General features: G+C 35.5%; 5 protein-coding genes across 6 annotated transcripts; 2 read left to right on the plus strand and 3 right to left on the minus strand.

Annotated features, from left to right (window-relative positions):
* The first annotated feature begins 13,710 nt into the window (after positions 1-13,710).
* Positions 13,711-16,317, plus strand: LOC110793042 (late embryogenesis abundant protein D-34-like). Its single transcript, XM_021997866.2, has 3 exons — positions 13,711-14,147; positions 15,511-15,816; positions 15,934-16,317. Exons 1-3 carry the CDS (start codon positions 13,803-13,805, stop codon positions 16,096-16,098), a joined length of 816 nt encoding a protein of 271 aa, XP_021853558.2. The 5' UTR covers positions 13,711-13,802; the 3' UTR covers positions 16,099-16,317.
* Positions 16,318-17,192: 875 nt separating this feature from the next.
* Positions 17,193-29,526, minus strand: LOC110793044 (uncharacterized). 2 transcript variants are annotated; one of them, XM_021997869.2, is made up of 6 exons: positions 29,302-29,521; positions 29,056-29,167; positions 25,799-25,843; positions 24,667-24,775; positions 20,758-21,019; positions 17,193-17,675 (listed from the first exon to the last, which is right to left on the minus strand). In XM_021997869.2, exons 1-6 carry the CDS (start codon positions 29,350-29,352, stop codon positions 17,475-17,477), a joined length of 780 nt encoding a protein of 259 aa, XP_021853561.2. In that variant the 5' UTR covers positions 29,353-29,521; the 3' UTR covers positions 17,193-17,474. The 2 variants fall into 2 exon arrangements, with proteins under 2 accessions (XP_021853561.2, XP_021853562.2); XM_021997870.2 differs by lacking the exon at positions 17,193-17,675 and adding an exon at positions 17,747-18,177 and having other exon boundaries at positions 29,302-29,526.
* A 3,531-nt stretch (positions 29,527-33,057) lies between these two features.
* LOC130470742 (uncharacterized) lies at positions 33,058-34,304 on the plus strand. Its single transcript, XM_056841263.1, has 2 exons — positions 33,058-33,329; positions 33,443-34,304. The coding sequence occupies exons 1-2, from the start codon at positions 33,078-33,080 to the stop codon at positions 34,013-34,015; spliced, it is 825 nt and encodes a 274-aa protein (XP_056697241.1). The 5' UTR covers positions 33,058-33,077; the 3' UTR covers positions 34,016-34,304.
* Positions 34,305-39,057: 4,753 nt separating this feature from the next.
* Positions 39,058-41,418, minus strand: LOC110793037 (uncharacterized). Its single transcript, XM_021997863.2, has 3 exons — positions 40,573-41,418; positions 39,892-40,041; positions 39,058-39,519 (listed from the first exon to the last, which is right to left on the minus strand). Exons 1-3 carry the CDS (start codon positions 41,218-41,220, stop codon positions 39,223-39,225), a joined length of 1,095 nt encoding a protein of 364 aa, XP_021853555.1. The 5' UTR covers positions 41,221-41,418; the 3' UTR covers positions 39,058-39,222.
* Positions 41,419-47,988: 6,570 nt separating this feature from the next.
* LOC110793038 (uncharacterized) lies at positions 47,989-48,607 on the minus strand. Its single transcript, XM_021997864.2, has one exon. The coding sequence runs from the start codon at positions 48,516-48,518 to the stop codon at positions 48,201-48,203; it is 318 nt and encodes a 105-aa protein (XP_021853556.2). The 5' UTR covers positions 48,519-48,607; the 3' UTR covers positions 47,989-48,200.
* Positions 48,608-60,948: the final 12,341 nt, after the last annotated feature.

Consider the following 60,948-nt stretch of genomic DNA (forward strand, 5'->3'; position numbering starts at 1 on the left):
TTATAATTTATAGATAGTTTCTTCGTTTAATGTTTTGTGGATAAATATACCTTTGATTCTATGATTTTATTCAAGTGGTCGGGTTTTAAAAGTTTCATTAATAAATAAATAAATATGTGAGTGGATGATAGACTAGTAAAGGCTTTATTTTCCAACTAAAGAAATGCAAGAACCAAACAAAAAATACAAGAACTTGATATCTATAAGATGAGGTTAATTTTTTTTCTTTTAAAGAGAAATAATGTTTACTTTTTTTATTTATATTCTATTTCTTTGGTTTATATGATTTTATTATTAGGGTTATGATTTACGTAATTTGCTTTACTCATTTTCCCCGATAGTTTGAATTCATTTTAATTAACATGAAACTTATATGTACTTCTTAGTCTAAACATACAATTAAAGGTGGCAATCAAGATGGTTCAGTTCGGGTAATGAGAAGTCATATTGGGTTTGAAAATTTACATTTGGTCATGTAGCTAGTTGGGCCCATTTGTGGCAAAGTGTTTTGGTATGGTATGATTTACTCAAACGAGTACATTTGAATCAGGTTAATTTCGGGTCTATTGACATTATAGAGTAATTTTATTTTGAAAACAAATCAATTTAAATTATATTGCATTTTATTAGCTAGGTTATGCCAATGTCACTTTCTTTTCGCGCTATCCATTTTCGAGAATAATTCTCGGGTCACCCTTTTCATAACAAGAATTAGTCTTGGGCCAATGGTAGGCTAAAGTCGTATCACCTAATCAAAGATAAACCTAATTCCATTAACCAGATAGCAAGGGAAGTCAGGATCGAATCCACAGGGAAACAACATTCTTTCTATTACTAATCTGAAAGGTCTAGACTACTGGTAACAAGGAAAGTGTTGATTTTTAGTATTAAAACTACAACGATAATTAAACATGATAATAAAAATATTAAGGGAATCTAGGGCAATGGTTCACCACAAATGCAGACCAGGATTGGACAACGGGCAACAACAATCAATTAAATACCATAACTAGGAAAACATGCATCTCTCGAATTTTATGAAATCCTTAGGGAAAAACAACTAGCAGACTCTCGCAATTTACTATAAACAATTCCTATCTAATATCCATAAATCATGAACATCATATTTATACCTCTCGGCGCATAATCTAAGATTCATCAAACTCAATCAAAATAGTCCGGCCGAACAGTTAAAACAAGCTATAGAAATTACAATCATCAATCAATAATTAAGCCTAATCCAATCCCAATCATGCATTCATGGATCCTAAACCCTATAAATTAAACTACTCACTCATATTAATATTAAACAAAACAAATATGATAATTGAATACATAATTAAAATTAAGAAAATGAAATAAGGATTAGATTGAAGGAAATAATGCCCTTGGTCCAAGTTTGCATTTATGCATTTAATGCTAAGTCTAATAAATGCGGTTCAATATTAATTAATCAGGTCAATAATTCAGTGAGATCAAGTGAACTGAATGCCTAGCTAGAGGCCGCTTCAGTTCAAGTGTAATTAATAATATTAATCCACAACTTACTCTTGACTTAACACGTAGGGTCACACAAATAGTACGTGAACGAATCAAGTATTTAAGTGAATATATTATTCATTAAGTACTCTATTTACGATCATTCGAAAATGACGGATTTCGGTTCCAGTGGGAGATGAAATCGTCAAAAGGCAAAGTAAAGAATATTCCGTAAATCAAGATGTTGCCGGAAACGGAAATATGGTTCATGACGGAAATATAAATATTATCCAAGTCATAGATGTTGCCGGAAACGGAAACATGGTTCGTATCGGAAAATATTATCGGAAATAGAAATATTGCCGGAATCGGAAATATTGCCGAAAATGGAAATATTATCGAAATCGGAAATATTACCGGAATAGGAAATTATTACCGGAATCGTAAATATTGTTCAAAACGAAAATAAATTCCGAAATCGAAAAACGAATCGGAAGCTCGATGAACGACAAGCCGACAAGGGAGCCGGCCTATCGCTTGACGAGCAAAAGGCCGAGCGCACAACGCCAGGCGCGGAGCCCAGCACCAACGCCCAGCCTTGTGCGATGGGCCAAGCAAGCAGTGGGCCGCGACAAGCCAAGGCAACCAGCAGCGCCAAAGGCCAAGGCTAACAGCAGTGCGCGTTAGGCCATAGGCCAACAATGTCTGCGGTTGGGCCTGGCCAGGCGCGCGCGCCAGCGTGGGCCCTTGTGGTTGCGTTGGTTGCGTTCGTCTTGTGCTTCAAGCCTTGTCCGATTACTTAGTCGCCAAGTAAACTTTGGCTTTAAGTTTAGTTTTCCTACTCCTACTAGAATTGGATTATTAGGATTAGATTCAAATACTAGGTGTTTGATTATTCCTATAACTCTAATTAATTAATTGTAATCCTGATAGGATTAGTAATTGGTTTCCTAGTAGGACTCTAAGTCTCTATTTCCTACTCTATAAATATGTGATTAGTGTTCACAATTTATACAACCCATACAATATACTTTACATAGATTGTGTTCAAGGGAGAACATAATTAATATCCTAGCCCGAATACATAAAACCTTAGTAAATATCCTAGTTGGTTGAACCTAGGGAGGATCCGAACATGATGTGGACTATCTACGGAGGGGAGACACTTGGAGCTCTAAAGACTTGTTCTTGTTTGGTTCTAGAGCAGCTAGGGAAGGCACACATCACATTGTATGTACCCTAAATTATGCTAATTACAATGTGACAATTAATTTGGATTCCTGGTTTTATGGTTTTTCCGCGTGAATATATATTGTTTATATTATTCATAAACTAGCAATCAAACGTCCTTGGTATCATATACCGCTTGAGGTTCTTACTTCAGTAATAACTCAACGGATTTTTCATGAAATGACCCCGAGGTTTGCGTTAATGCACTAAATACCCCTAATGTTTCCAGAATGCACCAAATACCCTTAATGTTTCCAGAATGCACAAAATACCCCCGAGGTTTAAAACAATAATACCAAATTCCCTTAATGAGCATTTTTCGTCCATTCCGTTAACTCTCCGTTAAAATTAAATTAATTTTTTTTCATTTTTTTCCCCTTTATCTTTATGTATCTTTCTCTTTCCTTTTTCAATCTCCATTGTTAACCCATTATTTCACCTTCACATTTCTTGAGCTTTTTGAAAATCCCCACCCTCATTGCCTCCCCTTTCAAAGATTCAGATCAACTCAAACTAAGACAAACACATTAAATTTTAGCACCTCCTCAAAATTCACAAACCTTAACAAAAAAATTATCCCCAAATCAGCAATATTGGGGGATTTCAATCTATATTCCCCAAACCTGCAACCACCCTCTTCTTCTTTTCTTTCTTTAACCCAAAAAATTCATCCAATAAATCAGATATGGTGGGTCTTCTCAATCGAAGATCGAGGGTGAAGAAGCTCCACCACCGCCGCAGGCTCCACCACCGTCGCAAGCTCCACCACCGCAATTGAGGCAATCACGTCGCAGGGTCCACCACAACCGTCGCAGGCTCCTCCACCACCACTGTCGCAAGCTTTCGAATGTGTTTGTCTTAGCGTGCGATTTTCGCATCTCCTCAAAATTCAGATCTATGAAAGAAATCCCAGACAAAACTTTTGGGTTTTTTTTTTAAATTGAGGCAATTAATTTTTTGGGGTTTAACTAATATAATTAAGTGTACACTGGATTAAATTAATATGATGGTGAGGAAGATGAGATATGCGTTTTAATGGTGAAGAAGAAGAAGAAGAAGAAGCAGCGCAATAGAAGGAAAGAAGAATGTTGGTTTTTTTTATAGCAAAGAGTTTTTTTTAAAATAATAGTAGTTAATTTTTTTTTGGGGTTTAATTAATATAATTAAGTGTTAATATTAGGATTAATTAGGAGAGAAAATGGTTGAGTAAGGGCAAAAAAGTAAATTCATGCTAACGGAGAGTTAACGGAGAGTTGACGGAATGGACGGAAAATGCTCATTAAGGGCATTTGGTGTTATTGTTTTAAACCTCGGGGGTATTTGGTGAATTCTGGAAACATTAGGGGTATTTGGTGCATTAACGCAAACCTCGGGGTCATTTCATGAAAAATCCGATAACTCAAACGATGAAAGGGCTACACTAATTACCTACAAGTGGGAAATGAAGCATGGCAATGCTACATTAGTTGTAGGGTCATCTAATTTGTCTTGGGTCCTTTCAAGGCTGGAACTTAATGACTATTTTATTCCATAATCAGCATACCTAAATTTATGTTTTCAAACACAAAAAGACTCACATTCAAGAAAAACAAAAACAATATTTGTTTGTTTATTTGAATGAAATGGTCATTTACGGGTTGATTCATGTATGCTTGATTAAAACAAACAACTCTTTAACAATAAGAACTTTACTAGGTTCAAATCAATTTCTTGATTTGCAGCTGAATTGGACAAATAAACTTAAATAAGCTCGATTTTATGAGGAATTTCAAGAAATTATCCTACGATTTTCATCGGTTTCTAAGGAGGACCTTCATCGCCTTCGTCGCCTTTGTTTGATGGAGCGAAAGGAACAAAATGAGAGAGGAGATAAAATATGACTTTGTTGTAGGTTTTTAATTGTTTGCGGGTGGATGGTGGGCCTGTTCAAATTTTCTGTCAGAAAACTCAACACAAAAACGACGGGATTTGGTTCCTGTCGTAAAACCAATCACAATAACGGCGGGATTTGGGCCCTGTCGTAAAACCCATCACAATAACGGCGGGATTTAGGCCCTGTCGTAAAATCCTTCACAATAACGACGAGATTTGGATACTGTTATTGATGGGTTGTCGTTAATGGACTGTTTTTTTTGAAGGAATTATGTCCTTAGACATTTCCGGCAATTACTAAATACAAATAGGAATTAATTATGAAGATAATAAGTTAATTATTTTAGTAATCATATTTGCTTGCTAGAGAATAAATGTGATTAGTAGGACAATATTGATTGGACCTACAACTAAAATAATTTAATCCTATAAGGTCACACATATAAGCACTAATTGGAATGGGCCCAAAAGGCCCGATGGCAACCGGTCTATTAAGGGAAAGAATGTTGGGCCTTGGTTTTGTGTTAACCTAAAACTCTCACATTATAATAGTTATAATGTCAGGGATTTAGAAATCACGTTCATTCAAAATATCTGACAAAAAGAAAAACACAAAAACCCTAATTCTAATTCTCTAAACGCCGTACATCCCAAACAAAGCAAGAGACAGATTGTGATCGTTCTCTTCCGTACTAGCATACGTGGGATTCAATTCGTGCTTGTGGACTGAGTAGAGGAGCAACAAGTGGGGCTCTAAGATCTTCGAAGCTTGCATACGAACGGGAGAACACGCTTCAAAGGTGATTATTCTTTCGACTTAATCTGATCTATACTATTGTTATGCATGAGATCCTGTGATAGATGTTAGGAAATTGTTTCCTGAAATTCCGCTTTATGCATCTATATGTTCCTACAGTGGTATCAGTTTTAGCCTCTTGTATAATATTTTATGATCATGATTGTATGCAACATTATTATTTTGATTCAATTAAGGGAAGATTTATTTATGGCTTGAATTTGCACAATTAATATATGATATTAATTGATTGGAATCATTAAATCGTGATTTAATTAATTTTTGCTCAAAATAAATTTATAAAATTCCGAAATTTTTATCACAGGGTCAAAATTAACAGTTAATATCACATAAAAATTTTCGGATTTTTTAAAATTAAATTCGAGATTTTAAATTATTTAATGGTTAATAAGATTAATCATGGAAATAATTTGATAACAATTAAAGATTTGATTTTTAATTTGTTAAATAAATCTACTGATTATCCCCTAATTTTTATACAATAGCCGAAATTTTTTGGTAATTTTTTAACTAATTTTCGGAATTTTTGTATATTAATTATTGAATTTGGTTAATTTTTATGTTTAATTCGATTAATCATAAAATTTAAGGATAACAATTAAAATTTTTGATTTTATTTGTTAAGAAAATTCAATAGATCTTCCTGGTAATTTAATTCGAATTTTTCGGATTATAATTGTTATTTTCTTGAATTATTTGAATAAATAAGATAATTATGCCTTAAATTTTGAATTCTTGTTAGATTTAATTTTAATAAAGAGTTTAAATTGAAATCTAACTTCTAACAACCCTACAATTCAGTTTAAGGATTGTTAATTTATTCAAATTTTTTGCCATTATTTTCGGATAATTAAACACCTAATTAAATTTGTTAATTTTTAAACAAAAGTTGGATAAAGATTAATTAAATTTGGGTAATTGTTGCACAAATTTACAAAGAATTATCCACCATGGCTGGGTGGCCCCACCTGCGACGGTGGATCCACGGTGGAGGATGAATTAGGGCGGTGCAAAACCGGTGCGGGTGGCTGAGACAGGCGGTAGAGCAGCGACGCTGCTGCTATTGCCTCGCTGCTCTCTGTTTGCTGTCGGCATGGCCACTGTATGGCCTTGCTGCAGGTTTTCCGATGGTGGCTGCGTCGACCAGTGTGGCTGGATGCTAAGCCGCGGCGGCTGGCCGGCGGTCCTGATGGCTGCTGGCTGGCAAAGCCGTGAAGGTGTTTGTTTTAGATACTGGGCTTGTCGAGAGTTTTGGGAAAAGTGTGATGCTGCATTTAATAAAATTAAATTAAAAAAAAAAAAAAAAAAAAAAAAAAAAATCCTAAATCAGTTATTCAGTTTCACGTGAACTTGAAAGAAAATCTGATTTCCTAAACAAGGCCCAAATTGGAAAAGTTTATTTTAATTTAGTTTCTCTAAAGTTAAAATAATTTTATTTTGGTAATTTTGGAAAATAAGATTTTCTAAGTTGAGCAATTGATAAATTTCTATTAAATGCAAATTCTTGAATAATGAGATTATTGCCATATTTAAATAGTAATTGAAATTAAAATAATAAAGATTCATAAATAATGTTAAATTTAAATTGTTTAAGTTTTTATAATTATTTTGGAAATATTATTTGCTTATTAACAGTTAATAAGTAAATAATTTGTGTTTAATATTTTTTGATATTATATGCGTGTATGGAACATATATGATATTTTGTTACAGGCAAGTGACTAGTATGGCCCAAAATAGGATAGAAAATACGATCTGCGTATCGTTTTGTATTCTTGTAAATTTTGAAATACGATCTGCGCATCGTTCTGTATTGTTGTAATTTAATTTAAAAGTTTAAATTAGATTATAAAGTTCGTATTATGAGTTCGATGAAGTAAGAAGGTTCAATCAAAAATTCAAGGATGGAGATCCAAGAAAGATGTACAGGAACCCAAGAAGATTTGAGCTTATTTTTTAGGGGCCATACTAGGATCACATTTATTTTTATGCATTTTATATTGCCTTAAAATGCTTATTGAGTTTATGTATGTGGTTATTTAAAGCAATGTGTTCACTTTTAATTAACCAACATAGTAAACTTAGGTCCCAAAATAATATTGAGTTTAAGTGCTTTTCCATACAACACCTATAAAGCCTTAGATCATGAGTAATAGGTTCTGCCAAAGCAGGGTATTGCTTATAATTCCGGGGATAGTAGGGTAGGTTTTTTGAAACTTACATGTTAATGTTTGGTTTAACTCAACAAAACTATCAAAAGACAAAGTTTTGGGTTTTGAAGCTAAGAGATAGGAAAATACAAAGAGTTGTTAACCTGTCTACCAAGAGTTATAATCAGTTATAATTAGTAAAATGTTTACTTACCTCGAATACTATAAATTAAAGTAGCAGGGCCAAAGTCCGTTTAATTGTAGTGGGAGGGGATCTTGGTTAATTCTTTATTCAATGGGGACTTCTAATTTTGAATAAAGGGTAGTAGTGAATTGAATTTGTTTAATTGCTACTTTTGATAAACATTATATTGAATCTTGCTTTACTTTTTATTGTAGTTATCATGTCTGGTGCAAACAACTCTACTTTTAACTTGCGCCCTCTAATTGAAAAAGACAAACTGAATGCTACCAACTTCCTACAATGGCAAATGGCTGTGAGAATTGTTCTCAGAGCGGAAGGAAAAGAAAGTGTTCTTGACAATCCTCTCCCTGAACCCTTGCCAGAAAATGCTACTGCAGCTCAAAAGCGAGCTAGACAAACTCTAGAGGATAACTCCTTGCAAGTAACATGCTTGATGCTTGCTTGCATGGAACCAGAGTATCAAAAACGTTTTGATGGTCTGGATGCCTACAGCATAATCCAGCAACTGAAAACTTTGTTTCAGAAAAATGCTAGATTGGAGAGATTTGAAGCAAACTGCAAACTTCTGGATTCCAAGTTGGAAGAGGGGAAGCCCGTTGGTCCGCATGTGTTCGATTTGATTGGACATTTTCAGACCATGGAGAAATTGGGTTTCCCTTATCCTAAGGACCTGGCAACTGACATAGTCATCAGATCCTTGCCTGAAGATTTTCATAACTTTAAGTTGAACTTCTACATGCAAGGAGGGGAGGCTACCCTGCAAGAGTTGCATGGTTCACTAATTCAGGCTGAGAGAAACTTACCAAGTAAACCTAAACATAAGGATGTTCTAATGGTTAGTAAAGGTAAGCAGTTCAAGAAGAAAGGGGCTCCCATGAAGAAGAACAAGGGCAAGGTAGTTGCCAATGAGAACTCTTCAACCAAGCCAAAGGCCACTCCCAAGGCTAAGGTAGCTGCTCAACATGAGTGCTACCACTGCCACAAGATTGGTCATTGGAAGAGGAACTGCCCCAAATATCTGGAGGATAAGAAGACTGGTGCTTTAACTTCAGGTATCTATGTCATAGAAGTTAATTTAGCTACAACTGCTTCTTGGGTATTTGATACCGCTTGTGGATCTCACATTATTGGTAATGTGCAGGGACTAAAAAGAAGTAGGAGCTTGAGCAAAGGCGAAGTGGATCTCCGAGTAGGCAATGGAGCAAGAGTTGCTGCTTTAGCTGTAGGAGATTATAGTTTACGCTTGCCTTCTGGTTTAATATTAGAACTTTATAATTGTTATTACGTTCCAGTTATTACCAAGAACATAATTTCTATTCCGATTTTGGACTCGGAAGGTTTTTCATTTCAAATTATGAATAATTGTTGTTCAGCATATTTGAATGGTATGTTCTATGTCTCTGCTAAATTATCAAATGGTTTGTATGTACTAGACTTACAAAACCATATCTATCACATAGAAAACAAGAAACACAAACCAAATGATTTGAACCCTACTTACCTATGGCATTGTCGATTAGGCCACATAAGCTCAAAGCGCATAGAGAAACTTCATAAGGATGGAATTCTCAAATCATTTGATTTTGAATCATTTGAAGTATGTGAGTTTTGCTTAATGGGGAAAATGACAAAATCTCCTTTCACAGGCTCAAGTGAAAGGGCCAATGATCTTTTAGCCCTCATACATACTGATGTGTGCGGACCTATGAGTACTTTGGCTAGGGGAGGGTACGGGTATTTCATTACTTTTACTGATGATGTGAGCAGATTTGGATATGTTTACCTCATGCGACATAAGTCGGAATCCTTTGAAAAGTTCAAGGAATTCCAAAATGAAGTACAAAACCAACTTGGAAAGAAAATTAAAGCATTGCGATCCGATCGTGGTGGTGAATATTTATCTCAAGAGTTTGGTGATCATTTGAAAGATTGTGGAATACTTTCGCAATTGACTCCACCAGGGACACCACAATTGAATGGGGTTTCCGAAAGAAGGAACCGAACTCTATTAGATATGGTTCGGTCCATGATGAGTCTTGCTAACCTTCCTGCCTCATTTTGGGGATTTGCGCTTGAAACAGCGGCATTCACACTCAACAGAGCTCCGTCCAAAGCAGTAGAAAAGACGCCATATGAGATGTGGACTGAAAAAGTTCCAAAATTGTCTTTTCTAAGGACATGGGGTTGTGAAGTTTATGTAAAACGTTTACTTTCTGATAAGCTTTCACCCAAGTCCGATAAGTGTCTTTTTGTGGGTTACCCAAAACAGACTAAGGGATACTACTTCTACAACCAAAGCGAAAACAAAGTGTTTGTTGCTCGCGATGGTGTCTTTCTGGAAAAGGAGTTTATTTCCAGAAAAACAAGTGGGAGTAATGTATATCTCGAAGAAATTCGAGATGAGCAACAAATGGATGAGGTTCACACCTCGTCAGAGACGACCCAACATGAAAATGCTCAGGAGGCGGTGCATTCCATTCATGCGCCTTCTACCGTCCCACTTGGAGATAATCCATGCGAAGTCCCTCAACCTAATGAGGTGGAAACTTCTCCTGTTGTTCCCCAACGTAGGTCTAGTAGGACTGTCATTCCGTCAAAGAGATATATTGATTTCCTTTTGACTGAAAGTTCTGAAATAGAGATTTTAGAACATGAGGAACCTATTAGCTACACAAATGCTTTGACGAGTCAAGACTCCGAGAAATGGCTTGAAGCCATGAGATCCGAAATGGATTCGATGTTTGAAAATCAAGTATGGGACTTGGTTGCTTTGCCTGATGGGGTTAAACCCATAGGTTGCAAATGGATTTTCAAACTGAAAAAGGACAAAGATGGAAACATTGATGTCTTTAAGGCAAGACTAGTGGCAAAAGGTTTTAGACAAATTCATGGTATTGACTATGATGAAACCTTCTCACCAGTAGCCATGCTGAAATCCATTAGGATAATTCTTGCGATTGCTGCCTTTCATGACTATGAGATCTGGCAGATGGACGTCAAAACCGCTTTCTTGAATGGGTTCTTGAAAGAGGATGTGTACATGACACAACCACAAGGTTTTGAAGATCCAAACAGTCCAAGAAAAGTTTGCAAGCTTAAGAAGTCCATTTATGGGCTTAAGCAAGCATCCCGGAGTTGGAACCTCAGATTTGATGAGGCAGTCAAATCTTTTGGCTTCCTCAGAAATGAAGAGGAATCTTGTATATACAAGAAGTTGAGTGGGAGTAGTATTGCTTTCCTAGTCTTGTATGTGGATGACATACTTCTCATAGGAAACGACAAGACCATGCTTGAGTCAGTCAAGGAATGGCTTAAAAGTTGTTTTTCCATGAAAGACCTAGGAGAAGCTGAATACATCTTGGGAATAAGGATCCATAGAGATAGATCCAAAAGGATGATTGGACTTAGCCAAGAGACTTATATTGATAAGGTTCTTGCAAGGTTCAAGCTGGAAAACTCCAAAAGAGGTTTCATTCCCATGCAACATGGCATTTCACTTGGCAAGACTCAGTGTCCTTCGACACCTGATGAGGTCAAGCGCATGAGTAATGTTCCTTATGCCTCTGCAGTAGGGTCCATTATGTATGCCATGGTATGCACTCGACCGGATGTTGCATATGCTTTGAGTATGTGCAGCAGATACCAGTCAAACCCAGGAGAGGCGCACTGGATGGCAGCAAAGAATATCCTTAAGTACTTAAGAAGGACTAAGGATGATTTCTTGGTCTATGGTGGAGATAATGAGTTGGTTGCCACTGGATACACCGATGCAAGCTTCCAAAGTGACAAAGATGATTTCCGATCACAATCTGGTTTCATATTTTGTCTCAATGGAGGGGCTGTGAGCTGGAAGAGTTCTAAGCAGAGTACCATCGCAGATTCTACAACAGAGGCTGAGTATATTGCAGCAAGTGATGCAGCAAAAGAAGCTGTTTGGATCAAAAAGTTCATTAGTGAACTTGGTGTAGTTCCTAGCATTGAAAATGGCATTGAGTTATATTGTGACAACAATGGTGCCATTTCCCAGTCCAAGGAACCCAGATCGCACCAAAAATCCAAACATGTGCTCAGGAGATTCCATCTTATTCGAGAGATCGTTGAAAGAGGGGATGTGAAAGTAAGCAAGGTTCATACTGAGGATAACGTAGCTGATCCTCTGACTAAACCGCTTGCTCAACCTAAGCATGAGAGTCATACTAGGTCTATGGGGCTTAGGCATATGGGAGAATGGCTTTAGTTTGTTTACTTTATGTTTACAATTGTAAAGACATTTATTATGTTTTGAATGTTTATCAATAAAAGTTCATTCTTATTTAATTGTTTGGTTTAGTATTAAATAAAATGTCCAAATAACTTGTGTTTTCAAATAGGATTATCGAAAACGTTTTGATAATGGAACCCTATAAAGTGAACTGAAATCACAACTTATTAAGTCCCTAGTCTGAATCACTAAATTGGACATAAGTGATTTATGAGAAGACTAGCATGTAATTAATTGATAGTGCAGTTCCATGGGCTATGGAGACATAGGGATGTCTAATTGATTATATGGATGTATACTTGATGCATTGAGACTTGACCTAACTAGATTCTAAAAGTAGAATCAAAATTCTATATTTAGTGGATTCCTTAGACATGAGTATGTCTTAATAACCATGAGACAATTAGTTTAACCTTGACTCTGTTAAACGCCGCGCCGTAAAAGGAGGTTATAAAAGCAGTGATCAGGTGGGCTAAGAATTGAGTGGGAGTTATGGTCATACAAGAGTGAATAAGTCCTCCTATTTGATAGGAATGGTGTCTGGGCCTCTTGATGAGCGAGAACTGAAAAATTGCATGGCCATGCGGAATGGGATTAAAATGTTAATCTTTATTTGAACAGTTCGAACTCGGCGATCAAGAAACTAGAATTTGAGAATAACAGTGTGTTATCAAATTTTGGCATTAAGAGACTTAAGGAATTTAGCATTGCCTTCTTGTCTTCGGACAAGTGGGAGATTGAAGGAATTATGTCCTTAGACATTTCCGGCAATTACTAAATACAAATAGGAATTAATTATGAAGATAATAAGTTAATTATTTTAGTAATCATATTTGCTTGCTAGAGAATAAATGTGATTAGTAGGACAATATTGATTGGACCTACAACTAAAATAATTTAATCCTATAAGGTCACACATATAAGCACTAATTGGAATGGGCCCAAAAGGCCCGATGGCAACCGGTCTATTAAGGGAAAGAATGTTGGGCCTTGGTTTTGTGTTAACCTAAAACTCTCACATTATAATAGTTATAATGTCAGGGATTTAGAAATCACGTTCATTCAAAATATCTGACAAAAAGAAAAACACAAAAACCCTAATTCTAATTCTCTAAACGCCGTACATCCCAAACAAAGCAAGAGACAGATTGTGATCGTTCTCTTCCGTACTAGCATACGTGGGATTCAATTCGTGCTTGTGGACTGAGTAGAGGAGCAACAAGTGGGGCTCTAAGATCTTCGAAGCTTGCATACGAACGGGAGAACACGCTTCAAAGGTGATTATTCTTTCGACTTAATCTGATCTATACTATTGTTATGCATGAGATCCTGTGATAGATGTTAGGAAATTGTTTCCTGAAATTCCGCTTTATGCATCTATATGTTCCTACATTTTTTGTAGTGCACATAAGAACTTTCAGGAACGGAGGTATATTTTTCAACTTTTCTTATTACACCTCTATTCAAATAATATAGTATCACTAAAATCAAATGCAATCAATAAAATTAAAGCTACAAAATAATTGTCCGTTCTTTAAACGGGCTCAAGAGTTTGTCGAAGATAATAACCAGTAGAAGGACGCGTGTAAGCGGGTTCGCTCCACGTGCACATGCAAAATCTGGAAAAACGGAACTCAAAAATGCTAGGTGTCACCAAACTACGATCTTCAAACAAATGAGTATGCACGTCATCCTAAACAACCCCTGACAAAATACTTCCTAATATAGTAAACTTCAAACAGGATAATATCAAAAATAGTATTACGATCCGAGTAACATATTTGCAAAATGAACCAACAACAACCTCAAAGAGAAAGCGAGAAGCAGCAAGAACAGGGCCAAAATGGGCAGCCCATAAAATATGGCGATGTATTCCCGGTGGCGGGAGAGCTAGCAACAAAAGCAGTAGCACCAAGAGATGCAGCGATGATGCAGACTGCCGAGAACGCGGTGTTCGGGCAGACTCAGAAGGGTGGTCCAGCTGCAACTATGCAGTCAGCTGCTACTGTCAATGAAAGGGCTGGTTTTGTTAGCCATGCTGATGTCTCGGATGTAGCTGCACACCAGGGTGTCAATGTTACTCAAACTTATGTTCCTGGTGCTTCTATTGTTACCGAGTCTATTGGTGGACAGGTTCGTATAACAACTGTATTCGGATCCCAAATCATACATACTCCTTCCGTCCCAGAATAGTTGTTACACTTATTTTTGCACAAAGTTTTAGGTGATAAGTGGTTGTTTGGTTATCAATTGTTATTTTATTGAAAAAGTAGATGTGATAGGAGTTAGTGGAGTGTTTTTTTAATTCAATGAGAGAGGGTGTGAGGACAAAATAAAATTTAGTGAGAAGAGAGAGACAATATAATAATTGTGGGGTGATTTCTAATTTAGAAGTGTAACAACTAATTTGGGACGGTCGAAAAAGGAAAGTGTAACAACTAATTTGAGTAATATTTATTTTATGTCTTCTTGTAAAATTCTTGTGTGTTTTTTCTCCGCTGGTTTTTTTTTTTTTTTTTTTTTGATGGTACATATTTTCAATATAGGGATAGAAATCCAGCAATATGTCAATAATATTATTTTGATATTTGTATAACCCTCCTTACTTATTGACCAGCACAGGTATCAAGGAAGCGTAGTTGAATTTGATATAATAATGAGGCAAGGGCGTAATAAACGATAAAGAAGTATAAAAAAACTAATATGGTGTAAAAGTTTCAAAATTTGAATTATTTATGATGTAAGTGAACTCGTGAGAGTAAAAATACTCCCTCGGTCCCAAATTAGTCGTTATACTTAATTACTTACCTTTGCACAAAGTTTTAAGTAATAAGTGGTTGTTTGGTTATCAAATTATTATTCTATTAAAAAAGTAGATGTGATAGGAGTTATTTTGGTATTTTTTAATGGAATGAGAGAGGATTTGGGAACAAAGAAAATTAGTGGAGAGAAACAACATACGGAGTAATACGTGTGGGGTCATTCCTAATTTAGAAGTGTAATAACTAATTCGGGACGGACGAAAAAGGAAAGTGTAACAATTAATCTGGGACGGAGGGAGTGTAATAAACAATTGAGTAGTGGAGTAGAAGTTATCAAAAGTGGAATTGTGACTCCTAAAAAGTATGTCTTGGATTGGTAATAGGGCAGACCATACAACCTAGGGTGGTGGTAATTTTTCAGTCAAATTTGAAGAAGTTTGACCATAAAGATTAAAATGTTCACCCTTCCCTTTTCATTTTCGATAAGGAGTCGTTTATTGACCAGCACGGGTATTAAGTAAGCGTAGTTGAATTTGAGATAATAACCAGGCAAGTGGTGTAGTAGACCATAAAGAAATATAAAAAAATTGGTAGGGTGTAAATGTTTTAAAAAATGAATTATTTATGATTTAAATGAACTCATAAGAGTAAAAAATAATAAACAATTAGTTAATTTGAGCAAGGATTATGGTACTCTTGTACATTAGACTTAAATTGATGGGGTGCCTTTGTAGGTTGTAGGGCAGACCATACAACCTAGGGCGGTGGTGCAAGGTGAAGAAGCTAAAGGGAGTGTTACACAAAGTAGAAATAGTAGCAAGGTTACCATTGGTGAAGCTCTAGAAGCTGTTGCACTTACAGCAGGAGACAAACCAGTGGAGCAAAGCGATGCTGCAGCCATCCAAGCAGCTGAGGTTAGGGCCACTGGTCAAAATGTGTTGATTCCTGGTGGTGTGGCTTCTGCTGCTCAGGCTGCTGCTTCTCTGAACGCTCAGACTATTCGTGACGAGGATAAAATCAAGCTTGGCGATGTTCTTACGGTATGTAACTAATTCGTCTAGGTTTAGAAAATCTTAGTGTTAATTCAAATTGTTACAAATATTTTGTATGCATTAGTGAATTGTAAGTTGCTTAATTTGTGTTGTTTGATTGAACAGAATGCAACTATTAAGTTGCCAGCTGATAAGGAAGCGACAAGGCAGGATGCGGAAGGGGTGGTAAGTGCTGAACTGAGGAACAACCCAAATGTAGCAACCCGTCCAGGTGGCGTGGCAGCATCAGTGGCTGCAGCTGCCAGGCTCAACCAGGGAAATAATACATGAGTTATCAACAGAATGGTTGATGGATTGCATGATATGCCATCGATTTAGTTTCCTATAATGTTTATTTTCAAACTCTTTAGACGAATGTGTTTTGTTTTCGGATATCAGTCTTATATAATTTTGTTAATTTTTATATATGATCAAGTGTACGTATTTTAACAACAGCATATACAGTTTATATGTCTTACTCCGTATTTGGTTAATTATATCCTAATTAACTATTTCCTGGCTGCCGTTAGTAATCAAGTGTGAGACATAACATGACATCAAACTTTGGTACCCAAGTATCAAAATGATATAAAAATACGTTTGCTACTTGATGAACAGCAACAAAGACGTACTTGCAATGTTGTTTGCATTTTACTATAATGGGTGCTACAAATACTGAAGTAGGTCAGAAAAGAACATGAATATCATCGATCGGAACATGTGAATAACAACAAAAGACAAGGAAATCACCCCTGAGTACCTGGGAACACCAATATTAGAGTCTATCCTGGTTGTGGACGACTACTATGGTCGCACAGAATTTGCTCCAGAACGCCCAACCGACTCATTTGCTCCAGAACAATGCAGAAGCTCATCTCTTCTTCCCGGAAAGGGATGGCATACGAGCAAAGCTTCAAAGAAATGAGAGGATCAAGAACATATGCATTGGAGGCTTGCAGGAGTTCAAATACCTGGTCAACCTAAATCAGCCTTCAAAATGAATCAGAGGAACAGACTGGAAGATGGGGTTGAGCCGTTGAGGTTCATAAAAGGCGGTGCTGGGATGCATGCTTCTAGTTTTCAACAGACAGAAGCCTTTGCAATAAGCCAGAGGGAGAGAGAGGGATATATGACCTGTATCCAATCCTACAGAAAGAAACTGTATTCTGCAACTGCTGCTTCTATAGCTTGAGATTTTGACTTTATTGTTTGTTTAGTGAGGACAGAGATTATCAAGCGAGCCCATGGTGAAGCGGTCTGGGTTCACAAAGATGAGACTCCCTAGTCTTTTCTCCTCTTTCCCTGTTGTTCTAATTGCTCCAAAAAAGAAAAAGAAAAAGAAAAAGATCAAGGAATTAGGGACACAGAAGTTTTGACGAAGCAAGTAAGCGAACAGTGAATTTCAGCTAACTGATTTCACATGAATTTCATGATTCGAAACTGAGCATAGCCGAATTCTCTTTCATGTAACTCGGTTGATTTATGTTAATGCAGGAAACTGTTAGCTTTCTGATACAAACAGACAGAGAAGAAAGGAGCAGGGATACACCAGAAGAATCACAAAAGCAGGGATAATATACAAACTTGTCTTCCCTCCTTTTAGGATAAATTATCAACGACAGCCATTATTCAACACTCAATATAATATTTAGATGTCTATAATCTGATCAACTTCCCCCCATCAGCAACGAATCCTGACGACCATGACGCAGTCTATGCCTACGGCGAGCTCTTTTTTGGCTGCGACTCTGCACTTTGCCCAAATTTTCAGATTCATCAGGCTGAAGAGGCTCTTCATTTGAAGATGAGCCCCCAAACAGTACATCAAGAGGATCTCCATATCCAAATCTACTGATGCCAGGATATATCTGCAGAAAGCAGTCACATAAGACATGAAAGTTGACATAAAAATCAGCTGTCAGTTTCTTTTTACTTTTCCGATGAAAAAGAAACAAACTATAAGCAGATTCCCCATGTAGGGTTGTCATTTAAATATGCTTAGGGCAGCAATCTGATGTATGATTATAATGGTTAAACGGTTGAATTACATTCCGATGCATGATTATAATCATGTCTAGCCTATGATATTATTGCCAAACGCTAGCTACTAATCAACAATGTCCTAAACTCCTAACAGAAAAAGACAAGAAAAGCAAGTACACAGAGACAAACAATATAAAGGTCTTGTAGTTAAACAACAGTTGCTTCAAGGGTAATGATGTAGCTTACTTATAGAAAATTAGTCCATCTATAATCCCTATTGCCATTACCTAAATTATGTAGTATGATATCGAAGAAAGGCAATAATGCAGAAGGTTTTCCTAAAGCATCAATAAAGGAACTTGATTGTCAAAGTCAACATGGGCAAATCTGCAAGCGTACAATCGAAATAATTCAAATAGAGAATAAAAACAAGCAAAGAAGGGAAAGGGATCTATAATAATCACAAAGGAAACAATATTAGTAGATTAGATAAGACTACATGCAACTCAAAAGAATATGTTCCATTAGGATGGGTACTCAAAATTGTCAAGTACCCAAACTCCGCATTTGTTTATTTTCATTTAATTTGGCCATCCAAGCCAAAGTTGGTCGATCTTGTCTAACAAACAAACAGTATCCAAGCCCCCAAGGCCCCAACACACAAAAGGAGAAAAAACATATTAAAACAGTAATTAATTAATTCATCTACTTTATCCATAGACCAAGTGAGTGATTTTATTGCAGGATCCGTTTGAGCTGTTTGTCATTTTTTTATAAGTTTCAGGTCTAATATTCAAATAAGGGCTAATACATTCAGATAAGTTCTAAAAAATTATCAGTAAAGCAGAAGTAACTACTAACTAGTAACTAGTAAGTTCAATTCACACTTAGATTAAACGGTTTTTTCAGCAAATACCCCCGAGATTTAACTTTGTTCACCATATACCCTCGCGTTTACAGTAACTACTAACTAGTAACTAGTAAGTTCAATTCACACTTAGATTAAACGGTTTTTTCACCAAAATACCCCCGAGATTTAACTTTGTTCACCATATACCCTCGTGTTTACAGTAATTGACTATATACCCCTGAGGTTTGGAAAATTAACATGAATTACCCTTAATGCCAAACGCCGTCAATTTTCCGTTATCTCCTACCTTAATCCTTAAAAACCAGTCATTATACTCATCTCCTTTGTTCTTCTTCCTTCATCCCTCTACTCTATCCAGTTTCATCACCCAAACAAACCCAAAATCCTGTCAAAACTCCTGCTCTTTCTTCATCTTCTGCCATACAATCAATTTCGATTTGCATCCAATCAAACAACAATTCATAGTCAAAATCAAATATCCAAATTTAATTAGAATCAATCAAGTTGCGGGCGTACCAATTCTTCTCAAATTGCAAAAATCACCCATTAATTTTCATGGGTTTTTTAGATAAATGGAAGATCGAGGTATTGTGATTAATTTTCTAGGTTCTCTCTCCTCTGCACCATTAATGGCGACAAGCCGACAAACTGACAGAAATTTTGTAGCGGCGGTGGCGGAGGAAATATGTTGCGGCACCATGACGGAAAATTGATAGGACACTCCCCCCCCCCCCCCCCCCATCTTCAACCTTTAATGGCATTGAATTGACTAATTTTGGGTTCTTATCTAATCGGTTGGGTAGGGTTTTTTTGTGGGTTTTCTAAATTTTCTGGGTTGTTGGTGGATGAATGATTTGGGGCAGCCATGTTGGTGAAGAGGGGGTTGATAGGTCTTCCACGTGGTTAGTTTTAGGGATTCAAATATTCTGCAATTATTTTGAATCATCAATCGAAAATTTGATATTTAGATGTTTAATTAAAATGGGTTTCTCTGAACTTTTGTGTTTGATTGGAGAGATTATGTAAAAGGAGATGATGTGAAGGTAGAGAGAGATGATGGTGAAGATAGAGAGATATGATGGTGAAGGTGGAGAGATGATGGAGGAGAAATGAGAGATCTATAACGGCAAAATCACGTCTGATAATTTATCAAAACACAGAGGTATATGGTGAATTACTAAAAACACGAGGGTATATGGTGAATTAAGTTAAACCTCGGGGGTGTTTGGTAGATTAAATAAGGGACGATAACTATAAATTAGATTAGCCTAGTATCCTAATAGGTTCGGAATCAGAAAAGGACAACATAAATAAATCCAGGGTTTTCAAGTGAAAAGAATATAACCTATTTGCAACAGCTTCGGAAACCTGAATGCTTTTGGGCTAACCAATGAACGAATATTCTACAGACCAAAATCACTAATAAAAAAGAATCTCAACAATAGCATGATGTACTTCTTACTTTCAGGGCATGATCCAGATCCTCATCTCAACAGTCAAAATGCCTCAAAGGACCTTCATCCTAATCCTACATTTGGAACTTCCAGAGTTTCAGAAGCACTATACATGCACTTAGCCATTTAGGTACAAGTCTTAAGCAAAATTTGCTGAGATAAGAGAGATGGGATATGAACAGAAGATGAGAACAAAGAGTATGAGCATTTGGGAAACAGTCATCAAGCCTTTGGTGGGTATAATTCTGGTTTCGGCTGGAATAAGACTCAGATATCAAATCTATTCTATAAACTGGCAGTACAACAAAAAAAAATCTAATGTTTGCTATGAGTAATATTTCCGCTTATGTTCGGCTAAAAGGATTAAAGGGTCACCAAAAGTACACAATACAAATTGTTAAAGCAATCAATGGTAGATCAACAACGTCAAAGTACATAAAATCTTGTTGCAGCCCTACAAAAAACAAACGACAGTAGATGGCTCATCCGCTTTGCTGGAAAGCCGCAACAAGACAAATTCCAAGCAGCAGTCACAACGAATTCAGTACTTACCACACAATTCAATAAAAGAGGAAATGTATAACACAACTACACAAGCATATACGTGTACTATTTGGCAGCAAATCATGAACATGTACTTACAGGAACTTGCTTAGTCTCTGCATTAGGGCTTTTCAATTTGACGTTGGAATCATCTTTTTTATGTTGATGATTGACACCTTTCTTAGCAGACTCATGCTTTAGATTTTCATTTGTCGTCCGCTGATCATCTACATACAGATGCCGTTGCCGGTAAACTGATTTAGGACGTCCAGGGGCCGAATCATTGAAAATTTCTTCACAGTAGAAATGCTTGGAAAAGGGCTTCATTTTCTCAGGATCATTACCATACTTCTCCAGTATTCTGTCATGTATAATGCATAATTCAGTATCATCTCAAATATTTTGTATACACAACAAACATTGAATGGAAAACTGAAACATGGACATAATGCCCTTCCTTTTTCATTGAGACGTTTAAAAATGCAAGAGACATCAAGAATGCTCTATTTAGGCATTAGGCACAGTTTTTATTTTCATATTTAGATTCATTAATGAGAACATAGCTTAGATTCATAAATGAGAACATAGCTACACATAGACATCAGCAAAATCCTTTACTGGTTTAGTCCCAGCATCCTATGAGAACAATTTCGTCACATTCAATAACATATTATCATAAAAGGTTGACAAAAACCAAATTAGACATGTGCCAATGTTGATTTAGGAAAAAAGGAAAAGTTGCAAGTAGACTAAGTTTACTTCTTCCACTACTTGAAACACCTCCCAAAAATGGAAACATCATAATACTTGCTACGTATCTCAAAACGGAAATCATTATTGCATATAATTATAGTTTTCCTTCGCTTCAAACAACATCATCCGCCCCACCCCCCCCCCCCCCCCCCCCAAAAAAAACACGCCCAAGTCCCTGACATTGTTTAACCCTTCACGAGTCGTATCCATTTACAAATTTATTCACTTCCTCTCGCTCTCCCCTCATCCTACCCTGGCCCATGGCAGCTACCACCACCACTACTATCCCTCCAAAACTATGAATCCTAACCACACACCCCACCACCGCCTGTACCAGTCCACTCCCTCTAGATCTACGGATCCTAACATCACAACCAACCCTCCTCCCCTCTCTCGTTACTCTTTTATATCCCTTCCCTTTACGTTGTCCCTTTGACAAAATTACCATTGACAAAATTCCCCGCCAACATCGAGGCTTCCATGAGTTGTAGGTAGAGTTTCCTGCATCCTAATTGAAGTTGGAAGAGTTGGATTTAAGAACCTATCCAAAGGTTCAGGCCAGATTGTAGGAAGTACCACTCTAGAATCTTCTAAATCCATAAACTGATTGGGTAAGAGGTCACACATACAAGCAAGTTCCTCTATCTCTTTGTCATGGGTGGTCATGGGGTGGTCTCCTGAACTGCAACTACCACCTCTTATCAGTGTAGGTTGCTCTCCAATCTAAACATCTTCCTAAAATCAAACTTACCTGCCATTCCCTATCTTCAACTTCACAGTAGAGTGAGTAAATAGAGAAGCCAATGTGAAATGAATTTCCAAGGGCATTATGAGCCACCCCAATGATACTTAGAACATCCCAACCACTTTCATGCACTCGGTACCTATTCTTGATGACATTGTACCACATATTCAAGAGGAAACCTTCACCACCACTTACCTATAAAAGCAACATTTATTGAGAAAACCTTTCCAAACACCAATTCTCCCTCATCCTTAAGATAAAACACCGAATTTCAACTAACGAGACAGAAGATTGAGACTGAAAAAACCCTACACTATCCTCTCAGTTTTATGAGCAATTGTCACCAGAACTTTAAACAGGGACGGATAATAGAGTGGTATACTTAACAGAAAAGAACTAACTAGTGTAATCCTGCCACAAAGTGAGAAGTACACCTTCCATCCATATCACCTCTTGAAATCTTCGTAGGTTACAAGAAGATTCTCATCGTGGGTTGTCCCCTAAAGGCACACCTAAATGTGCCATCAGCCAATTCTCTACTTGACAACCCATTAAGCTGAATATCTCTCCACAGCAAAGGTATAAACATTGATTAGAGAGATTCATGTGCAAGCATGATACTACCTGAACAAGATGAAGCACAGTAAGGAGTTAAGGGCCGACTTAAAATAATCAAGGCTTCCATCCGAACAGTGTCAACAAACATTGCAAATGGGAAACCTGAACTCCTCTTTTTTCCCACCTTAATGCCCCTAATCACCTCTCCTGAAATCCATTTGTTCAGCAACCTTCTTAGCCCATCAAACACTAGAGTGTAGAGAAAGTGACAAAGAAAATCCATGTCCTAGCACTTCAGACGAGAACCATTCCCTTAGGACACAATTGACCATAACTGTGAAAAAAGCATTAGAGAGACATCTTTTAATTCTCCGTCTCCACTCCCACTGCACGCTGGATCCTTTTCTGTTAAGAACATCATCAGGGCCTTCTCAAAGTCTAGCTTAAAAACCATGCCACGAATGATTTCCGGCAAGCCTATCCACTACTTGATTAGCAGCGGGAATGCATCCAAGATCTTCCCATCACCCACTGAAGCACATTAGGACTCATAAACCGTATAAAAAAGTACCTTTACAAATCGAATGGCTAACACTTATGTGGCAATTTTGTATGCACAAGTCGAGAAATACCCAACATTCATAGATTCTTTTTAGGCACACAAACAATAAAGTTGGAATTCATGCTCTTCCCCCACCAACCTTCTACATGATACAAACCATTAAATCAACTTTAATCACATTCAAAACAAACCTGAAAAAAAGCCACAGTGAAAATGTTATGGGCCTCATGGCCTAAAAAGACTTTTTTGTATCTATTCCTCTTCAAAAGGTATCTCTAACCATTCAGCCACCTATCATGGAATTGGATCTTAAGTAATGTCCAAGCCTTGGATTTGAGCCCACTCTTTAGTCAACTTCTCCCCATGATATGTTATCTCCCTGCTAATAGCATCAACATCAGTAAAAACTACCCCTATGTCACTCTCTATCTCCTTTGTGTGATTTTTCCTTCTCCTTCCATCAACTTTATTAAATTGGAATTTTAAATTTGGGTTTACTCATTTCGGTATGTATTGAAGTTTATTATTGTTAATATTAATGAGCTTTCAGAGGGGTATGGTGAATTATATATGTAGTTCCTAAAAGTTTCCTTAAAGCCTTTATGAGTTTTGAATTAGGAGAGGGGAAAGTTCAATGGAGGGGAATATTACGAAAGAAAGAAAAAGCAAAGGAAAATGAAGAACATCAAACTAAACAACAACTTAAATTTCTAATACAAGTGCCCTGACAAAATGAGTTAACTTTTAATTATTTCGTTGGTGCAGGATTAAATACCCATATGACAAAAGGGAGAGTATAAATCATTTTGTATTTCGGCCCAATAAATGAAACTTATGAAGCAAGTAATTTGTTCCATATCAAAATAATCAACACATAAAATAGCAACATAAAGGAATTTATTAAAAGTTTGATTGGTTTGCAAGGGGTGTGCAATTGCAATATAGGAAAAAGTTGATCGATTTTGCAAGGGCTCCAACATCAGAAACCTCCAACCTCCCAACCCCACCAAAAAACACATACTCACACCCAAATAACCAGTTCTAGCAATTCACCATTCAGCAAGATACCTTCCAACCTACTTGAGAAGTCCTGACAAATTCTACCAGACCTGTGGTATGTTGAGTGGTCCCTAGTGTTCTTGCTTAGGTTGGGGGTGTACCACAAAAGAAGCATAAACAAGGACAGTCATGGAAAAATGTAGAAATCAAACGTAAAAACAAGGCCACAAACACCCTAAGTTACTTTCACTGACATACCGGAAGTTGGAATAGATACAATGCTAGCAATACCATTAATTTCTAAGTTCCAATGAAACACCATGACCTCCTATTTCAAAACAAACATTAAATGTTGGAATAAATATTAAATAGTGTCTGATATTATACCTACATTTTTTCCAGTTCATACTGCATCCGACTCCCATCCATTCCAAGAATACGGTCAACGCACGAGTCTACAGATTTACTAAATGTCCATCCTACAGTTAGCAAAAAAGCTCCTGTGACAGTAAAGATAATAACTTCTCGTGTAAGTTGGAATTAATGCAGCATAACTAGTAAGAAAAGCCACAATGTTAACGAACGGAAATTATATTAGTTCATCGAGGAATTAAGCATTGACAAGCCATTCTACTCAACATGAAAAGAGAGATCGAGATTTTTTAAAAATATACCAATATTGCATCAATGCTAAAAGTATCGCCCAATAGTTAACCAAGATCAGTAAAAGATTTCAATTTCACACAACTCATGTTAACATGATATTTGATCCATGATCCACAACTTTGAGAATCATTGCCATATGAGTGCAATGTTTAGAGTCTTTAGACCCTCATGGCTACATAGGTAATTTCCTAGAAAAAATTATCTTTACGCCAATATATATCAACTTCAAAATAATTACAAGTATCTAAAGTGTTAATAGCTACTTGCACTGAGTTACTCGACATTTAATGTACCGCTGTATTGTAATGAAAAGTTAACAAAAGTGACCATCTGGCTTAACTGGGGGGTTGTGGCGGGAAAAACGTGATAGTCTTCTGATATTTAGAGATCATGTTAACTATCTAATCATCTATGGACCAAAAAGAAATTATGGCCTCAGAATGAACAATCTAGCTGGTGTGGCCCTTATCCAAGAGTTTTCAGATTATCATAACATTCGGCCACACTAGTATACCTGTATATGTGTATCAGAGAGTCTAATAATGATATGTGGCAGTTGGTTCTGTATGGTATACATTTCCTTATCAGAAAACTACATACTAAACTTTGTCAATGTGTAGTTTATATAACAAACTTCTTTCAGAATCAACAACGTTAGAAATGCAGCATACAACTACAGCTCTACAAAGAACTAAAGAATGAATTATGACCGAACAACAAGTAACAGCATGAAGATATTGGGAAAAAGAAAACGACACAGCTATGCAATAACTAAAGGGAATATTTCGCTAAATAATTCATATGTCGCCTGCAAGCACATTAATTAAATAAATGAATATAAACAAAGCTTAAACTACCTGTAACAGGTAATACACGATTAGCAGTTCTCCACTTCCTTGTTGCTGCAAGAACAAAGAGATATTCGTTAAACATATAGAAGGAAATAAAACCATTCACTATCCTTTGGCTTTAGAGTATAATAGACTAAAGTCAAAATGGATCATTTAATTGCCTGTGCTTTTAATTTTTGTGAAGTAGAAAGTGGTTGTTCACTTTTAGACAAAGGGTCCAATAGGAGTACTCTTTGTAACTAAAGAGTCAAGGTTGCATAAAGCCAAACCATTTACATTGCCTGGGGCGGAGAGTGGTGGAGGCATTTGAATAACGTCAGCATTATGTAGAAAATAAATCAAATTATAACTCAACCACATAAATAAATTGACAAGTACCCTCCTCTCAGATTCTAAGTAAAACAAATTGACAGGTACCAAAACCCTGCTCTCAGATTTTTATTACTACAGTTTTATGACTACCGCTTTAAGGAACCCAACTACTCAGCTTGGGGTTTCCCTCACTGTAGCCTCCAAAAAGAGGTCAGACGAAAAGAACCTAAACTGAATGAAAATAAATTCTTCCTTCATGTTGAGCACAATTGATCCTCCAAATTACCTCGAAGATGAAACCACAGCTCAATTACCATGTACATTGTCCAAGTGAAAGATAAAAGAGCTTTTTTATGAGAGGCTCCTAAATTATAATCTATTTATAAATTGAACCTGTATTTTTATAAAATATGTTGTTGGATACATGAAAAGTCAAACCGAAACGTCTAAGTGTAATCGATATCGATCTACAACATACAATAGAAAGAAGAAAAACAGCAAGGAATAGCTAGGGGAGGCCTGAGAGGGGGAGAAAGTATACACAAAATTTCAGGTACAGGCGATGTATAAAAGAGCTCAACGCACATCAAGGCGATGTGGAGTCTCCTGCGCCTTAAACGCGCCTCATTGTGCCTCGGTCACCTAATTGAAAATGTGGCGCACCTGATTAACAGCAACAACAATCTGTTAAAAACAGTTGTGCGCCCCAAGGTGTACCTCAGGTGTGACTCTTTGAAATCTCTTAGCCTAAACCACAAAAAGCGCATGGCCCCTAACGCCTTGTGCCTCAGCGACTACGACTAGGCGCACTTTTTTAAACACTGGGTACAGTATAGCTAATAAGCAGTGACCCTCTGCTCTCGCATTCGATATCTCTTCTCCCGAATGACCACAAACCTCCCTTGTTTTCTCTTTGTCTGTACACAGGCTACCAGTGCCAATCCCCAATGGTTATAGAACTGTGGCAAACAAAGAGCCCATTCTGATGGTAAAATTAATCTTCCATCCACCTCTCCCTTTCATTTCTCTTTACTGATTTATCCCTGATGTGGAACTTATAAAACTCATTGAGGGTGCTTCCCGAATTCCAGCTTTCTTAAACTAAAGATCGCATCCTGATTTGTCCAAGAAGCAAAAACGCAACAGCAACAAGAAATAAACACTAAAATGTACTTGATGTTGGTTGTTGGATCTTGAATCACTAAGCAGTTGTTTGGTTCACAAAACTATAATGAAAATGAAATGTAGGTTCCTAACGGGGAGGTACGGATAGACCCCATACTTCCATACCCATGGATTCTACATAGATATGTTTGGCTCAAGTGTAGGAAGGATTTTGCATTTTATCCCTGCTGTTTGGGTTCTTACTTTTTTTCGGGATTTGTTCAATTATTTACCCAAACCCGTGACCTTAAGGTTATAAGGTGAAATCACTACCAAATACAACAAGTTCAATTTTTTCCCCTAACCATCCAACTTAATTTATTTTTTTCCTTAAAGGTCCTCCAAAATAATCCAGTAAAACAAAGACAAAAAAAAAAGCTAGCGCAGTAAATGTCATCTTTCGAAAGAAAAAAATGCAGTAGCATTTTCCATCTCAAAAAAGAAAAAGAAAAGGTAGAAGGCTAATACTCTGTGAAGTAGAATAACGTTTAATCATATTCCTAAGTAAAAAGAACACTAAAACACTTTCGCCGGTGGTATCTCGCCAAAGTTGAATAGTAGTGGCGTGCTGCCAGTGATACATCTTTATTGTCTGCCTCTCCCACTAGTGAGCAGTTACGGTTGCTGTCCAGGAGAAATAATTAAAATCTTAATGGGGGGGGGGGGGGGGAGTATGAAGTTCTAGTCAATCTAGGAGTTGGGATGGAGTAAGAAATCCCATGGTATGAGATTCCACAGCAAAAAAGGCCCAAACAAGTACAGGAACGGAATTCAACAGTACAAAAAATTCACAAATAAATCTAAGATAAATCCGAATGGACTGACTTAATTCTAAAATTGGATAACCTTTTAAAAATATAGCATACAAGAATATTAATTGCACTCCTCACGCCCAAAACACTGTGACTGATTACTCCTAAGTTAACTTGAATAGAAAGCAAATAACAAACTTAACAATTGCCCGCCCACTGCCCAACCACAAAGCTTACAACCTGCCTTGTTAAAACAGCAAGGCCATTATTAATACAAGAAATGGAAAGCAAAGCTAACTACCTAATTAACTCAATTATCCTAATATCCAACTAATCAGCCAATCGGAAATCAAATCAGCAATGCAGCTCCACAGATTTATGCTCAGACACAAACAAATTGGAGACCATACAATCCAAGATAGGAAAGAAGTTGAGGACTTGTTCTTTGGATTGTACTACCATGATCTGTGTCACCCCCTAAGCCAGCCCGTAGGTGACAATTTGTGATTCGAACAGACCAACAGTGCCATGATCTCACTGCCAAGACTCAGCGCCCCAAAAGGCCTTGCAGCAGCAAACTAAGATAGCCAATTTGCACTTTGTTTCTTCTCTTAATGTCTCCTTCCTCTCTCCTCTGTCCTTACAGCCACAGAACAGGAAGAATACATATGTATTACCCGTCCTATATCCCTCCCCCACCCCCACCTCTTCACTTGTCCATCACTCTAACTTATGAGTAGGGATTGGAATCAGGGTAAAAAATGGCATGACTAGGGAATCTGGAATGTTGGTAGAATGAGGAAAGTTATAAGGAATTTCCAACAATTGATCGATCATATGAAAAATCTAACACTGGTAGGTTATGTTGACTAAACTCTTCATTTCATTCCAAGTACCCGTGTACTCGGACATGGACACTTCAACACTACATATTGAGCCAAAATCATAGAAAATTCTAATCAAATACTTGGAAACAAACCGGTGTCCGACAACTAATCCGAGTACATAGGTTGTAGGAGAGAAAATCTAACTTACCAATCCAAGCAAGACCTGAGGCAACAGTACCTCTGAAAGCACAACTATTACTGGCCCGAGACTTCCAATCAACAAACACATTCGATTCTTCGTTGGTTATTTTATCATGTCCCTAATTAAATCAAAATTACCAGCTCAATTAATCAAAATTCCTTCAAACAAACATATGGGTATTGTCAATTAACAGCATCATGTTCAATAAACTGAAAATTTGGGCAAATTTGAAGGAAAAGCGAGAGAATTTACCGTTTTGGAGATGAGAGATTGAAAGAGATCATTTAGTGCTGGTCCTGCCATTTTGATTTGATGAATAAAAATAAATTCTTGACAGATTGAAGTTGCCCTAATATGATGATCTCCGAGGTTTGCAGCAAATCCTTTTGTGTTTGTTGTTCTTGTGAGTCGTGACTGTCGGTCTGTGGCTTAGGCGCTAACGGGTCGTTTGGTACGAGGGATAAGAAGTGGGGATAAGGATATTTTATCCCTTTACCCTTCTATCCTTGTTTGTTTATTTGTTTATAAGGAATTCTAATTTTTAGGGAATAGGGATAGGAATTAATTGAGGTTTTATCTCCATTATTTTGCACCAAGGGGGAGCAGGTATTGATATGAGGTTTTTTCCTTTTAATGTTAAAAGACAATTTTATCCTTCATTAATTATACAACGTTACTTGTTGCAAGTTGCAACTCTACTGCTATTTCCTTCTCATCAGTTGCCCATTTCTATTTCTCTCTCATCAATTACCTCTCTCATCATTCATCAAACCCTCTCCAGATCTGCTAGGTATGTGATTTATTTTTATATAAAATTCAGTTTAAGTATCTTTTGTTTGAATAAAAGTTGAGTATAATTATCTTTTGTTTGCATAAAAATTGTGTGTAATTATCTTTTGTACAAGTTAACAGAGATGTAATTTTCTATTTTAATTTTATTTTTCCTCAAATTATCGGCAGGTTATCTTCTTAAGTGTGAACTATTTGTTGAGAACGTCTTGCAGTTATTAGATTTGAACTCGTGTGTGTGTTGTAGTTTATTTTTAGTCAGACTTCTTTGGTATTTTAATGAATTTCCTTGCTTGAAAATCCCATTATTTACATAATTTATGTTAAAGTTTCTTACTTGGGATTGCTTATTTGCTTAAATTGTGATTTGTTTTGATGTCTGAAGAAGAATGGCAAGAAAAAAAAAGAGCATTGTAGTAGCAAAGAGAGATAGGAGAAGTTGGTGTAATCCCCCGCAAATTTATAAATGTTATTAATATATTTTAACGTATAGTTAATTATATTTAAATAGAATTTACGAATTTTAAAAATAAATATATAATTAACGTATATTTATTTTATTACATTCTAAATATTTTAACTATTTATGAAATCAAAAATAATTTTAGAATTTTGTGTCGAAAAGAACTTGAATTACGAAAACACGATTGAATTTGGAAAATAATCCTAAGCGGTGTTGAATTCAAATGCTAAACTAAATCCTATTCCTAGCCCAATTGGGTGAAGCCCAAAATAATAAACCCAAAACTCTCTCTCCTTTCCTCTCCTTCAATTTTACGTAAAAACAAAAACAACAAACTCTCTCTCCTTCAACAATCCACGTGAACCAGCAAACACCCAAACCCTCTTTGTTGCGCCGCCGCCACCAGCCACCTGCAACCACCACCGGCATCGCCGTCCGGTAAGCTTCCCCTCCCTTCTCACCTTCTTTCTCTCTCTTTCGTGTTATTTCTTTCCTCCTCACAGACTTTCTGTTTTGCGAAGCACCACCAGCCACCATCACCTTGTCGCGCAACCACCGGTGGCTCCACTGACCTCTGCTGACTGTGTCTGCTGCTGCACCGCCCAACCTCGGCCGGTCTCCCTCCTTTCTCCTCCACGCACGCAAGCAGCCTCCCCTTTCTTCTTTTCTTGCTTCACCATCAGCACAACCACCACCGTCGCTACCACCTGACAGTCGTGCCGCGCCGCACTCCTGCACCCGCGCTGCACCGCCGTGGCCTCCGCCGCTCCCTGCCCAGCCGGCGCCCTTTCTCTTCACTCTCTTCTTGATTTGGTTATTTCTTAAACTCTAAGTAAATTAAATGTTTTAATTAAATGTTTTAATTAAATGTTTTTAATTTAATTTATGTTTTGATTGAATTAAATTTATGATTTTTGTGATTTATTTATGAATTTCAGATTTTAATATTGCATAATTGAATTATTAATTTTCATATTTCAAAATTTGATTGAAATAAGAGTTTGAATTATTTAAGGCATGAATTTCAAGGCTTTAATAGTTTTAAACCATGGTAGAACAATTAGGAATTACCAAAACTATTATTTTTATACTCTAAGCATTATAATTTGGTTTTGGTAAAGCTTTAAACGAGTTTATATTGCTGGAAATTTAAAGTATGATGTTTTGAAGAGTTTTCAACAAATTTCAATTCTTAATATAATTATTATTATGCTTGGAGGTTAATTAGTTAAGTTTCGATATTGGAGAATGTTCTAAATACATTTGGGATGTGTTTAGAGTACGTTAGTGTTGCTGTAAATTGTTAGAAATTGATTGGGGAATTTTATTGGCTGTTTTTAGGCGGAGAATTCTTTGTAGGCGACTTTTGAATTCATTAAAGTGGTCTTGCAGTTTGTTTACACAAGGTACGTACATACTTGTGTGCTTGGAATGTGTGCTATTTGTTGAAACCATGTTGAAATTGTTGATGAACTTGGTTATGTTGATATTGTTGATGAACTTGGTCAGGTTGAAATTGCATGTTTAATACTGTTGGATGGACATATTGAACCTATATTGCATTATGAGAATTATAACATGTTAGTATGGATGATTGATGCAAACATGTTGGTTGGGAACACTAGATTATTCTATATATGTTGGTTTGGATCGATCGATCGTTGTTCCCTTTTTAGCTTTTCACTACTTTATGAGGGCTGTGGACCTTGTTTAGTAAGTTGAAACCTTATACCCATATACAGGGGTTGATCATGGTTAAAGGAAAGGTTGGATTAATTGGAATGAGTCTTGATTGATGCGTTTTTGATCACTTACTTAATTCCAAGATAAAAGAAGTTGTGAACAAATGTGGATTGTATGTCTTATGTGATTGTTGAGTCATAACAGAGTCTCAATTTGTAAATCATGTAAAGTGAAACTGAGTAGCAATAGCTTTAGACTGTGCACGTCTAAAGTGACGGACAAACAGGAGTTGGGGTTCATGGTGGTAGCCCATGGCCTTTTCTGGGACCGGATTGATCACCGTGTTCTATTTTTATTCAAACGTTCCTCGATATCGCAGGTCACTGAGGTTACGGAGTCGCGCCCGTACCTCGTCTTCCTTAGTGAAGACTTCTGGATGGACAACTCGGTCCATTGTCTATTTCATCCAAAATAATATTACCTAGTCTAGTCAAGTATGGTCGTCAAATTATCATGTTTTGTCTGCCCTTATTTATGTTCATTAGTATCATGTTAGGGTTGTTCGTTTAATAGTATCATGTTAGGATTATTATTGTTTTAGTATGTAGTACTCAGCTTTGCTGATTACGTGCTTTGTTTGTGTGTGTTGATCATGGCTATGCCTTATTGATCCTGTGATGACCCATCTTTGGTGAGCAGTCTCTAAGGATCAATAAGCGATGCCCATCTACAGGTTTGAAGATGATGCATCATTGGGATCGGGATTAGAGAGCTTGTAGTTAGATTTGTTTTGTTAAGTGATTTGGTTTGTTAATTTGGATTTGAAATTGTCGTACTATTCGTATTTCCTTATTATTTCCGTTAATTGGTTTTGGGACTTAATATGTAATCGATTATTTATAAACCTAAAAGTTAGTTTCTGTTTTCCGCTGCAAAATTCTGAATAAGCCGTTACGTTTTTACACGGGCGATAATACTTTGATAATTCTCTATAGTTATATTTATAAAAGGTTATTTTAGAAAAAGGGAATTGTCGGGGTGTTACAGTTGGTCTGCTGAGGAAGAAACTTTACTGGTTGATATTCTTTATGACATGAATACCTCTGGTTGGAAGGTAGACACCGGCCACAAGTCGGGTTATCTATCATTCATTGACAAAGAGATAGCCAAGAAGTTGCCTAATTCGGCTATTAAAGCTGATCCACATATCAAGTCCAAAGTAAAGGTTATGAAGAAACATCTTATGTATATTCTGGAGATCCAACAAAATGGAAGCGGTTTTGGTTGGGATGATGAGCATAAGATGGTGACGGGATCCAGAGACATATTTATGGGGTGGGCAAAGGTAATCCTCTATTATAGTTGAAACATTTATTCAATTTTTTTTGTTACACCTCTATCACCGAGAAGAACTACTGACATAAGGCTCTAATATGTTTTATTTTTTATTTTTACAAGAGTCGAGATGGAGCATCATCCTTGTGGATGAAACCTATGATACACTATGATAAGCTTGTGGAGATTTATGCTAATGACTTGGCTAATGGATCTAAAGTTAAGGGTCCAGGTGATGAGTTCGAGATAAATGAAGACCAATCAACTAAGAATGGAGGTGAAGATGGTAATCATGTCATAGATGAATCTGGTTGTCATTCTCAAGCTAACACTACCCCAAGCTCTTCTAGACAATCTTTGAAAAGAAAAGCTCCTGAAAATGATCCACTTGAGGCAGAGTTCATTCAAATTTCTAAATCAATCTCAAGTTTATTAGAAGCGGAAAAGGAGAGTGCATTGGCTATGAATGAGATTAAAAAGGCATTTACACATGAGGTTGATGTTCATGAGAAAATTAGTGGTAATAGAAAGGAATTGTTCCAAATATTGTGTGCACTCCCTGGACTAACCCCGGAACAAGTTGTTAAGGCTACACGTCTCATCGGCCAAGATACCGCCAAGATGGATTTATTTTTTCCTATGCCAGATGACTACAAGGTGATTTTTGTTCGACAAAAAATTGATGGATCACATTAGTTGGATCTCAAACTTTATTTTGGAGAAGATAGGAAATATCCAATTAGCTACCCCGTAATTTATACTGAACCCACCTTCTCATAGGTGTTGATTTATGTGTTGTAGCCTTTTGTCTTACTGATCGAACTAATCTTCCCAGGTAGGTGTACATGTAGGAAATTGATGTGGGGTTATACTTAATCTTCATTTTGTGTTTGCTGAAACTGATGTAGCCCCTTCTCAATAGGTGTTGGAGTTGATGTAGGAAACTGATGTAGGAAAATTGATCAAGTAAAATGTATTCAATGACGTGGGTATTTTGTTGGAGATTGTTTTGGGATGCTCCTTGTTTGTGCAACAATTTAATTACGTTTTAGAAAAAATATTGATCAAATTGCTCTTCATTACTACATATGATCAGGGGGAAAAAAAGTAGAGAAAGAGTTTGACATTATTTTAGCATACCATTTTAAAAGGGGGTAATATAGTAATTTTGTTATTTAATCTCTATCCTTATCCTTTACCATGCTAAACAAGGGATAGGGATAAATTTAATGAATTCCCTATGATAAATTCCCTATCCCCATCCCAATTTATATCCTTATCCCTATCCCCCTCTCCTACCAAACGACCCGTAAGAGATTTTTTTTTTTTTTGTGTTAGCACCGGTTTTACCATAGGGTTAATTCGGATTCAGAGCGAGTTTTGTTGGGTAGGTTTCAGTCCCTTCCCAATTGTTGTTGCGGGGGATTGAACACAGGGTCCTCCCTACCAAGTACCAAGTTCAGCCCCAGTCAGTGTTAGGTTAGTCGTTCTTCTCATCTTTCTCTCTCTAAGGTTTACAAATCTCAAAGGTTTTTTAGGCCGGAAATAGCCAAATTTCCTTTTGGTTTAACTATTTATGTTTTTATCTTCAGATTTAATAAAACTACACTGTTTGAGTGTAGTAAGTTCTCCTATGGTGGGATTAGTTGAGTATTTTCGGTTTCGTATAATTTTGATGGAGTATTGTCGTGAATTCAGTTTGTTGATAAAGAATTATACGATATCAAAACAGGCATCAAACTTTCAAATTAACCTAGATGAATCGGATAGAAATCGTCCTCTCGCCTACAACAAATCGTTATACCGTCTCTCCGAAAAGGTTGTACATTCCAGCGATATGTAAGGGAGATATCCCACAGTGCAAGATCTTCTCAACGGTGGTAGTTTTGATGAAGGAATACCTCTTTTTGATTCAATTTGTTATGTATTTGTTAATTTCGATTTTTATTGTAGATGTTGTATGACTTTTTATTAGTGAATTGATTTTACATTATAAAAAAAGGTTCAGCCCCAGTCACCCCTGAATTAACAGACAATTGGTTAGGCGCTAAGAGATTGCACCACCGAAACACAGTCAGGTATGAGGTATCTTTTTGGTTAGGTGATTCTAAATCAATAAAGAGGGTCGTTGTCAATGAGTTTTCAAGAAAAAAAAAGCTAATAAATCTTTATATGGACTTTGATTATCGACATTTATGAATAAATTATTAGGGACATGAGATCTCTATGCATATGAGACCAGCGTATGAATCAATAGTGTATTGATTCGCTCACTTTCAGTCTCTATTTCAATTCGCCATAATATTTGAGAAATACAATGAAGGATTTATAAAAGATTAATTTAATCCTAAGCAATTAAAAAAAACTAAATTGGTTTAATTAAACACATAAACTAGAATTAATGTTACCCCTTCATTTAAGTAATTTTAATGAGGCAACTAGATTTCAGTCGTCTAATTTATTTTATTAGTCGTAATGAACATTTAATTAGGTCATGTTTAGACCGCTCTCACCAATGGGAAAAAAAATCTCACCACTATCTCTCTACCACTTTCTTACTCCACCACTTCACTTTCCTCACAAACAAAATTTTCTACAACCAATTCATCACACCAATGAACTAAAAAGAAACTCCTCACCACTTTTACTTTTACTATTCATCAAACCCCACCACACTTTCTATCTCCCACATACTCTATCTATTTTTTATTTATTCAATTATATTAATAAATTCAATGAATTCTAACAATTAATTAAGATTAATACCGGAAATAGGATTATCGAAAATATATATTTCTGGAAATTTTCAATAATTTTTCGAATTTATCACAAATTATAGTAATACTTTGTAAGAAAATGATTTTTGAAAGTATGTCGAAATATAGCAAAATGGGTCTCTATTTATATATCTTGAAATTTTATAACCGTTGGTGTAATTTTTATTTTTTTTACTAAATTATTTTTAACTAAAATTAGTTGTTAAGCAATAGAATTACAATTTGAAAGAAAAATTTTGATTGGTTGATGTACAATCAGCAATGAGCGAGATTCCTTGTTTTTTTGAATTATGTGCATTAAACGGTACTTTTACCCACAATCTGTCATTTTCATTTGCATTTTCAGTGGCGTGGGTCCCATTAATTTCGGTGAGGAAAAATGAACAAAAGCATGCCGCGCGAGATTTTTAGTTTTTGCTCATAAGGATTTTTGCTTTTACTTGTTGATGTAGTGCGTGAACCATATTTTCCTCACCATATTTTACTCGTGAGGAACTTTTTTCCTCACTAGTGAGAGTGCTCTTAAGCTATTAATATGGTGATAAAAAATAAAAACAAGACAAATACTCCCTCCGTCTCTTTGTATTTTATAATTTTTGTATCATGCACGAGATCAAAAGCCTGGCATTGGGAATGTGTGAAAGATTTAATGTCCCAATGAGAAAATGTGAGAGATTAATGTCCCGATGAATTTAAGATTAAAATAATCACTTGACACAATTTTTTATAGAATATTAGGTGCATTTATGTTATAATAAAAAAAAAAAATATTCCAAATGTACGTATTGAAATGGGACACCTAAAATAAAATACGTAAAGAATAAAAAGTGACATAGAGAGAAATCACAATAAACATGATAAACAATATTGACAAAACTTATTAGAAATGATAAAGATATACCGATCATGTATGATTTGCTTCATATTGTACCCCTTATTAAGTTACTAACTTACAAGAGTACATTTTTGGAAAATTAATTTTGGTTATTTACAAAAATTTGGTACTACTCCGTAGTTAGGGCTGCAAATGAGCTGATACGTTCGCTAACAACTCGCGAACCAGCTCGGTCAAAGCTCGGCTAAAACTCGTTTATTAATTAATGAACGAGTTTGAACAAAAATTCTAGGCTCGATAAGTAAACGAGCGAAGCTCGAACAACATCACGTTCGGCTCGTTAACGTTCACAAGCACTCGGTTATAGCTCATTAATTACTCGGTCATAAGCTTGATTATATGCTCGTTTATAACTCGCCCAAGCTCGAAAAAATAATTTAATGGAATAAAATATAAGTTTCTTTAAAAATATATGACCCTTAAATGTCAAGAATTGCATAAAACCGAATCGAATCTATCATGTAGTATAGTATCCCATGGAATATTCCAGTCATGCATATATTTTGTGAAGTTTCTCCTTGATTATATGATTTAAATCAATTTGACGATTTCTCAAAACTTGTTCATCAAGCTCGAATAAAGCTCGTTTAGCTCGAGCTCGAGCTCGGGTTTAAGCTCGAGCTAAACGAGTGAGCTCGAGCCGAGCTCGAGACTTCCTAATGCTTAGCTAACAAAGCTCGAACAACAAATTGCAAAGCTCGGTTAAGCTCGAGACAAGCTCGAACAGTGAAAATCCTTATCAAGCTTAGCTCGAACAAGGTAAAACTCGGATCGTCTCGGCTCGTTTGCATCCCTATCCGTAGTATTTTACAAATCTTTGTGCCCATTTTCTCAAATCACAAAAAAAAAGAAGAAAAAAAAGTCTAAACATAAAACATTTGTCCCCAAAATAATAAGAATTGATTTCCGCATACCTGTTGTGACTTTGTGAGAGTATACTTTTTTGTCTCTACTTAAAGAGAGGTGTGTCAAAATCAGTTTTTCACGATAGGGGATTCATTTGGCCCAAAAATTATACAAATTCTTAGGTGCTCCTAGAGTTAGATACACCTACAATTAAGTGCATGAAAGTGTTTTTATGCATATTAATGGACCCCACACATTTTGAGTTCATGTGGAAGAAATATGTGAGGGTGCACTGGGGGCTAAGTTCGCCTTAAATGTGCTCCTAATTTTGATGGTGTAACTCAGGCGGACCACCTAGGATTATAGTTCAGAGTTATATTTCGCATAAAGTTAAATGTAAAGTGTTTCACATATTGTTAGGAAGTTGATTTACAATGTGTTTCACATATTGTTAGGAAGTTGATTTACAATGTGTTTGAAAACTCGAGTTTAATAAGGAAAAGTGTAAAAGTTTGTGCAAGTATGAGAATTTCTTAATTTTATCTTGTTTTGTAATTTAAATGGAAAAGTGAGGAAAATGAAATGTGCGGAAATGTGTGAAAGCCAACTAATTATATTTTGCCTGTTTTATTTTTCACACTTTTCCGCTTAAAAGTGATGGGAAAACGTTTGAAAACTGTGGAAAACAAATTAAACAAGTGAAAAATGTGTAGTATTCCATTTTCCAAAAAATTTGCATAATAATTAGCCAAACAAATTAATAATTAGATATTTCCGCGTATTTCTCCAGAGTTACTTTTCTATAGATTTTCATAGTTTTACTTTTCCTCGCATTTACACATTAACTTGATTTCCAAACACATTGTTAGTCATAAACAACTATTGTTGTTAGGGATAGGAATAGGAATAAGATCAATGGATGTGCTATTGCCATTTGCCAATCATAAGATATGAATAAATAACAAGAAGATTATTTTCCTATTCTCTTAAATTTATCACATACAGTACATTTTTGCAAAGCATCCTGTAAAATTTCCTTTATGTAAAACTAACATGAACCTTTAAGGGGGGGGAATTACCAAGTTCACCAACATTTTTCATTATTCATATACTGTAAATATCCATACAAGATAGTACGAATTTTGTTCCATAACTCGCGATGGTGATTGTTTGAAACATTCATTTGTTGTATCTATTGATTGTTTATAATTTGCAATAGATTCAACCAAAACTTGATACAAGCAGCTAATCAAGAAAATTTCAAGTATATACAGTTGAAGAGTTATCAACATTCAACAATTTCCTACTTGATAATATTCCTATAGAACATGAGAGATTTACACTCTAATAAGCTTCAAAAGTTGACAAGGATGTTACATATTCATTCAAGTTGGGATGCTAACACCAGCCACTTCTGATGTTGAAGCAGCTGTGTAGTAGTATCTGAAGTCAGCGAGCAAAAGCCTAAACTGTTGTTTCATTCTTAGCATCAGTTTCAAAATCGTGAACTCGATTAACTCAACAGTAGCCACCAAAATACTCGGATTCTCCAAAAGATAATTTCTTTTGTACTCAATGATCCAAGTGTTTGGTTCAAGCTGCACAGCAGAAGCACTCCATTTTCTTAGAATCCATGTCGTGTTTGCCTCTCGAACAACATTCATCATTTTGCCTTCAGGCCACTATTATGTGAACAGAATAAACATCAGTTTTCAGTAGTATTATCACAAGCACATTCGCACAAAGTGATTATATTATGAATTTTGCTTCTAATCTTTTACTAACTTCATACTTGTATTGCTAGCAGATAAAAAAACAAATTACTTAATCCTTCAGTCATTAAGCTGTCAAAGGTATATTCACCAAGCTTCATTTAATTCTATAATTAGATCATTTTAACATAGTAGTTGGGTTTATACCAGCTGACTGAATATACTGTGCAAGATGAAAGAACAGAACTTTAAAAACTATTCCCTGTCTTAATTAAGTGTTCATAAAATCAGGTAATATGACCATACACAAATCAGTTTTAACCTGAAAAAAAATATTCTCACCTCTCTGAGTTTGCCAGACAATACATTGAATGATCGCGATGAAAATTCGGCTGTTAAGAGGCCAGCAGTCTGCAGAGGCCACCCCCATATGATCACTTCTTCTGCTGCCGATTTGTACAATGTGCAGTATGAGTTTAAGATCAAACCATCCTGAAAATATACAGCAAAATTAGGATTCTTTTCTTCATTTCGTGACTTGGTCATTTCCTTTTGCCTTTTGATCTATACCAATATATATTAATTCTACCGTGATGTATATACTACCGTGATCCATTAAGGCTTTTGTTCATGATCCATTTGGCTAGCCTTAATTGTCCAACACTCCCACATACTATCTTTAGAATCGGAAAAAGTTGTCATCCTTCAAAATATAATAATGACTTATAATTGAATTGAATTCTCTCCCTAGTTCAATGACACTATCTAAATTAAGTGACGGGAACAATCATTTAGGATCATTTTGTAAAATCACGTCATATCCAATTATACATACTTCGTATATATTAGGGATTTCGACAGTGATACACATTAATTATTTGCCCAATTGCAGAATTTAGCTTTTTAATTGAAAAATGACGGCACAATCAATCAAAGCCAAGAACATAATTTCTCAGAAACCTATATAGCAGAGCTAAAACAAAGTAAAATCCCCAAATTAAAAACAATGAAATAATTACTCACCTGATTAATTTCCCATTTAGAATCACCAAAATTGCAGCTTGATAATATACCATCAACATAAGTATTCAGATTCTTCTGGATCAAAATCAATCTTTCATTCAAATTCTGAACATCTGCTGATTCTTCAACAACATTACTCAATATCTCCCCTGATAATCTGGGCCGTAAAACCCGAGCAACCCCCAAAGAAAACCCAAATTCCAACCCAAGAATCAACCCTAACAACAAAACCCACCTCCAATACTTCCACTTAAACCCTAATTTCATCTTCTTCACCTCAATATTCTTGGGATTAACTGTCTTCGCTGTCGATCGAAGAGCGGTCTTAGAGGAAGCAACCTCGACAACTGGAGGGGTTTTCGATACAGGGGTAGATAAAAGCGGATCAATTGAAACAGGGGTTATATCGACTTCTGGCTTCGATGCGGAAAGCTTAGTAAGGGAGCTCCTTTGAACACTCATAGACATAAGATCTAAGGTTGCGGTAATACTCTCCAAACACATTTTGCAATTACAGTTTGCATCCTTGCGGCAGCCTGGGAAGTAATTGCTTTCTCTTTCCTCTCGGATGTCAGATCGATTGTCTTCTTCCATAGTGACGGGTTTGATTTGTTTAAGGGATTGTGGAGTGAGATGCACAGTTTTCATGGCGGCTTGGGATTGTTAGGGATTGTAGAGTTTGGATGTTTTTTGATTTTGATGTTGAGAGTTGGGGATTGTTTTTTAAAAAAAAGGTTATTCGAATTTGAATCTCCAACGGTCGAGTCTAGCGCTCAATAATCTGTATGGGTTGGACCTTGCATTATGGGCCGTACAATAGGACATTAAGTTGTAAGCCCCGCAAATTTTTGGTTATACCTGGGTATGATAGGTTATGATACATATGACAATTCATAAATCATGCGGAAAAAACCATAAAGCCAGGAAAGCATATTATTTACACATAATCATTTAGCATAGTTTAGATGCATACTCTTTGTTGCGTGCCTTCCCTAGCTGCGCCCGAACCGAACAAGAACAAGTCTTTAGGACTCCAAGTGTCGTCCCTCCGTAGATAGTCCACAGCACGTCCGGATCCGCCTTAAGCTTGACCAACTAGGATCGCCCTTAAGGTACTTAGAATTTTCGGCACTTATAGGCAATTGTGTGACTGAATTTTTGCTCTCAAAAATCACTTTGAATACTTGAATACTCTATGTAAATATGTGACCCTAGGCACCTATTTATAGAGTTATGGAAAAGGATTTGGAATCCTATTAGGATACTAATTTATTTAATTATAATCCTACTAGGACTCTAATTAAATAAACTAAATCTTTTAGGATTAGATTTAATCATATGACAAATCCCGGTAGCCTTAGGATTCGAGTAACACACTTCGAGTGATACGCTAGCACCGCACGCAGGCCTTGCGGCCCACGCACAGCGCCAGCCCACTCGTCGCAGCCCCGCGCGCGCGCCAAGGCCATTGCTGGGCCTGGCCTTGCGCTGGACCGGGCGTGGCTTGGCAGCGTGTTTTTGGGCGCTTGGGCTTGCTGAGCGTAGGCCTGGCTTCGTGCTGGGCCTTCGTCTAGCAAGTCTCGTCCGATGCTAATTCGTACGACGCGCTTCCGATTAAATTCCCGATTCCGGAATTTATTTCCGATACGAACAATATTTAATATTTCCGATTCCGGAATTAATTTCCGTTTCGAACAAATATTTAATATTTCCGTTTCCGGAATTATTTTCCGATTCCGATAATATTTCCGATTCTGACAATATTTCCGTTTCCGGCAATATTTCCGATTCCGGCAATATTTCCATTTCCGATAATATTTTCCGATACGTACCATGTTTCCGTTTCCGGCAACATCTACGACTTGGATAATATTTATATTTCCGATACGATCCATATTTCCGTTTCCGGCAATATCATCGTTTCCGGAGCATTCATTTCTTGCCTGTGACGATCTCAGCTCCCACTGAAACCAAGATCCGTCGATTCCGAATATCCATAGATGGAGTATTTAATGTCATTAAATACTTGATCCGTTTACGTACTATTTGTGTGACCCTACGAGTTCAGTCAAGAGTAAGATGTGGATTAATATCATTAATTCCACTTGAACTGAAGCGGCCTCTAGCTAGGCATTCAGCTCACTTGATCTCACTGAATTATTAACTTGTTAATTAATACTGAACCGCATTTATTAGACTTCAACATAGAATGCATACTTGGACCAAGGGCTTATTTCCTTCAGGGTACAGCCAAACATCCAAAACGAACATTTATTTATTTATTTGGAAATAAACTACTGGTACAAAAATGAACATTTACTATTTCGGAAATGAACATTTATTTATTTATTTGGAATGAACATTTACTATTTTGGAAATGAACATTTATTTATTTATTTGGAAATAAACTACAAAAATGAACATTTACTATTTCGGAAATGAACATTTATTTATTTATTTGGAATGAACATTTACTATTTTGGAAATGAACATTTATTTATTTATTTGGAAATAAACAATATAGGCGCTTGTAAAAACATAAAAGGCCAATGAAGTGAACAATTTCATTATGAATATTAACCATATATTTATTATGAACAAACAAATAATTCAACAAAAAAGAACAAACAATATAAAAAAGAACATAAAATTCCAGAAAAAAAGAACAACCAATACAACAATTATGAACAATTTTATGATGAATTTTAAAACCAACATGAAAGAACAAACAATACAACAAGAAAGAACAAATATTGGTACAAAAATGAACATTTACTATTTCGGAAATGAAAATTTATTTATTTGTTTGGAATGAACATTTACTATTTTGGAAATGAACATTTATTTATTTATTTGGAAATAAACAATATAGGCGCTTGTAAAAACATAAAAGACCAATGAAATGAACAATTTCATTATGAACATTAACCATATATTTATTATGAACAAACAAATAAACAAGAAAGAACAAATAATTCAACAAAAAAGAACAAACAATATAAAAAAGAACATAAAATTCCAGAAAAAAGAACAAACAATACAACAATTATGAACAATTTTATGATGAATTTTAAAGCCAACATGGAAGAACAAACAATACAACAATAAGTTTGATGAATGAATTTAAAAAACAACAAGAAAAAATAAACAGTACAACAAGAAAGAACAAACAATACAAAAAGAAAGAATAAAAGATTAATGAAGAGTTTAATTATGAACATTAACCATATTATTATTATAAACAAACAAATAAACAAGAAAAAACAAACAATATAAAAAAGAACATAAAATCCAGAAGAAAAAACAAAAAATACAACAATTATGAAAATTTGATGATGAATTTAAAAAACAACATGAAAGAACAAACAGTACAACAAGAAAGAACAAACAGTACAACAAGAAATAACAAACATTACAATAAAAAAGAACAAATAATCGACAAGAATGAACAAACAATATGAGCGCGTCGTTTTTGGGGTACAGCCAGAATTGGCTGTACCCGGGTACAGCAGTTAGCAATTGAGCCATGTTTTATTCAACTTATTTGGATTTACTTTAAAAAACAAAGTTATCTTTAAATTCAACTTATTGAGCGATTTCAAGTTATAATGCTAAAAAATATCAAAATTTCTAAAATATGCCCATCTTTATCAAATTTCTCAATCTACCATCCACATCATCAAAATATATCGGTCTAATTCTTTTAAACAAGTCTGCCCAACATTGCCCATTGAATCGGCGATGTATGTGTAAAACAGTAATAATCTAAAAATTAGAAAGCCAAAAACCACTAGTTCCATGTTACTCCGTACATCTCCGCCCTTCTTCTACAAATTAACCCAAAACCAGAAGTCCAGAACCCCATTTTCCCATAAATTCCATATTCAATTGTCAGCCCCTGCCACTTCTCGCCCAGCCATACAACTACATGTCCACCACTCTTCACCGCCTAGTCCGACAGAAGCCGACGAGTCCGACAAAAGCTTCCTTATTTCCCCATTCATATGGAGCATCCTAGACGCTTTAGCCACAACGGAGCTCTCAATACCTTCCCCGGCACCGGTGGATTTGTGATCTGAGCTCATAATGCTTTTCGCGTTCTCAAATGGACTTCTGGAAGTTCCTTCTTATCTTGTTCTTTGCAACTGCTCTAATTTATGGGTTAGGTTAGTTTTTGATATGGTTTGGATCCAAATTATTTTGAACTAGATTTTTGGCCGTGCTATGCACGGTTTCTATTAAATTGTTAAGTTAAAATAAATCTCCAATGTATACCAAATGCTATATTTTACAAATTACATACTCCCTCCGTTTCGAAATAATGAGGGCTGTTTACCTTTTCACGCTTGCCAATGTAAATGTTTGGACATTAATATCTCTAATATTTGTATTCGTGAAAATTATAAAAAGTTGATATTCCGAAAATATACATCGAGACGAATCAAACAAGATCCCACACGAGTATATTTTTCCTTACCTATAAATCACAAATGATAATCAAATTGAAATTTGTGAATAGTGTCAAAAGTCAAAGTGTCCTTATTATTTCGAAACGGAGGTAGTAGTAGATTAGATTAGTTTTTAATTTTGAATTGCATTTCATTTTAGATTTTTTTTTTAATTATTAGAGTGTTTGATTTTGGATGAAATTGTATATGCGTAATATTATAATCAATTAATAAAAATATCTATGTGGCACCTAATTATTTATCTACGTGGCACTCGACTTTTTTAATTCAAAAATAATTATGAAATCTTATTTTTTATTGGCCGAAACCCTTAGATTTCCTAAGTGGCGCTCTAATATTGGATTAATGTTTGATTTTAGATTGAATTTTATTTTAGATTAATGTTTGATTTTGGATGACTTTTATTTTAGATTTATTTTTTAATTATTAGAGTGTTTGATTTTGGATGGAGTTGTATATAGTAGTAATTAAATAATTAAAATATCTAGGTGGCACATAATTAATTATCAATGTGGCACTCGGATTTTTTAATTCAAAATTAAATTAGAGATCTTATTTTTCATTGGCCGAAACAATAGTAATCCTACGTGACGCTCTAATAATTCAGAAAGTGTGTCTCCTTTATATATATATTGTATTTTTTTCCACAACTTAATGTATAATTGTTGATTGAAATTGATAATTGAGTCATATTGATTTTGGTTAAGGTTAGTTTGACATAGTTCGGTTCCAAATTATTGTGAATTACATTTTCTTTTAAGTTAATTGGTGATTTAGTCATGAAGGACATCGCCAATTTTGTTGGCGATCTTGGAGAAAAAAAATTTAAATTTTGAGGTGATGAATGACGTGGACGGTGGATTGAGAATTTTGATAAATAGAATCATATTTTGGGAATGTTGATATTTTCTAGCATTATAACCGGAAATCGATCCAACTTATTTGGATTTACTTAAAAAATTAAAGTTAACTTTATACAATATCGCACTTGTGTAAGAAAAATTCAGATAAAACTTTTATCAGACAAATTAACTTGAAACAAAATAATTTCAAATACTTTAAGATAAATTTTGATAAGTTAATTACTTAATTCCATACTTCGTATAATATAGTAAGTAAAAAAAAAAAAACTCAAACAGAGAAAATCTATTGTATCAATTTATCTATAATGTGTGTTCTGTGGTAGCGTATGAGGTAGTGGATAGCGGTTTGACCTAATCAAGACATTACTTTTAAAATTTGTAAGTATTTGGCAAGGTAACAGCTCAAGTAGCGCTTAGCGATTAGAGGTAGCGGTTGGGTAGTTTTTTTAAGGGAAATTTGCAAATTACTACCTTGGTTTTTAGTGACTTTGTGAATTAATACCTAGCTTGTTAAAAGTTGTCAATTACTACCTAGATGTTTATTCATTGTTGGCAATTTCCACCTTAGCCCATATTTCAGAAAATCAGTCACTAATCGACCGTTAACCATACTTTAATTACTATATTAATTAATAAAATTTAAATTACTTTTTAAAAAAAAAAGTTCCAAAACTAATTAAATCCGAAAATAACTAAAAAAAATAGCAAAAATAAAAACCCAAAAAACCCAAAAGTGATTTAAAAAGATTTTTTGGGATTTTTGGGGTATTTTTGTATTTTCTTATTTAATTATTTTTTAATTTTAATTTATTAGTTAATTAAAATAATTAAAGTATGATCAATGGTTGATTATGATATAATTAGTGAATAATTGGTCAAAATATGAATTAATGTAGTAATTGACAACCATAACTAAACACCTAGGTATGATCGATGGTTGATTATGATATGGTTGATTATGCATTTTAGTCCCTATGTTAATGATACATATTATGAGAGTAATCAAAGAAACGAAATCATAAATTGATTAATAATGGCCACATAAATAATGGCACAAGACCTCAGCCTCAACTGTGACTAAACATGTGGAATTGAAATGTGATAGTGGTCAGAAGTTTATATATCACATGATTGTTCAATTTCTGAGCTAATCATTCACGGAATTTACTGGAAATTCGTTCGCAACCAACCCCAACTCAGAATGGCTGCAACGTTTTGCACACAACTACTGGGTACTCTATAATCTATATGCAGTAGTGTATTGAAAATTACAAAGGGTAGATATAGAAGATTAGCACGATTTGATCTCCAAGACTTACCCGTAAAGGCATAAAGAGCCAAAATAAATTTATGTCCAGCTAATTTGTAAGAGTACAAGACATTTTATTATTACTTCCTCCGTCCCATAATTATCGTTTTATTTGACCAAAAACACAGATTTTAAGAAAAGTGGATTATAGTATATGAAAACGTGGAATAAATACAAATGGTGATTGAGTTGTATGGAAAAGTGGAATAATGTACTCCCTCTGTATTTATTTAAGAGATACACTTGCCTTTTCCGGCCGTATTTATTTAAGAGATACATTTGCCATTTTTAGTAACATGTCAACCCCACCATCTAATTAAATAATCTATCTAATACATTTTATGTCCCACCATCCTATTAAACAAATAATTTTAGAACTATATCCCACCCCCACTCCCTAAAATGTCATGGTCCCCACTTATTTTACCTATTAAAATATCAATCCAACCCCACTTGTTTAATTACTTTATTTCCTTCAATTCTTTTTTTTAATACCGTGTCCGACCAAGTGTATCTCTTAACTAAATACGGAGGGAATACATGTGAAAGAGAATATAGCACATAGAAAAGTGAAATATGGTACATGGGTGGGGTTTTCAATTTATTTTTAATTAATATAGTAATGAGAAAATGGAGACCTTAGTAGCCAAAATTAGAAAAAAAAAAAAAAAAAAACTATAATTTTGAGACGCCCGATTTAGAAAACAGGACAATAATTTTGGGACGGAGGGAGTACTAACTTAAAAAAAAGGCTAAAAGTCTAAAACAGTCGAAATTGAAAGAGAGGGATTATTCAGGTATTTGACAAAATTCAGTGCTGTACAAAACCAAAAATAAGAGAGAGAGAGAAAGACATTATGTAAACCAAAACAAAAAAATAACACCCTGTTTTAAAAACAGAGGGCTTTCTGTTATGTTATGTAGAACAGTAGAAGTTTAGATGATTCTCCTAAAGTATTTTAATTTTCATTTTGATGGCGGATCTTCTCAAAGGACTTGAGGAGCACTAGATGATCTTCCATATTTTTTAGTAGAATGAGACAACTCTCCAGACCTTCTTCTTAACATCTGGCGCATACCATCAGCGACCCTCGAAGCCGGGCTGGACTTATAGTTGCTGCAGAAAGACATGTGCGCTCTCACAGCGTCTTCAACACCATTCCTATTAACTTCATCTCGCACTGCTTCTGAGCATAACCCACATAGCCATTTTCCATTGTAGTTTTCTTTTATTGCATTTATGTATTCTACTGTGCATTCTTCTTTCAATCCACAACACTCGCATTTTACTATTTCTACTTCCATTTTTACTTTAAAGGATTTTGTTGGAAAATGTTGAGGGTTTTATGAAAGAGAATTTTATGTGGAGGAAGAGAGAATAGAGTTAGCAGAAAGAGGGAATGAGGGTATATATATAATGGTACTGGTCACTGGTCACTGGTGGGAGAAAACATCCATAATTTGCTGCATGTTCAAAGGGAACATGGGTAGTGGGGAAATAAGACAAATGGGGTCACTTTTTTCGGGTGGGATACCTAATGTGTTGATTTATTTGTTGCATCATTTAACCATAACTAACCCTATCATATCATATGTATAATGTAGGTAATATGTGTACCAATGAGATATGTTCTTAATTTAATGGTAAAGAATTGTCTATGTATGTTAGATCATAAATTTTAATACTCTTCATCAGTTCGTTTGTAATTTGTATCATAGTTTGTATCGGTATATAGCCAAATATAACACTAGACAGTAGGCATGTGTTTTGAATTTACAAGCAATGTCTTGGAGTAGTTGAAAAGATTTCACCTTCCAACCAAAACATTGGGGGTTCAATCCCTACTAGGGCAATTTGCGGGGGTTCCTCTTATCATTCCCCGCGCTTTCAAAGTATCTAGCCTGCTAATCCGGGCGGGTTGACTCGTGCGAGGTCCCGATCCAATAAGACATTTCATCTTACCTTAAAAAAACAAAATGTTAAATTTAAGAGATTTTTAGCATTATAGAATATTAATAAAGTTGATGTGGGTTTCTCTACCACTACTCTTTATTAGTTGTGGGTAAACAAAGTAATTTGAGAGATGCAAATGGCCGTGGTAGTTACCGATCTCTAATCTCGAGATTATGAGATTAAAACTTTAACAATGAATCAAGTACTAGTTGGTGAAGAGTGAAAAGTGTTGCATTTAATGTACATGACTTCATTACAAGTTATGTTGCGCTTGTTGAGTGTGAATTTTGTCAATGCAAGTTTCTTTGGTATACTGGGCGTTACTATATTACTTCACGAGGAAATTAAAAAGAGATATTGCGATGTATTAGCAAATACATAACATGAAAATTTATGTAAATATATTGAATTTTTAATGGTATCAAAAATTATTTTAAAAAAAGAATAATGGTATATAAAAAAAACAATGGTACATAAATAAGGATAATAGTATATAAATAAGAACAATGGTATAATAAATAAAAACAATGGTATACCATGCCCCTATATAATGGTATAAAAAAAACAACAATGGTATATAAAAAAGAAAAATGGTTCATAAATAAGAAAATTAGTATATACATAACCCTGTTATTTGTAAAGTGTTGTGATATCAACCCAAGTCCCACATTGGAAGAGGAGGCAAAAATTGCCTACTATATAAATGTTCACCTTCTCGATCCTATTAGTATGATGCCTTTTGGGAAGGAGCCCAAAAACAAATCTATGCGGCTTTGGCTCAAAGCGGACAATATTATACTAATGTGGAGTCGTAGTGGTGTGCGGCCCGACATGGTGGGTGATCGGGGCCCAACATAACGCGTATACCTCTGTGATGTATTGGTAAATACATCATGCCGCCTCGCCGATCTCTATAACACGTGCAATCTTTTTGGGGGTTTTTAAACGACGCCCGCGTTTTCCTTAAAACGCCCGCATTTAGTATAGAAAAATACAATTTTGCCCTTTTAATATTCACCCCTCTAATAACAATAATAATAATAATAATAATAATAAAAATAAAAATAATAACAATAATAGCAGTTTTCACCAATGCATAACAGTTAAAGCGAAATCGAGAAACAAATTAGTAAAATACATCATCATCATCATCATCATCATCATCAACATCAAAGCAATTGCGCTTATCATCATCAACATCACAGCAACTCGTAATCAAGACGTTAAAGGGAAAATGAGAAACAAATTATGCATCATCATCATCAGCGTTCTCATCGACAACATCAACAAGTTCAAACTTCAAAAGATTGAGTAGATGAATCTTAAACATTGACAAACAACAACAAAATTAGTAAAATACAAAAACGAGGGAGATAACATCTTGAATTGGAAAATATTGGACGAAATTGTCGATGATTCGCGAAGAAACCAAACCCAGACCGCCATTGTCGAGCTTATAATGCTTTTTTTTTTTAATAAAACCAACGCGCACAGAAATTGCGCCGATGACACGACTTACGCGCGCAACTATTGCGCCGGTGACATGATCTCCGCGCACAAGATCTGCGCGGCTACCGTGTCGCCGATGCAATAGCTGTGCGCGGCTGTCATACCGCCAGCGCAATGGCTGTGCGCGCGGTGGTTTTCATTTTTTATTTTAATATTTTTGTTATTTTTTTTTTTTGGCAATTTAATATTTTTGTTATTATTATTATTATTATTATTATAAGAAAACACCAAAACGTTACATGCTTAACAAGCTACAAAGATCAAGTGGACTACAAGAAGTTGGAGGGGAGCCGAGATACAATCTGGGCCCCCACTCCTCTAGCTATGGCGAACCCGATCCTGCTGAAAATGTGGGCAGCAGCCCGTGCCCCAATGTCTTGAGCCTTGGAGTACGCCTGGACCCGCTTCAGCAAAGAAACTGCCCCTTTCTCTAATTCCCCAAAAGAAGAGAAGGAAAAAGGAAAGAAACCGTAACCCAAAGCCCTACAACGTGCCGCATACTTATCCAGCTTCCGCTGCGCTGCAACCGCCACAACCCGACCCGTAACGAAGCCTGACAACCCAGATTGCGTCATAGGGGAAGACCCAGTCAAGTCAACACACACATCTAGACCGCCATCCCATGAATAAAGCAATATATCTGCAGGACGAAGAGCTCCATCACCCTCACTAGTCAGCCCAACATCAACCTCCTTGCGAGCAGAAATCCCCGACCGATAGCAAATATCCAAAAGGGTATCACGAACAACATTATGTCGATGTTTGATACCCACGATCCCAGCACAAGACACGGCATGATCCCCATAAATGTCCCCATCAAAAACCCGAGAGCAAGCAGAACACGGCGCCGAATCATAGAACAACGGAATACCCAACCGATAGCAAAGAACCGAACGATAAGTCTTACCGTTCATAGTCTGGCCCAAACCTGAGATGGGGACTGCCCGCAACCAAGCTGAGGAGTGATCCCCCTGCTGTGATTTCCATAAGGCAACATGACGTGAAGATAAGGAGTAGGCGGATACCGCATCAGCCGTAACCTTCGTGAAATATATGTCTGCCAATTTCTTCATGAGTGTGGGGGCAGCGATCTCACTAGGGCTAGCTACTCATAAGGTCGGTATCCACGGTCCTATTGAAAAGACCAAGAGTATCATCAAAGGCCGGTCCCCGACCATCAACACCTGAAAGCCGAAGAAGCGAATCCTGCAAACTTAACACCAAGCGCTGGACGAGCAATATCCGAAGGAAAGACACCCTCTAGACGACTACGTGGGTCCTCCGAGGGCCAGAAAACCTCTGTCTTCTCAACATTAACATGGAGACCTAAATGAGGACCCTATTCCAAAATCAACTCCAAGACCTTTCCAACCACCAAATTATTATTATTATTATTATTATTATTGTTATTATTATTATTATTATTATTATTTTTATTTTATTTTATTTTAAATTTTTTTATTGGAGGGTTGAATACTAAAAGGGCGAAATTGTATTTTCCTATACTAAATGCGGGCGTTTTTAGAAAAACGCGGACGTTGAATAACGATACACATCTTTTTTTACTATAACATTTGAGTAATGAAGTGAATATGGTAGAAGGTGCAATATGTGATTTATCAAATTTGCCCATTCACAATAAGCAATGTTTTTTTTTTTAATTTGATTTTGTTGTTGTTGGACGGAGAGTTACAAAGAGCAAATAGTATAGACGTAATTCGTTGATACATTTCTGATATCATCCCGTAAAACTTTACCAACTAATCTAATTGTCATCCACCTTTACCGCAACAATGTGGCAACAAGTAGCAACAATATACTCCGCAAGTGGTATCATGCTGCTGTTTTGTTCAAAAAAAATACACAGTATTTAATTAATTTAATATAGTTGGAACTAAATTGGAAATTGGAATTGCCAATATTTTATTTTATGGCGTTAGTATTTTAGGGTGTTATACTTTTTAGACCAAAGGTGGTGATTGACGGTTACTTTCGGTTTGACTCATCTTAAAATGGGTTTTTTTTGCAATTGCAGCTCTTCATCTTTCTATAACCAAATTTATTGCTAAACTAAACCAACAGATAATGTAATCAACAGAAGACGGGCAGTCGGTTTTGTGACTTTTGTGGTGTTGTATAAATGATCATGGTGTGCGTTTATATAAAATAAAAAAAGAAAAAAATGCAACTTTTTTATCTTAGACATACTTTGTTGTTTTGGGACAGAATTATCGTAGTGGAAGTTATGAAACTCAAGGTAAGAAAGGGAGAGTTGCTAAAAAGAAATCATTTTAAAATGAGCTTGGTAGCAATCCAATTCAAATTCTAACTCTAGCAGCTCAAGGATACGGAGTAAGCTCCAAACTCCATAGTCCATATCGATCACCTATTTTTACTTTTTTCTGGAAAAATAAAGATTAAATTTTAAATAATCTAATTTATATAAAAAAAGCATAGTTTAGGAAACATATGTTCGTATGAGATTAATAAGGGCTATCAATGATCAGTTTCTAATTGCAAATAGTTTAAGTAAGGTTAGATAACTTTTGATAAGTGTAAATCATATGAATATGACCCTCTCTTAAACTCATTGATTAACAAAGTGTCCCAATCTCCAAGTCTCGCTCCTTCCAAGGAAAGTATGCATCATTAAATTACTTTGTAAAAGTACTACATAAGGGAAAAATTACTCCGTAAATTATAAAGATTATGTTATTTAAGTCAAGGTGATTGAGTCAACTATAAACAAAAATATTTCAAAAAGGGCATTTTAACTTAAAGATATATGACTACTTTTGATCATTACTATTTCGACAACTTTTGTAAAAGATCACCTTACCGGAAAGATCACTTTGATTGGTTAACTAATTGGTTCCACTACTCAACTAATTTACCTCATTGCTCGCTTAACTAACTAGTTCTAGTGATTAGCTAATTAGTTGCATTGCTTAACTATTAGGTTTCAGTATTAAACTAATTAGTTCCAGTGATTAACTTATATGACACAAATGTGGTGTTTTGTGTAAGATCGCCTTATACAAAAGTTTGTATTACTACTTAATTGTAAATCTTTCTTATTATATACTACTATAACCTATTTATAACAAGAAGAAGTTATGTGTTTGTATCATTTTCCCTTATTAATAAAAGTAATTAATGAGAAAATAAAAAACCACCACGTAGACGAATTGCATAAACAAAACCCCCCACCTTGAAAAGTGAAAACCCAAGCCACCAACCAATGATTCAATCCACAAATCAATGATGAAAAATAAACATGAAATGCCCAGGACCAAATTAAAGCTAAGTAGCTAACGTAGGTACAATTATAGAATTGGATGCCCCAGACACGTAGGGAGAGAGGGCAACAAGTTCCATTAATACTTTTAATACCTAAAATGTTGAAACTTATATTAATTAAACAACCACCTGAAATGACATTACTCCCTTAATTTGATCACATTTTCATCTTGACCAGCCCGGGAGAATAAATTATCTCCTTATATTGAATCGATCAATCCCTATCGTAGTTAGAAGTTAGAACGCGCGTCGCGTTTAAATCAAATCCTATCCAAATATAAAACTTTCAGATAAAACTATTACGGGTCACTAGCGATTATGTACTACGGAGTATATCAGTTTCAAACTGATATTTACATTTTTTTTTTTTACAATTTTTCACCACTTTCTCTTACTTTAATTATTCATTTTTTTCTTACACTTCTTTTTACACGTTTATCTTACTTTATCCATGTTTTATTATATTCAACTAACTTTTTCATTTTTTGTCTTAATATTTGTGCAAATAGTAACCGTAAAATTCTGTATGAAACGGAGGTAGTATATACTTTCAACTACAACAACAACAAAAAAAATTGTGTGCCCCCGATCTACGGTATTTTACTGTACATCCAACCCAACGTATACAAAGTGAAAAGTAGAACTCACTCAAGGTAAAAAGTGACCCATACCAAAGATAAAAGTGAACCCGGCCAAAGATAGAAGTCACCTTATTCAAGAACTAGAGTTACCTTACTCAAGGATACATGTGAATCTAAACAATGAAAAATTGACCATAACAATAAACAATGAAGTGACCCTGATCAAGAGTGATATGCTTGTTACAAGTTATAATTTTGACCAATACCACACCAACAATGAGAATACACCAATACACAAGTATAATATAGGTATAGGCTAGCTATCTATGTGGCTTGAATGCACACCATGTACATTATTGTACATTGTTCTACCATTTGAGCTATAGCCTTGATAATAAGGTAACTTATAACTACAATAAAGAAAACTAATAACATTAATAAGGGTAACTAAAAAAACAGAACAGGTGCTGATAACCTTCCTCTTTTGGGCCGCCACACAATATATTATCGTAGATCTGCGGCCTTTCTGAAAAGTTTGTGAAAAAAAATTAGTTGCTTTAATTTGGCTCGATATCAATATATCACGCCTCGAGTTTTTATCAATATATTAATATAATTGCCCGTTAATTGAACGGGCTTAAAAGATGGTTAATGGTTTAAAAGCAAGTAGATTGCATTAGGAAAACACTTTCACCAACTTATTTATAAGATGCCACGTACATTTCAACACATATAGCATTAGACCACCTGATGTCCTGATGTCGAATCAATCCATGATGCCTAATTGCCCACCCATCTGGATAACAGAAACTAATCAAAGGAAATATTTTGTTTTTTCAAAATCTGCATTAATTAGAAAGCGATATTATACTTAAGATTTGTTGCATTCATCAGGATCAATCAAGGAGTTCATTACTTAATTTTGTTTTAAAAGGAAATTTTAGTGCGTTGATTAATTTAAGGACAAAGTGTATAATAAGGAGTAAAACATATGGAGAAATCTTACGAGTCACAGTGAATTTTCGAAATTTGTTCAATCTTGAACCGAACTAATCTAACAAGGTGATAGACTATCGAGTTACCATCCCTCTAGTCTTGAAGAAACCAAGAAAACAAATTGACATTAGTTATATGATTCGCAGTATGGATTTATAAAATTATAAGGTGGCCGGCCGGCCGCAAAGCGATGAAACTGCTCTACGATCGCGGTCACAAAAATTGATCGGCAAGTAGGCCACAACATTGGAAGGCCAAGTAGTAGGCTGTAGGCCTTGTCTTGTGGCGGTTTTAAATGACAAAATATGGAATGATAAAGAATGATTCCTTGATTTATAACCATTTATAACCAAGATCGAGTAGACTAGGATCGATATACTTTAAATTTGTAACATAAACTTGGTATAATGGTTATTGTTGTGGATTAATTAATGGATAGAATACAAGTAAAGTTTGTGGATTTTGTGAAGCAAGCATGCATGTGAATATGTGACGCTTTAGCATTTAAATCCAAATATGTAGCAGACTCAAATATTGGTTAGCATGCAGGTCCACAGACACCCGGCCCCATGGACTGGTTATGGCATGTGGGGTGGTCTTATTTTATCATATTTATATCGTTTAGGGGTTGTCATTATTTTACGGGAGCATTCCTCACATTTCAGGGAGTTTTGGTATACCACATACTTTCGAAAGAGCCCCGTTTGGTCCATCTTTATTAAGTGGCATGGCTACGTCCTACGTACGAGGCCAATTACCTGTCCGTTTTAGAGACAAACTAGCTGGAACTCCCGCATATATGATATAACGTGTCGTGTCGTGTTCCATTTTGTCCATCAAACTACTTAACCTATAGAATACTAGCTTGCTAAATGTATGGTAGATTGATTAGATTGTGTTGTTTCTTGTCATATTGAATTCATGCTTTTTCTCAATAATTTTATGGTTTTGCCTTGTCGATTTCCAAGAGATCGTGATCTCTAGTTTTTTTTCCCCATACTAATAGCTTACGAAAATTGCAAGTCATTTATCAGATATGTCGAACTTAATCAGCGGTAGTGTTTAAGGTAGCAGGGAACATTTTGATTAACTCAAAACACTTGAAAACTTAGAGTGTTTGCCAAGGTCCCATTTTAGGTAACAGTTAGCCGTGAAAGTAGAATTTGGCTAGCTTTTCTTAAACGTTAAGTATATTAACGTTTCAAATGTATTACTATTGAATTATCCTTTTTTTGGGGGATCAAATTATACTTAATTTGTAACCAATATATGCGTAGCTTTTATTGTATTTTACAATTATACCCGTAACTATATATTGCCGAATACTCATATTGTCAACAGCTAGTTTGACATCTAACCGTTACATGTTCTGGTTGACCACGTACTATTCTCTATCCGATCCCTACCAATCAATTCCTTTTGTTTCCATTAATTGCTTAAGATTTGTCCCTGTCCAGGTACTCCTATAATTAAAACAGATCATCACCCGATCCTGAAACCAAAAAAAATGTTAGAAATTGATGTAGGTAATTGATAAAATAAACTAAGAATTGAAGTAGTTCATATTACGAGTAGGGTATGATGGAAATGTGTGACGATAAGAAAAGTTACATTATGAAAAGTCATATTGAGATATGTAGTACAACTTATGACATATAAGTAGTTTACGTTGTTTATGCTAGCTTCCTAGTAGTTGTAGTTTATTTTAGTTGTTCAAGCCAAATGGAATATGATTTGGCCTGAACTAAACTTAATTGCCCTCATACACACCTAATATATCCTCAATAAAATGAAATAGATTTGGTTCATGAGATGATCAACATTTTTTATTTGGTTGTGCGGAAATCCGATCTACTTCGTATAACATTCAATATTGTGTGTGACCCGAATTTTCTATTTCCGGATCATTATTAGTGTGTTTCTCTTAGATATATTAACCTGTTTTGAAAGTTTGAGACGAGAAACGAGCCGTCTAGGTTGGGTATGAGGGTCATTTTGAGTCGTGCGATGTTCGATCGAGTGAGAAATTATTAATTGCTAGATTTCCAGTTTAGTTCAGGCCAAATCATATTCCATTTATTGCCAATAAATTTAGTACGAGTATGATAAAGTAATCATTTTAGTATATACAAGGAGTGTAGGATCAAAATCAAGTCTTGTGATTTTGGATAGGGGAAAGTTTTACTCAGTTGGGGTATTTGAATACGAGTCAGTTTATCAGATCTACTCGTAAGACAATTATGTAAAGGCACAATTATTTTGCAGAAATATTAAGTTATCCAATATGTCCAGACAACCATTATCCCTCCATGTAATATTACTGCTTTTGAAATCTATAAAATTGCTAATTTTGAAATGGAACAATACGATGATAAAGGTCGCAAGTGTTGTCGCAATCTTACGTGTCGCAGTTTAATTGGTACATATAGGCGCCACGTAGGATACACGTCAATATAATATTTTTACTATCAATGCAATATTTCTACTATGAAATATGTAAATAAGGTAGTCGATATGAATAAGGAAACAAATTAGAATATTAAGATTTTCCTACCCTTTTTTTATAACATGTATAATAGATAATATAAGTTAAATATTTTAATTTCTAATTTAAATCATGACACATAAGCATGCCAAGTCATCATTGTGACACGGCTTAAAGGTCGCATTTATCATTTTCGTATTTCCTAATAGATAAAGTAGAAAATTAATAAGTAGACATCCTCTTATGTCAAAAAGAAAAGAAAAGTAGACATCCCTTTCAACTTTCAAGCTATTGCCAAGGAAGATTAGATAAATATGTTAAACAATAATCCAATTCATTTATGATTAACTTATCCTTTTTGTATCCAATTAAGAACGGAATCCATCAAGTACTATATACTTCGTATTGATTAATTAGATTGGCAACATGTACAAATGATAACATAATTGAATAATTATATAAATAACACAATTATTGTTACGTTGTAGTAGTAGCAAACATACAAAAGACGTTGGCAAGTAGACATGTGCAACAGTTTCAGGTGCATCCAAATGTTCAGTTTTCACGTTCAGTATACGCAAGTGAAAGTGGACTATTCTAGTCTGAAAATTATTAATTTTTTTAACTTATTGTTTTTTGACAAATAGATTATTCAACCAAAACGATTACCAACTAAACTAAGAAGTTAAATGTTAGGAAATTATGCAATTTTCTTTATAAATTGGATTAGTAGGAATAACAATAATATTTAAAATAACATAGACAAATAAATTGATTATCCGACAAATGTTATTATCTCTAAATACGGTGTAAAATTTTTACTGAAAAGATAAAGAATACACAAGTGTTCACAACACTTATTGTGACTCACAACTTATATGCACCCCAATTACACCCAAGAATTTTTCTCTAAAAATTCTCCTAAAACTTTTCTCCCTCTCTCTCTCTCCTTTATATATGTTTTCTTTTTGTTTTGAGATGATAATTACAAATAATAATCTATGTTTATATAGTTTTTAGTTTGCTAAAGATAGGTTGTTAAATTAGCAAACTATTTCCTTCCCCTATCAAATTTAAGACAATGCATAATGCATTCTAAAAAAATTCAAAGGATTACATTCTTCCTATTTTTTTTTAAAAACTAAAATAATAGTGGTTGTTAATTATCCGACAATCTCCCACTTGAAGATTGATTTTAATCTGTATTCACACCTTACTCCATGAAGTACAACTTTCTCGTATGTTACTCATACATGCCAACTAAAGTGGAACACAACTTTAGTTTGTCAATAGTCACCGCCTTTGTTAACATATCTGCCGGATTCTTAGTTCCTTGAACTTTTTCCAATTTTAACACTTCATCCTCTAGTAAAGATCGGATAAAATGATATCGAAGCCCAATATGCTTTGTTCGAGAATGAATTGATGAATTCTTTGCCAAGTGTATCACACTCTGACTATCACTATATAGAACATTATTATCCTGCTTAAATACCAACTCAGTTAACAAACGTCCTTGAAGCCATATCATCTCTTTACTGGCTTCAGTTACTTCTACATATTCAGCCTCTGTAGAACGTGGATAAAGCAAAAATCTTCTGTAACTGCAGCATCCAACTAACCGTTGTATTTCTAACTGTGAATATATAACCGGTGGTGCTCTTTTATGGTCGACTTCACCTCCAAAGTCTGCATCTACATAACCTTGTACTTTTAATTCACCTTTACCAAAGTACAAACACTTCTCTGTGGTACCTCGTAGATACCCCAAAATCCATCTCACTGCTTCCCGATGAACTTTTCCTTGATTTGACATAAACCTGCTAATAACTCCCACTGCATGTCCAATGTCTGGTCTTGTACAAACCATTGCGTACATCAAGCTCCCAATGGCTGAGGCATAAGGAACCTTATTCATATAATCTTTATCTTCCTCCGCCTGAAGGCACTGATCCTTGGATAACCGAAAATGACTTGCCAAGGGTGTACTAACTAGCTTGGAGTCACTCATATTGAAACTGAAACTGGAAAGACCCTCTTCAAGTGAAGATAAAAGTCACACACAAAATTACTTTTTTCTTCCCCTTAAGTCGCATTATGTACGGCTCAGGGGTGCTATTCAAAAATAAATAAAGGGACACTAAGATTGTAAATGATAGATTGAGCTGGATCTTAGACGAAGTATTTCTTAAGGAAATATGTGTTCCAATGACTTGTCACCTATGATCCATCTAACCTTTGTAGTTTGTATGTCCTCGGCTGCATCTCCTCGTAGATCAAGTACAGTCCCCCCCAATTTGCAGAGAGCTTCCCGTCCATCTTTGCCTTCCTAACTGGAGCTGCTTTCCTTCGCACTAGGTTTTCAACCTTCATGTGTCTTCGGAGTTCGGAGGTTCCTCCTTGTTATCTTCTTGGCTTTCCCTCTGATTTCATTTTTGATCCCTGTGTTGCTTGACGTAGCCTCGCCGAATCAGGTCTTCCACATTGTTTCTGAGATCTCTACAGTCGTCTTTCATGTGGCCGTAGTCATCATGAAAGGCACACATTTAGACTGATCCCGATTTTTGAAGTGCATCTTCCTAGGGCATTGCCATTTGTCATCAGTTTTGTTCATGAAAAATATCTGTGATCGAGGGACGAGCAAAGGTTTGTAACTGTCATATTTGTCTTTCTTTTTTATCTTCCCGTTCGCAGTTCTCATAGTTTTCTCGGTTGTCCTTTCTTCTTTGACTACCCTTCTTCCTTTTGCCGTCCTTCCTGGAGTCTTCCATATGTGGATGGACGTAATCATCATGGTCGGACACAACCAGTGTCCTATTAAATTCCTCAATCCTGATGTATTCATCCGTCTTTTCAAGAGCATCTCCTAAGTTGGAGACATTCTTCTTTGCTAGGTAATCTCTATACCTG

The sequence above is a fragment of the Spinacia oleracea genome, chromosome 3 (assembly GCF_020520425.1).
Source record: "Spinacia oleracea cultivar Varoflay chromosome 3, BTI_SOV_V1, whole genome shotgun sequence".
Taxonomy (NCBI): Eukaryota; Viridiplantae; Streptophyta; class Magnoliopsida; order Caryophyllales; family Amaranthaceae; genus Spinacia; species Spinacia oleracea.

Excerpts from the sequence above, each read along its gene's own strand:
- LOC110793042 (XM_021997866.2), top strand. The coding sequence starts at position 13,803 with ATGAACCAACAACAACCTCAAAGAGAAAGCGAGAAGCAGCAAGAACAG. Across the intron at positions 14,148-15,510 it reads CCGAGTCTATTGGTGGACAG|GTTGTAGGGCAGACCATACA; the intron begins GTTCGTATAACA and ends GTGCCTTTGTAG. Across the intron at positions 15,817-15,933 it reads AGCTTGGCGATGTTCTTACG|AATGCAACTATTAAGTTGCC; the intron begins GTATGTAACTAA and ends TTGATTGAACAG.
- LOC110793044 (XM_021997869.2), bottom strand. The coding sequence starts at position 29,352 with ATGGCAGGACCAGCACTAAATGATCTCTTTCAATCTCTCATCTCCAAA. Across the intron at positions 25,844-29,055 it reads CTCAGGTCTTGCTTGGATTG|CAACAAGGAAGTGGAGAACT; the intron begins GTAAGTTAGATT and ends TTGTTCTTGCAG. Across the intron at positions 21,020-24,666 it reads CAGTATGAACTGGAAAAAAT|AATACTGGAGAAGTATGGTA; the intron begins GTAGGTATAATA and ends TATACATGACAG.
- LOC130470742 (XM_056841263.1), top strand. The coding sequence starts at position 33,078 with ATGAATACCTCTGGTTGGAAGGTAGACACCGGCCACAAGTCGGGTTAT. Across the intron at positions 33,330-33,442 it reads TATTTATGGGGTGGGCAAAG|AGTCGAGATGGAGCATCATC; the intron begins GTAATCCTCTAT and ends TATTTTTACAAG.
- LOC110793037 (XM_021997863.2), bottom strand. The coding sequence starts at position 41,220 with ATGAAAACTGTGCATCTCACTCCACAATCCCTTAAACAAATCAAACCC. Across the intron at positions 40,042-40,572 it reads CTAAATGGGAAATTAATCAG|GATGGTTTGATCTTAAACTC; the intron begins GTGAGTAATTAT and ends GTATATTTTCAG. Across the intron at positions 39,520-39,891 it reads TGTCTGGCAAACTCAGAGAG|TGGCCTGAAGGCAAAATGAT; the intron begins GTGAGAATATTT and ends TTCACATAATAG.
- LOC110793038 (XM_021997864.2), bottom strand. The coding sequence starts at position 48,518 with ATGGAAGTAGAAATAGTAAAATGCGAGTGTTGTGGATTGAAAGAAGAA.